Source organism: Cupressus sempervirens, chromosome 10 (assembly GCF_028749045.1).
Source record: "Cupressus sempervirens isolate cs-2001-9-10 chromosome 10, ASM2874904v1, whole genome shotgun sequence".
In the NCBI taxonomy this organism is placed as follows: domain Eukaryota; kingdom Viridiplantae; phylum Streptophyta; class Pinopsida; order Cupressales; family Cupressaceae; genus Cupressus; species Cupressus sempervirens.
Window position 1 is genome coordinate 420,727,244 of NC_143127.1, and position 72,089 is coordinate 420,799,332.

The 72,089-nt window shown below is 35.7% G+C and overlaps 1 pseudogene; it reads left to right on the forward strand.

Annotated features, from left to right (window-relative positions):
• The first annotated feature begins 11,058 nt into the window (after positions 1 to 11,058).
• On the forward strand, positions 11,059 to 51,681 carry LOC149534497 (RNA-dependent RNA polymerase 2-like; annotated as a pseudogene).
• The last annotated feature ends 20,408 nt before the right edge of the window (positions 51,682 to 72,089 follow it).

The following is a 72,089-nucleotide window of genomic DNA, read 5'->3' on the forward strand; positions in this document are numbered from 1 at the left end:
TCTTTGATACAAGAGTGCTTATATTTGTAACAAATCCTATGAGAAATTTTGTTTTTTTTATGACTTCTTTTAATGCATCACTTTGTTGCTCCATTAATAACCAAAGAAAGGTACTCATATTTATGTGGTCTCCATTGCTATTTGATTCAATGAAATCTTTCAGTGCATGACTGGATTCATGAATGTGAGTACAAATTTTGACAATTTTTTATTTATCACGCCTTCCACCTAATATTTTCATAGTGTCTCTGTTACATTCTTTCCAATATGCATAGCATCAAACAAATCTTATAGTACGGTAACCTAGTAAATTGAGTAGGATAACTTTTCATTCCTCTAGGAAGTTGGTCATTGATGCCTTGAAGACCTCCTCGAGCATCAATTACATCATTAATAAATATGAGACAATATAAAAATATAAATTTCAAACTTGTTGATCTATAAGTAAGATTGAAAAATGAGTGTCAACACACTTAATCATCTTCACTATATATGCCAAGTATACAATGGAAGCCAAGCTGGAATTTCTTTATGTGCCAAGTCATAGATAGTGTCAAGAAAAACTATAGTTGCTGCTAAGCACAACACATTACAGTAGATGCCGAGTGACTCAGGATCCAATAGGTGCCGAGCAAAGTAGGAATTCAATAAGTGTTGAGTGACACAGTAATTCTATAGGAGTCAAGTAACGCAGGAAACACAGTGGATGCCGAGCAATCTAGAATAGATGGTGTTGAGCATTAGTATTACTTCATGTGTTAAGAAATGCAGAATCAACATAAAATTTTGTGCAATTGCAAACAAAGATGAAAAATGGTTATGCATGACTCATAGCAGGATAAGGAGATAAGATCAAATCCTCACAATCACCTATGCGATCCTCATGCAACCAATCAAAAAATTGGAGACTGCATGCAGCCAATGGGTGAATTTCAAGGGTTTCAGTGAGAACATTTTAATCAAGGATGCATGACAGACCACTAGTCTTTATAAGGGAGTCTTGATGCCATTGAACAGTGTGAGAGCAAGAGAAAAGTGAGGAATTGTGTGAAGAAGGAAAATAAGAGCCTATTAAGGTCATTGCAAAATATCGGTATCAAAGATTTAGATGAAAGGACAACATTTATACATCTAGTTGATTAGAATAGAACAAGGAACATAATTAGTAGATCAGATCTAGTAGAGATCAGTTAACAGTAAGAGCAGAATATGTACTTGAGATCAACATTAGAGATTGCATTAGTTCAGGTTTATTATTCTAATACTCTCTCACAAATTGTATTAGGAATTTGGAAATCCTATTGAGTTAGGTAGGTTTAACAACCTTATGTAAATCCTTTAATAGGGTGGCATTCAAAGTTGAATATTGTTAAGTCCTTTAACAAGGCACACTCCTAATAGGGTGTAGAAATCCTTTAACAAGGTCACATTTAATAGTGTGTTGTAGCCTTTAACATGGTAGGCCTTTAACAGGACAGACCATCTGAAGTGGTTGAAATCAATTACTACAGTAATTTTGTGGGTATCATCCCCACCCCAGTTTTACCTTCCTATTCTTGGAGGGTTTCTGGGTTACCAAAATCTCAAGTGTTATGTGGTGATGCATGTTTGTTTCTCATAATTTTTTAATGTTTATATGCATGTATGTTAATTTCAGTTATATGTGATTAAACAAAAAAAAATAGAGAGAAAAGGCTAGTACTTCTGATTCACCCCCCCCTCTCAGAAGCATTCTTTCCATTAAGATACTCCAACAATTGTTATCATAGCTTAGTTCTCTCAAGAAGAAGCCTAAAAACTTGGAGGAAAAGATCTGAAGATGGAAGTTTATAAACTTGGAAAGATCATTGAGAACCAGGTGATAGATGTGCATCTCACTCTACACAAGGTAGAAGAAGCTAGAGAGGAATTAAGAAAATCCTTAAAAAGAAGAAAGGAAATAGCTATAGCCAAAAATGATATTCACTACAAGGAGATTGACACCACACAAGTATTTTCCAAAGGAGATTCCAAAGAATTTGATGCAACAATAGAAAAACTGATGGAGAAAAACAAAGTTCAAACAGAAGAGATAAGAACTCTTAAGATAGAGCATGAATCACAGGCCATGATGCTATGTGAGATCATTGAGCAAAAGAAAAGAGCAGTTGAGGATAGAATCATGATGGAAGATGAAAAAAGAAATATTTCAAATAGACTTGAAGAAAAATGTACTGAATTAACAAGGATCTCAAACATGCAAATGGATACACTTGCCCAAATGATGAACCTTCATCATGAACTCAATGTGAAAGATATTGAGATCTCTACTTTGAGGATGTAGACTAAACAACTATAGAATAAATTTAATAGAGAAAAAGAAATAGTAGAGAATCTCAACAAGTCAAGTGAAGCTATCAAGTACTTTGAATAGTTGCTAAAATCTCCAAGATCAGCCCATGGTACATCAGGACTTGGATACAACAGCACTAAAATCGAGGAATCATCAAAGAGTGCTGAGCAAAGAAGTGACAAAGGTAAGGATTCTAAACCCACTTGTCATTACTGTAATAAAAAGAGGAATACTGCTAATGTTTGCAAGGTAGAAGGATCAATAAGCCAAAAACACCCAAAAGCAAGGGTTACTATCACAAGTGCAACATGCAAGGACATATGACACAAGACTATAGGTCTAAAGTCACAAGGACACAAGGATTTGATGGACACTACCATAATTGCAAGAAGTATGGACACAAAGCCTTTGAATGCAGAACAACGCCTATGTGGACACCAAATCAACATGTAAGGAGGGACAACTATGTACATCATTACAATTGGGATTACAATACAAGGAAAATCTGTCACTATTGTCAAGAGTATGGACATATACCCCATAATTGGATAAGAACACATTTCAAGGGGAACTAAAAAAGATGGTTGAACCAAACCACTTGCTTCAGTTGCTTGAAAATTGGACATGTTAGTAGGAATTGTCCAACAATGGCCAAGGCACCCAAGACTGAAGCAAATAAGGGCAAAGAAAAAGTTGATGAGGAACACACCATAACAGACATGAAGAAGACATGACAAAAAAAGGATGGACCAAGTACATCCAATGGAAGGGTCACTTCACCCACAAGGTCAAGTGATCATTTCTCATCCAACTAATCACAAGATGAGCCTACAGGGCTGATACATATAAGGAAGTATCATACATCAGCCCTAAACCATGGTGAAGCACTGCAAAGTATAAATTTCCATGAGATAAGATGCTAAGACAAAACTTGAATAATGATGTCGAGCTATCTTTGGTTGCCAAGTTATTAACAAAGTCAATAGATGTCGAGTGTGAAATAAGCTACTGAGTGGATGCCGAGTTGAAAACCTTTTTGAAATTGAGTAACCTGTGAAGGTAAAAAATGCATTAAATGCAAGGTTTTTAAGTCACTTAAGGAAAAAATCAATTCATTTTGAGCCATTCAAACGAAGAGTGATTACCAGGAGCACAATTGATCGATTTCTCAAGCACTCAACCAGCGATTTACAACAATTTCAGCATCTACCCAAGCAATCTAAGCATCTAACCAGGTATTTCCTTCAGGTGCGAAGTTGTACAATTTGGGAAGTTTGTTTTAAACGTTAAATCCTAGTTCAGTCAAAATGGCGTTTGGTTCAAAGTCGACCCAAAGGAAGGAAAGCCATGAAATTTAGCTTGTCAGCAACGAGGTTAAACAACCTGAGTTTAGGCCCATACCAAAAGTTGGATATAAAAATGATCCCGCTGGTTCCTTATCTGCCATCCCTAAAAAAGTTGTTATGGTTCAAGATGTGCGAAAGTGTTACAACTGCAAAATAGGAGGCATAGGAGACTTGGAAAATTTTAATGCCTATGACAAACTCTGTGATAATGGTATATTGAAAGATGAGTTTTCTATCATAGAAAAGAAGGGTTTAACCAAAGTCATAGTTTTTCTGATTGTATTCAAAACTGAGTGGATACGCATAATACTTAGCAAAATCCATGATGGAGCATTTTGGTTAGAGCAAGGACCAGTCAAGATTACCAAGAAAATGGTTCATAGGGTCATAGGTTTTCCAACCCTAGATCGGCCAAAGACATTGAGAAGTGATAAAAAAGAAACAATTGAGAAGAACACAGGAGCAAAGTGGAACAATAGAGGCATGACCATAGACACCATAACTAATCCACTTCTAGAATTTGCTGTAAGGATCATATCACATAAGTTCTATCAATCCAACAGGTTAAATAGTATACCCTGCATAGCAGTGGATGTGGCATATAAGCTTGTAAAGAAAGACCACACCTATGACCTTGCAGAGCTCATGTTGTAGCAGATTAATGAAAATCTTAGAGCTATTAGAAAGTCCAAGGGAGCACAATGTAAATTTGGGTTAGTGCTAGTTTGTATGTTCATCTATGTGATGAAGAAATTCCCTTCATTTGGCAAAGTCAACTGGAGTCAGAACAAAACAATTGTTGATCAAATAAATGATTTCATTGCACAAATGGGAGATAACTTTGATGATCAAATTTCTATCTATTTTGATGATTTCAAGAATGCAATGAAGAAATAAATGAGAATACTAGTCTCACTAGTAGAAAAACATGTAAATGACACATGCTTTCTAGTTGACATTAATTTTACTTACATCCAAGCAGTCCTTGCAAGAGCAAGATGACTTAGACCATTGAGATATGAGCTTGATGTTGACCAAGCTTTTGCAGCCATCACAACATTACTTGTAGAGGAAATGGGAAAAACTGCAAAGGCATTTGGGACATATGACATTGTCAAATCAAGAGTGGTTACCAAACTCAAGATAGCCACAATAGTAAAGAAGAAGGAAAAGTTAGTAAAGAAAATAAAGAAGAAATTTGGTGTTGAAGAAACAAGTGCAGAAGGAGAAGCAGAGGAGATTAGTGATGATGAAGAGGAAGGTGATGAAGAGAAAGATGAAGACAAGCCAAAACAAGAAGACAAAGATAAGAGTGCCGAGGAAGAAGAAGCCAAGGAAGCACCCATCAAAGGAAAAGTCATCAAAAGGAAGACAAAGACACTCCTGCTCCTTAGCCTAAACCAAAGAAAGCTGCTACACCAACATCTAAGAAGCCAACAAGCAGAGCTACATCAAGGGCCTCCACACAAAAAGACAAAGAGGAAGCTACAAAGAAGAATAAAACAATCAAGAAGGCACATGAAGAGCCAAGGAAAAGGAAAATATATGTGGCTCAACTTGATATTGATGAAGAAGATCAGTCTAAAAGGTAAGTCATCCTCCTAAGTCTTCAGTTGATATATAATGTGAAAAGATTAGGAATAGAGACTTAAGTGATGTGAAAAAGATTGATTTCAATAAGTTCAGTAAAGAGGAACAAAATAGCATAGAAGAATCATTATATGCATTAATGACACAGTTCAAGTATACACCTCTTGAACTTGATGGAAAATTGCCAAAGGAATTGTCTAAAATTGTAGAAGATAGATGACATTTCTATCTAATGATGGAGAAGGAGATGAGGGAATAAACCCTAGCAAGTATACTGCTTGATTTGATAAAGGAAAAAATAAGTAAAGCAGTCAAAAGGCATAACACTAGGTTTACACCTAAGTATAGGGCATTCTCCATTCTCCAAAACAAAATTGAAGAAGTTTTACAGATAACCACTAGATTGTGGAAGAATTTGTATAAGAAAATTGAAGATGTATTTGAAGAGGAATACAAAGAAGAAGCCGCTACTAAACTAGAAGAAATAAGAAAGAGGAGAGAAGAGGAGTCAAAAGTCAAGAAAAAGGATGAAGAGGAGGAAGACAAGGATACTAATGAGCAGCAAAGTGTGCAAGATAGACAACTTCCACCTCCTAGCCCTCCTCACTCTACTACCACACCTATAGAAATCATAAAGATTAAGGATGTTTTTGACACATCAAGTCAAAACATAAATCCACTAACCGTAGAGGATCTCAGTAAGATCCTTGACCAAACAACTCTTCAAGCATAGTTGTGCACAAGTCCCATATTGGTTAGTGTAGATGAGCTTCAAAAGGTAGTAGATAAACTCAAAGAAGCCAAGGTGTCACCACAAGAACCACCTCAAACCACTCAAACTATTGGACTCCCATTTCTACTACCTCCATCACTACCAAGAATAGCCATGCAAGCTCATCAGGAGCCAAGTGCAACAATAGGGGAAGCCACAGGTACACCAATACAAACAACAAATACACCCTCAATAGCAGTGATGCAAGAAGAAGATAAGGAAGAGACACAAGATAAGGAGGAGTCTGCAATACAAACTTTGGTTGAATTACCAAGAATAGGAACTCCTACCAAATCTGTTCAGCAATTGAGTATTGACAAGTTAACCTTACAAGTTAGTATACCAAGCTCAAGTTCTACTAGGGTAGCCAGGACCATTCATTATGGTATTCCTGAGCTTGATGAAGAAATTAAAATACCCTATTATGATTCAAGCACTCTAACTGAAGAAAATATGAATGAAATATAGAGTGCATTGGATACGAGAAGGAGGCAAGAGGCATTGAGGAAAGACTACAAATACAAGCAGGCAATGAATGAGACCAAAGATATATTCATGGATGCCTTCAGCCTGCAACCTCCAGATTCAAGCAGGCCAATCCTTGAGCAACTATCTGATATAGTTGACCAAGTGAATAATGAAGACCATGATACAAATGTAAAACTCATGGAATGGTTAGAGAAGAAGTTTCTAGGCAAAGTCAACCAAAAGATAGCCAATAACATTATTTTAGGATAGGTTGATCTAGCCAAGAAATTGGATAAGGTAAAGATTGTACTAGGGAACATCTTTTCCCTTTATAGAAAATTGTGTGATTTTTCTAGGTTCACACAAGAAATAAATCAAAAAAATTTAGCCTTGAGAGAAACCTTAAGCTCTCCAGTCTGCAACTACCCTCAAATCTTGCATAGAGTGAGAAGCATTTTTCTCAAATGCTTCATATTCAAAGGGAATTAGCTACATTATCAGTAGAAGAAGCTATTGTTAAAAAAAAGCTGATGTAAATACGAGCCTCTATCACTCCCCATTTAGAAGTCTTACATAAGGAGAAAATGTATGCAGAAAAAGTCCTGAATAAAGATCCAAATATTTCTACTCATGAAGGACTTGTTGATCTAGCAGTAGAGCTTGTAATCCAACACAAATCATTGGATATTGCATTGAATAACTGGGATGCAACTCTCAAAATTATCCTTGAGGTAAATGAAACATTTTTAGCCAAGCATGGCATTACTATTTAGAACCCTTTGACATAAGTGTCAAAAAGGGGGAGATAATATAGAAAGGGGAGATAATGTAGGAGATATATTAAGGGGGAGTACAATTGCCAAATTTTGAAATTTTATTCAGCTTGAAGTTGTTTGACTGCAAATAGCAATAAAGAAGTCAAGTGACATGTAAATTTTGGTAATCACATGAAGATAGGGTCATCAAACAGAAAATGAACATGACCAGAAAGAAAGAACAGGATAGAAATAGAGAACATCAGGCACAATGGCACAAGATATCAGAATTTGCAACATAATAACGCATAATCAACTCAGGGGGAGTCATAAGGTATATTGTTGTTCACAATATCTTTTTGAAATTTTTGTAAGTGAAGAATGTACACATAAGATTTAGATTATGAATGATCAATTAAGTATTTTTGACACTCATGTCAAAGGGGGAGATTGTTGATCTATAAGTAAGATTGACAAATGAGTGTCAACACACTTAATCATCTTCACTATAGATGCTGAGTATACAATGGAAGATGAGCTAGAATTTCTTTTTGTGCTGAGTCACAGATAGTGCTGAGAAAAACTATAGTTTCTACCGAGCACAACACATTACAGTAGATGCCGAGTGACTCAAGATCCAACAAGTTTCAAGCAAAGAAGGAATTCAATAGGTGCTGAGTGACACAATAATTCTATAAGAGCCGAGTAATGTAGAAAACATAGTGGATGTCGAGCAATCCAAAATAGATGGTGCCGAGCATCAGTATTACTTCATGTGCCAAGCAATGTAGAATCAACATAAAAGTTTGTGCAATCACAAATAAAGATGAAAAATGGTTATGCATGACTCATAGTAGGATAAGGAGATAAGATCAAATCCTCACAATCACCTATGTGATCCTCATGCAACCAATCAAAAAATTGGAGACTGCATGTAGCCAATGGGTGAATTTCAAGGGTTTGAGCGGGAACATTTTAATCAAGGATGCATGACAGACCACTAGTCTTTATAAGGGAGTCTTGATGCCATTGAATAGTGTAAGAGCAAGAGAAAAGAGAGGAATCATGTGAAGAAGGAAAATAAGAGCCTATTAAGGTCATTGCAGAATATTGGTATCAAAGATTTAGAGGAAAGGACAACATTTATACATCTAGTTGATCAGAATAGAACAAGGAACACAATCAGTAGACCAGATCTAGTAGAGATTAGCTAATAGTAAGAGCAGAACATGTACCTAAGATTAACATCAGAGATTGCATTGGTTCAGGTTTATTTTTCTAATACTCTCTCACAAATTGTATTAGGAATTTGGAAATCCTATTGAGTTAGGTAGGTTTAACAACCTTATGTAAATCCTTTAACAGGGTGGCATTCTAAGTTGAATTTTCTTAAGTCCTCTAACAAGGCACACTCCTAGCAGGGTGTAGAAATCCTTTAATAGGGTCACATTTAATAGTGTGTTGTAGCCTTTAATAGGGTAGACCATCTGAACTGGTTGAAATCAATTGCTATAGTAATTTTGTGGATATCATCTCCACCCTAGTTTTACCTTCTTATTCTTGGAGGGTTTTTGGGTTACCAAAATCTCAAGTGTTATGTGGTGATGCATGTTTTTTTCTCATGATTGTTTAATGTTTATATGTATGCATGTTAATTTTAGTTATATGTGGTAAAAGAGAGAGAGAGAGAGAGAGAGAGAGAGAGAGAGAGAGAGAGAGAGAGAGAGAGAGAGAGAGAGAGAGGCCAGTACTTTTGATTCACCCCCCCTCTTAGAATCATTCTTTCCATTAAGATATTCCAACAAAACTTTGGACCATAAACTGGACATTACCTCGGCGATTTAGTCAATTGTATTCCAACTTCCATAGATGAGGTGTCATTCTTCATGGCCTTGATGTTTTCTATTCTTTCCCTTTAAAAAGATTTTTTTCAATAATTTGATACTTATAATTATTGTGGAGAAAGTACCTAAACTCATCAAACAACTACTTTCCTAAACTTCTTGAATGCCAAGATTTCATCTTCGAACCACAAACTAGACATGTGAATTTTCCCTTTGTTTGAAGACCTAAAAGATCATGTACAATTATCATCCACAACTTAAGCATACAAAAATAATGTGTAAGCACTATAATAAACCAAAAATATGTGACTTTAACAACATAACATACCACAAAAATGAGTTAGCCTAGAGGCATCATGTACTGTCCATACAAACATTGCATGGAATTGAAATTGTTTTTGTCCTATTGGTTTAGAGATGCCATGCATAGTGATGCCATTCCATAACTTCAACAAATCATCAATTAGGGGCTTAATATACATGTTCATATCTTTTACTTGGTACTTACCTAGGCTTGTCCCTTTGGTCAAATGGCAGGGCTTCTTGCTTGTAGGGCCTACGACCAAGGTTTAAGTCCCCACAGGGCCATTCTCTACTGTGGATCTTAATTGAGAATGTTTTTCCATTGAATAGTGGGGCTTCTTGCCTGTAGTTCTTACAACCAAGGGTTAATAAATTAAAAAAATTTCTTAATTCAAAAATTTAGGAGCTAACTAGGGCTCTACAATTTTTTGAATTTTTTTCCCGCATGGCTCCCTGCACCTAGCTTTGGTTTCGGCTTCAGCCCCTAGCTTTGATCTTCCCTTTGTGCCTAGCTTTGGCTTCGGCCCCTAGCTCTGATCTGGCCTTTGCACCTGGACCTTCATGGACTCATAGCTAAGGAGTTATTGATCAACATTGTAAATTTTTGAATTTTTTTCTCGCCTAGCTCCCTGCACCTAGCTTTGACTTCAGCTTCGGCCCTTGGCTTTGATCCGACCTCTGTGCCTAGATTCAACTTCGTCTCTGGCTTCTGCGCCTAGCTTCAGCTTTGACTCTTGTGTGGGTCTTGCTCTGAATCCTGTATCTAGCTTCTATTCAAGTTTTTTCCTATGTTCAACTTTATGGCGATCCCTTCAGCTTCTAGGGTTTGTTTTCCTAGTGTGGGTGGTTCAGCCTTCTCCTATGCTGATGTGACTGCCTTTGAGGCTAGTATTGGTGGTCTTTCTGAAAAGTTAGGGATTTGTGATTCCATGCATTCAAGTGTGTTGATTGTGATAAGTAACCCATTAAAGATTGATTTAGAATTTGATATTTTTGATGAGATGTCTATCTATATGGATAATTTCTCAGCCAATGCTGCTATCTCTTATTTTAAGGGTTTTTGGCCTTCTTTGTTGGAACTGCATGGATGGATTTCCCATTTTTGGGACCCCATCATTTCAGAGACAACCCATATTTACCCTATGCCAAGGGTGTTTTTCATTGTTAAATTTGAATCTATTGTTGATAGAGATGCCAGCCTTCACCATGTTTTCTATTGGGATGCAAAGTTTCCCTTGATGGCAAAATCTTGGCATAACAATTTCAACCCATTGACAGAATCTTTTAACAAGTTCTCTATCTGGGTTAGGTTGTTGAATCTTCCCCTTCACCTTTGGGTAGATTCTATTTTGGAGGAGGTTGGGAGATCCCTTAGTGGATTCTACTTGATAGATAAGGATTCTATCAATGTGTTTTGAATGACATATGCTTGCATTTTGGTTGAGTTTGATGGTTCAAAGGGTCTCCTAGAAAAGATTTTGGTGGCTTCTTCTTTAGGGTCTTGGAACATTCTTCTTGACTATGAGGGTATCCCCTTCCACTATAGGAAGTGTTGCAAGGTTGTCACCTGGCTGCAGGTTGCTCTATTGGTAAATCTAGACCAAAAATGCCCCCTTCTTGGTGGAAGGGGGTCTCAAAAGATCACTACATGGTCCACAAGGTCCTCTCTATAGGGGATGATGACTCTCTTCAAGATATTTGGGTGAAGGATTCAACTATTGTTCTTGGTTTTTTGACAAAGGATCATCCTTTGGCTCCTTTGGTTACAGCAAATCGGTCTTTGGTTTCTATTGTCCCATCTTCTGGTGATTTGATGGAGGTTCCTCCTTTGGCTTCTTTTCAAGTTGATGCTCCTTTGGCTCCTTTGGATGTAGCTAGTCTATCTTCTGGTGATTTGGGGGTAGCCACATCTTTGGCTCCTTCTCACGTTGATGTTCCTTCTCTTGTTTCTACTATAACTTCCTCTGCTACAATTTTTTCCCTGGCTTTAGGGGTTTCTAGGTTTGGTTGTGGCTTTGTTGTTTCTCAGAGCTAGAAGGTTGCTAGTTTGTTGGGGGCTGGAAGGACCTCAATAAAAGGAAATATGGTCATGCCCTCCACTTCTAATTTATCAAGGATGAACCTTTGTGTGGCTTTTTCTCAGGTTGCTGATGTTCCTATTGCGGTCTCTTCCCTGGTCTCAAGGATTTTTGGGACTAGCTCTGGTGTTGCTGATTTATAGTGGTAGAAGGCTGCTGATTTGATGGTGGATGGATGTACCACTATAAAAGGAAAAAAGATCAAGCCTTCCACTACCTCTTTTGATATGGCATTACATTCTCAAAAGAAGGGATCTAAAGGCAAAGCCTGACTGGCTTTTGTTGGCTTGTTGTTCTTTGTTTTGTCCCTTGGCTTTTGGCTATTGTTCTTTGTAGTGTATCATGGTTGGGGACTTTTTTCCCTTTTCTTCTTTGGGTTTCAGGAGCCCAATCAAAACCTATGTTGGTGGCTGTTGAGAAGCCACAATGGTCACCTTTTGTTTGGTGATCTGAAGTTCTGGCTTTTTGTTTGGCCATTGTCCTTTGGTTGGGCTTTAATTGCTTATTTTTAGCTTTTTGTATTGTTTTAACTTGGGTTTCAGGATCCTTGTAAAACTTGTTTATCTAATAAAAAACTTGGTACTTACCTAGTAATTGAATGAACATAAACATTACATAATTATTATTCCATTTTCATGCATTATTTATAAATTAATTTAGATAACTATTAAAGGAAAAAATACCTGGCACAATCATTGGCAACATTATGCGCTCCCTCTTTATGGACATCTAAGGAGGAATGTTATTGTTAATAAAAAAAACATGCTACACTAGGTAAATGAATCTCATATCTCCAAATGGATTGATACCATCCACTGCCAAAGAAAGCTTGAGATTAAGAGGTTCTTCTTTAAAGTGTGACCATGTTTCTTCTATCTCTTTAAATGTAGAACCATCCATGGGAATTCTCCTAATGTCATCTTGACTTCTATTGCATGCATGGTAATCCATAAATTGTGCCAAGATAGTGCATCCAAATAATTTTTGAAGACGTGGAATAATGAGAATGTACCAAAGGACCTTCTGAGGCACCCTTTTTATTATTCAATTTGATCGATATCTACTAATATGACAATCAGGGCTTTCTGTTACAAATTCATGTTGTTTATGATATATAATGTGATCATTAGGACATGCATGTATTGTCTGATACTTCATTCCAATTTGATTCATTATGATAGATAATTCTCAGTACGAATGAGGTAGAATGTTTGATGGTGGTAACAAAAGCTCATCTATCAACCTACAAAAACAAAATTGCATTATTAATACAATGAATAGTAATGCTATGCTAACATTGAAGATGAAAAAAATGGCATACCTTAACATACATGACATTGCTACATTGGATAAACCATTCATAACCTTCAAGTTCACAAAAATACTATAGTAGACAGAAGAGTTATTTGGGAGCCTTTGTATAGGGGCTTGTGTGCCTTCTCAAGTAAAGGTATATCAAGACCATCTTCATCATCATTATTAGATGCACTAGTACCATCATCTTGAGCATATTCATCACCTACACCAATATCATCTTCTTTAATTATGTCCTTTGGCACATTATCATCTTCTTCCATGGGAGTGTTATCCTTATCTTGGATATTCACACCTCCATGTTCCTCCAGTAGGAAATCCACATTCAATAATGGATGAAAATCATGGCCCCCTTGAATGTGACCATGTTGCCTACAATGACTCTGGGTTGTTATGATTAGAATTATTTGATTCTTTAAGCCCTTACACTTTTTGCAAGGATAATTACATTTATCAACTTTTCTTTAGAACTGAGACCACAATATAGCCATTGTCTCGTTATTTTGTTCTGGGTTCATATTGTTAGGTGTGGTCTTTCTTCACATGAAAATATATTTGCAAAAATATTAGACATGTTGTACTTAATGTTTATATCTTCACATATGGTTTTGAAGTAAAAATTTGATGTAACTAATATGTATATCTCCAAAAATATTGGACATGTCGTAGTTAATGTTTATATCTGCACATATGGTTTCGAAAGAAAAATTTGGTGTAACTAATTTGTATATATACAAAAAAATTGGATATGTTGTACTTAATGTTTATATCTGCACATTTGGTTTTGAAAGAAAAACTTGATGTAACTAATGTGCATATCTGCAAAAAAATTGGACTTGTTGTACTGAATGTTTATATCTGCACATATGGTTTTGAAAGAAAAAATTGGTGTAACTAATGTGTAATTCTGCAAAAATATTGGACATGTTGTACTTAGTGTTTATATTTGCACATATGGTTTTGAAAGAAAAATTTGGTGTCATCAAGAGTTGAATTGTTCTATGAAAGTCCTAGTTTATTCATACTTGTCCAAAAATTGTAAACTTTCTATTATATGTTTTGATGGATTGAAACTCACATTAAAATTCAAACCTTTCCCTCTACATGATTTAGTTTGTAACATAGATCTTTTGGACTAAAATTTATTCTTGGCAATTATTGAATCCATGTCTTTAGCCTTCTTAATGGCTGTCTCTAGAGAGTTAGGACTAAGAGCTTTTATCCATCCATAAATAGCACCATCAACCTCGTCTATGTTATATTAGTGGCCAATATTGATAACTCTGGAAATCAACAATCTAGGTGCCCATTGAGCAACATTGTTCAAACTAAGCCAACTTCTTAAAATGATTTTTAGGGTAAAATTTTTCAATAAGGCTCTTAGTGAACTCTTCATAATAGGTACTCTGATCATGTCCCATTATGATCATTTTGTGGTGGCACCAATCATGGGCAATAACAACCAAGTGAGTAGCATCATATTTAGATGACCTCATCATCTAGCATGGGGATAACCAAAAATAGGTATATATTTTTAGAACCCATGTTCTTGTCATTATCCTACAAGACACATCATAGTAGAAGATGATCAATTTGCCAACCTTTTTTTGCAAGTCATTTTCTAATGGTATTCAACTCTATAAATCAGTCAAAGGTCCTTATAATCTCTTAAAGATGTCTCAGGTTGGACCTACACTTGACTATTTTGTTTCAGTCTTGCATGAAGTGATCTTGAAAACCATTTAATGTAGGTTCATTTTCAGATTGTGGTTGGACTCTAGGAGAAATATAGGCATGAGAGGTCTACTATTAGTTATTTTGGTGTGTTGATTTGCAGTGCTTTTATTTATTGAATTGGTCCCCTTGGCCATTATTGCCAACACTATTATTGTTATTATTACTATTTCTATTGTCCCCACATGAGCCACCATATCCACGAAAAACACAATGCATTGATTTGTTTATGTTGTCCCCTAACCAACATATTTACAAATTTCATTGCAGGATCTTCTCCTGTGTCTATCACACCCATATTCACTTCTCTCTATTTTATGATTGCTAAAGGAACTTGTACTTTGGAAATTGTTTTCCCTTTTGGAACTTCTAGGGACTACTAATTTCTCCATTTCTACAAATATCTTTGCTCTCTTCCACTCAAAAGAAACATAAGAAAGCATGATAATCAACTCTTATACCACTGAAGTAACACTACTGGCCTATGCCCAAAATTCAACCCTTTCCCTCTACATGTCTATATATATTTGCACTATGTGTATGTATGAATAAACTCAAACCTATACCAAAGGGGAAAAAATTATTGAACCCATGTAACAAAATTGGAACCCAAATTGGTGACTTAGATGAAGATTCAAGCATAATTTAAATACTCCATTTGAGTTGCAAAAAGCAACAATGAGGCTTCAAAATCCAAAATTAATCACCATGATGTAACTATAGTAAAAGGATAATGACAAGTGCCAACTCAAAAACTTACTAAAAATTAACATGCTCTCTAAGAAGTTTGTCAAACACCCCAAAGGTCAAAAATACTTTTAAAATCATCATCGTAAGCTAAATGGCCAACTGAATTTAATGCTAACTATAGTGCCTGCCCCTAGTTTGCATTTTTTCTATCAGTGCCAAACTCTTTTAGTCCAGTTTTATGCTTGACGTTTAGTAGGATTACTTTCAGATTTTCAGATATTGTTTCAGATTTAGTTGATTATATTATGAGATTACTTCATACTCTACATTTCATGTATGTATGATAATTATTCAAGTGATTTTAGTTATTGATGATGTTTGAGTTAGATGGATTATAATATGTGTTTCTTATGGATACTTACCCCATACTACATGTGTATGGTGTGCATGTTTGTTTTCTTTATGTATGGCATTTTTGATGTGGTTAAGGAAGGGAGTCGTAGTCACCTGCTAATCGAGATATACACAATGCACCACTTCCTACCATTGCTTGTTTACCTTAGAATGTTGTGTATGTACATGCATGAATTTTATGCGGGTTGCAAGTACTAGGTATCGACTTCCTTGAATTTTCAGGATGAGCGTACCCTATCACATCATCTCAATGGTAAGAGAGGGGAGATAAATTCTTAAGTCGAAATCCTAAACCCTTAAGCCATTTGTCCTAATTGATAATTAGGACAAGTATCTGAGTCAAGTACCCTTTGAATGCGTCGAATGACATCAATTCATGATTATAACCCTTTTGTTTGATTTAGTATGTATTTTGCTATGATGGGTTTTCATATGTTGTTTTATGAATCTTTGGTGTATTTTCTATTAATTAAGTCTAATTAAAAGATTAAGTAATGATTTAATTTAATAGAAAATTATTATGATATTTTAATATTTAATTATATTTAATTAATTGAGAAATTAAGGTATGTGCAAGATCATGGTGTGCCAAAAAGTGGCGATGTGAAAAAAATAAAGTTTGAAGACATCCAAAAGTGCTTCAAAATCCGCTCTGACTTTTTTCCACCTATCCAGGTACCAAACCTGGAAGGTAAGGCCGAGACTTATCAGAGATTTGATTCGACATCGGATATCCGATAATCAACGTACTATAACAATACCATAATTATAATTATTATAATATAATATATAATAACAAAATATATTATATTATAAATTATAATAATATAATATAATACATTATAATAATATAATATAATATTTTATATTATAATAATATAATAAAATATTTTATATTATAATAATATAATATAATATTTTATATTATAATATATAGTAATGTAATATAATATATATAAAATATATATAATATAATATAATATAATATAAAATATAATAATAAAAAAGTATAATATATTATAAATTATAATAATATAATATAATATTTAATATTATAATCTATAGTAATGTAATATAATATATATAAAATATAATAAAAGATTATATAAAATAAAATAAAATATAATATAAAATAAAATATAATGTAATATATTATATATAAAATATCATATAATAATAAAAACATAAGATATTATATGTTATAATTAATATATAATATATCGGATATCTGATATTGAATTGGATATTCGATACCTCTGCACAACATAAAATAAAAAACACAGACCTGCGGGCCCATTATTACGTTATTTGGGACCAGTTTTTTGCCTGGGCGATCAGATATACGATTGAATATTGGATATTAGATATTAAGGCATGTTTTTTTTTCCCCCAACTCATTTTTAACCTAAATTCAATATATTTTAGCATGATTTTGTTTGTTTTAGTTGAATCTAGGGTTTTTTTGAAAAAAGAGAGGTTAAATTAAGGTTTTTTTAAAAAATATATATTATATTTTGCAATTCAATAGGAATGGCTGATCAGAATGATGACACTGAGGTAGGGAATAATATTCCTTGTAACCCCCAACCAAACGATCTAGTACCCCCACAAAACTGTCCACCAAATGATCCTCTACCCCCTCAAAAAGCTCCTCGAATTGAGGATTTGATAAATGAAAATCTCACCGAGTGGAGAGGTTTGCATAGAACATATAATAATGTACTTGCATTGGCTCCTATGTTATCCACGTTAAACACAATAGTGGATAACATTGAAACTTTTACGAATCAACAAAATGTCGCTCTTCATTGGCATGATGAAATGCATGATATGTTTGATGATGGTTTGGACTATGATGAGGTTGTGGCCCTCAACATAACCAAAGAAAATTTGGCTAGCCTTTTTGTGAACCCAAAAATGGGTTTACCAATTGACCCAAAAAAATCCAAACTATCCATTAAATGGTGCACAAATGATGCCATACGTGCAAACTTTTGGGATCATTGGTGGATGGTCTTTGATATCCCTCCACATGGAAATTTAGACATACCATTTTATTTCCTTAGAAAATTAAATGTAGAATTTGTGTTGAAACTTAAAGTGAACTATTAGAGCATGAAGCCCAACATGGGCTTAAGACTAGGAGCTTCTCAGGATAGACCCTCTTCCCAGCAGAAGAAAACTGGCACTTTTGTCCCCCCCCCCCCGCCCCCACTGATATCTCCCCTCCACCTCAAGTGTAGAATCCAAATATTATGATAGAGGCTAGCTCTCAGACTATCAGAGCCATTCATAGGTTGAGTAGCCTAATGATATCTCAGGCTAGGTCAGTCTTGCCTCCTTGTGTTGATGATGCTGGTGCCAGTTCATCATCAACTAGCTCATCACACGTTTGTGTGCCTCACAATTGCATTATGTGCAAGAATATTTGCTTGGGTCCCATAGGTGATCTTCATGAGTATCATTTTTTATTAGATGAGGATACACCAGACACATGCGCAGAGGCTACAGACCTTGATGCAAGAGAGAAGGGGAATGCAGAGGCATGGACTCCTTTGCTGTCGGTACATGCATACATTTTTTTGTTATGACATATGCAATTTAAATTTAATTTTTATAATAGACTAATTTCAATTTTTAATCCATATTGACTTTTATATGTATGTGATCTTCATTCATGTTTAGTTGACGACTGAGGAGGAGCTTAGATAGATTGATGATGCTGGCTCTCGGCCATTTCATTTGGCATTGAGACATCTATGGTACATTATGTTGTGTTCACATTTTTTTTCTATTTGATATTGTAGCATATATGATTGCTAAACTTTCTTTTATCTTGCAAGTACCACCTATCCCAGGGGGACAAAGTGCGAGGGGTGAGCCAACACGCATTGACAAAGGAAAGTTAATCAGGTGCTTTTTATTTGATTAAATATTGATGCATTCTTGTAACATGTTTGTGGTAATCCCATTTAATTAAATTCTTTATTGTATATAGGGCGTGGCTACTAGCGATGAGCATGTACAGATTCCACATCGTAGACCATCAAGGATTTCCATTCGCACTGAGAGCCCCATTGTATGTATAAGTATCATTTATTTTTTATTATACTTATCTTCATAAATAAATTCAAAACTAATTTCCATGATATTAACAACTACTATTTTGTATCTCATAGGAGACTCCTAGTTCAAATGAGGTCCGACGGGAGAGTTATGTAGATTTGATGATATAGCCACTCTCTCCTGAGGAGGAGTCTACAATAGTAAGTTGTAGTTTGAATTCATGATTAAATATGTTATAAATTTATCATGCTATGAATTATAATGTTATAGTTTAAATTGTAGATTCATTTGACAAACGTATTTGAACATATACAACCCACAATTAGAGAGGTAGAAGCATTGCCAAGGGTATATAAGAGGACTCCTGACCGGTGCAGGAGGTCGATGAGAGAGGTATTTATTATCAAATTTTGATAGTATAAATCTTCATTAAAAAAAAGATCATTATGCATTTGAGTAATTCAATGTTAGATACAAAGAATCATATAAATTTAGTTGTCTAACTTTGGGTTTTCCTTTTTTGCTTATGTAGGAGGCATCTAATCCACCTAGTGTAGTGAAGAGGCTGCATTTTGATCATCCACCATCACCCTAGGATAGTATAGTTGTTGTAGGATGCATCATGAGACATTTTGAGATGGCATATGCCACATTGTATACATAAACATTGATGTTATACACATTCTGATGGCATGATTAGCCACATTTTGTATATGGATCTATGTATTTTGATATATATTTGAGTACTTTGTCTATGGATACGCTGGTCTAATTGATGAACAAATGACAAATATAGAAAAGCAGACATCCATTCAAGAGGTGCAACATGTATTCATTGTCCATTCGATCCAACCCCACATTTAGCTCATGATTCAGAGAGACTTCACCACCAAAATATGCTTTCCAATGGTTGAATTTATGTATATGTGCTTCCATTTTGAGTTGAGACAAGTTTAGTAATTTTAAAATGAACTTTGTGTTCTCTCTACCTAGTAACTAAAATCTAGAAAAGAATAATCGGTGGCTGTAAAGGATTGGGTTTTCAGTTTGTATACGGAAATATGTTTCTTTTAATTACAGCTTTTCTATTATATCTTGATTATAAAATCTATTATATAATGAGGCCCCGTTGGTTTAATATCTTTTTCAGATAGTGAATTCCCCTCGTGGCATATGCACCGAGTTGTGGTGCCAAAAGGTGACAAGAATTTTTTTTTCCTATTTTAAATAGCGCGTACGCGCTTTTAAAAAAAAAAGTATATATGATGGGCTACAGACCCGTAGCCCATCATTTTCATTATTATTTTCTTCTACTCCTACAACGAGCAGCACGTACGTGAGTTAAAGACTTAACATTTTTACCACCATTTTCCAAAATGCCTCCTCGTCGATGAAATCCAAGACCACAAGCACACCTACGATGATGCCGTAAGTGATATAAACCTAACTTTGCATTGTTTGATATATTTTTCATATTGTTTTGTAAGTTTTTTATATTCTTTTGTAGGGTTTTTACAAATTTCATTTAGATTTGTTTATTTATTTGGATTTCAATTGATTTTTTATCAGGAAATGTTCATAATCAATTAGAAAATCCACAAGAACATCAAAACCCTCAAGAACCCCAAAACCAAAACACTCCTCAAGAAGAACAACAAATTCCACAACCCGAACCAATTGCAAGACCTCCACCAGGCACACAAGAAAATATAATAAATGAAATAGTGAGAGGCAAAATTGAATTAGAAAGACTCCTTGCTCGATTGAAAGAATCTAGACAAACCAATCCAATGAGGGCTCAATTGGCATTATCCCTTGAATCCATTAACACCCAGATAGCCTCAGTTAGTGGTCAGTTAGATATTTGGCGGGTTAAGAGGGATGAACAAAAAAGATTTTATGCAAATAAATTGTCATATGAAGATGTTAAAAAAAAAGAAATACCAAAAGGTAGTATATGTGCATTATTTAGAAAACCCGGTGAGCAAAATACTGTTAGAGAGGGTACTAAATGATTCCCCATCCATTGGTGCATACACGATGCTATTAGAAATAATTTCTGGGATAGATGGTGGATGGTTTTTGATGCCCCTCCTTGCAACAATCACGAGGTCCCCATGTATTTTTTGAAGAAATTATATTGTGAGTTTGTCCTTGGGGAGATCCCTAATTATTTTGATATATTAGACTCCCAGGGTAGAGGTGGGGGGTCATTATTTGAGAGGCCAGGAGCACGTCGTGACCCTAATGTAGTTAGGGCACTTGTGGTCAAGCCACAATATGAGCATGTGACTATTCCTTCAGTTGTGAAGGAAAATATAGAGGCCAGCACTCTAGGGACCATTAATGCTTTGACGCAGACCCTCATCCATTCCATGAGCTCATTAGTTGAGCGGGAGCCTTCTGTGCATCATGGTCACATGTGCACTTCATGTGAATGCCTATGCACATTTGGCACTCATGCTGGAGATGGTGCAGATGATGGGCTTGTCACCGATCAGTTCCTGAACAAGACATTTGGCATTGATACACAGGTAAATTACAATTATAATTTACTAATTTGATCACATTTCACATGTATAGTGAATGATTAATTAATTAGCATCTATTGACATTGTTCAAAATTCAGGGTCAGAGTGTTGTTGGGCCTAGCAGCGATCCTCCAGACCCATTTTTGTCCCTTCCACGAGTCTTGAGGTATGTATCGATTTAATCATTTTTATTAATACATATATTGATTATGTAATCATATTAAGGATTGCCAAAAAAAAATTATGCATGTGCATCAGTTCTCCACAAGACCCTCAACCTTTACCATAGACTCAGAGCATAGACATCATACGAGCTTCATGCAGGTATAGTTGTTTCATGTTAATTTAATTCATTTGATTATATTTATTTTATGTTTCATGTTAGATGTAACGTTTATTGTATGACATGTAGCTCATGATGTCAGACACACCTCCTCATCTACGACAGTCTGTTGATAGTGGAGTGGCCGCAGTTGTGGCTAGCTCACAACCACTGACGGAGGTATGAAAGAATTTTCTTCATTTTAGTTGTTGTTTATAATAGTTAATCTCAAAATTTCTAATGTTAACCTTTGTTTATATATTACTATAGCTTTTATGGTTTTTACACAAGCAGTATGTATGTTAGGCCTACTGATACTCTTTTAATTATGGACTGAAACCTTGTTTTTGTTTTACTAAGTGGTAAGGGGAAGTTTTGTTTAATGGTTATCTACTAATAGTAGGTTAGTTTGTTGTTAAAGGGTCAGCCCCCTAGTTTTGGCTACTTTTAATTCAAAATCTACGAGTGAAGTTAGAAGTGTTAGTGAAAGAATTAGATAAAGAAGAACTAGGAGCACATATTGAAGTTAGAAGTAGAGAAGAAGTAGGAAAATCAAATAAAGGTATGAGGACTAAGAGTAGGAGATAATGAAATTAAAAGTAAAGATAGGAATAGAAGATTAGTTGTATTCCAAGTTGATTGCAACTAGGAGTAGGACCTACAAGATTGAAGTTATATGTTTTCTATAAATAATAGTCAAGTTTAAAGATATAATTGGTGATTAGATATACTCACCTTGGTCTAGTAGAGTCATAAGTGCAAGAGAATTTGTGTTTTAAATTAATATTATTCATAGCCCAAAGTCAACTGTTGAACTTGATAATAGAACTAGGCATATCCTTATGATTCAAAGAAACTATAGTTTTTGGAATCAACATCATCAACTCTCCTTCACTATTTCTTTGGGATGAATGGAACTAGCATAAAAAAATTCTACATTCTTTCATTCTCGTCGTCCTCCTCCTCTCATACAAAATAAACTTGGATAAGATAACTTACTAGACTTTTGGATTCATGGCCCTTCTCTCTTCTTTTCATACTCTTATAGCTATGCTAGTGGGATAAATCATTGAGTATTTTCTTATCTTTTATTTTTTCTCTTTCTTTTCTCAAGTGACCACTTGAGCTTTTGCTATAGCTTTTACAACACGATGCTTGAGATTGAGACATTTTCTTGAGTGAGGTCTCTTCAACTAGTTGACTTGGAATCTTAGTAAGCTTTAGGATTTTGTTGTTCTTTTATGTATCCTTGAAAATGAATGTAATAGTTAATATTCTTGGTTTGGGAGCTTTTTTCCTTCAGCTTGGTGATATTTAATCTCCTTGTAGTTTTCCCAAAATCTTTACCTCTTTCTCTTTTTTTCTTCTACTTTATTGTGTGCATGAGGTGGACACATGCTTCCAATAAAGTGGGGACTACATGTATCATTTGCAAAAGTAAGAACACTTATTTGGTATTATTTTTAGCCCAATTTTAATATACATTATGGGTTCCTACATTGATTTCACACTCTCCTTTAAACACTCATTGGACCTTCAAATTATTATTTAAGTCCTATATTGATTCATTTTCTTTAAAAACTCAAGGTTACCCTTATCTATAAGTGTGCTTATCTATTTCAACTTCAATCAAATAATTCCTTTCATTTATTGGACCTTATCTTACCATTTATGACATGTATTTTCTCTATAAACCCAAAAATAAGTTTTTAGATCAAATTTCACACGCTCTAAATATCTTGGACCCACAATCAAAACTTGGGTTGGAATTGATGGGTATAAAATGACTTTGGTGATATTTACTTGGGTACAATATTTTTGTTGGTGATATGTGTATTTATAAGTGATTATATTTATTGAATTGTTGTAGGGTCTCATCACGCCTGACCGTCCATGAGCATTTGAGGTGAACTTACAGAGTGACTATTTGTTGGCGGTAAGAAAATAATTGATTTTGTGTGTACATATATTTGATTTCAACGTATAATAAATATTGATTCATACCTACTTTCTTTGTATCAGTTGGAGTTGGAGAAGAGCCTCAACAAGAGGTTGAGTGAGTGTGTCAGGAGGGCCCCGTCATCTCCACTATCTCCCTCCACACGATGGCAAAGGATGTCGAGAGACTTGTTTCCTTCCCCTCGTGGGAAGGAAAAGATGTAGTTGATCTAGACATGTATATATATAGGCATCAGTGGACATATTCGATAAACATTTGATGTATATGACATTCTATATTTGATGTATGACATTATTCAACTTATGACATTATTGGTTAATATTGTTGGAAATTGTTTAAATGATCATGAGGAAAGTTTTTGGAATGATATATGGAACTGGTAAAGAATGTTCTCAATCATTGTTTTGTCATTGATGTCAAACTTTCTATTTACAAGAATGACAACTACTTTACTGATCCAAATACTATCAATTAGTTGATTGTCAAGAGGAGGCAATCAATAAGAAGTAACTAGAACACCTAGAGAAAGGTTGAAGTTATGATATTGTAATGAAGTACAAGGGTCAGCTAAGCCATTGATGAAAAAGTGTATTTGACGACATACTATAAGATACAAAGAATGGGCACATTAAAACATATCAAAGATATAAGGTTTTAGCTAAGTCTTTTGTAAAGCTCAAGTAAGTTCATTGGAGAGAAGGAGCCGAGCAAGCTAGTAAGAGCCAAGCAAATTCCTAGTTAAAGCTGAGTAAACTTCAGATGCCGAGTAAACTTTAGATGTCGAGTAAACTTTAGATGCCGAGTAAACTTCAGATGCTGAGTAAACTTTAGATGCCGAGTGACACAGAGTTTATCAAGTGCTGAGCAGAACCAAGTGTCGAGCATGTATAGGTGCCGAGCACTAGTAAAACTAATAGTGCCGAGTAACATAGAGGTGTCAAGCACCAGTAAATCAATAATGCCGAGTTGCTGGATTATTTTGAAGATCAGAGATTCGCCAGATCTAAGCTGACAAGGGTGTTATCTAAAAGTTTGTGAATTATAAGGAAGATAAGAATGAAGAGCTGGTGACACAGAACACCATGTAGAACATTTTTAAGATACAACTGGAAAAGTTTCTAGAAGAGAACAAGATATGGGGTAGATACATTGCATCCTACCTAATCCATTTTGAAACCCTAAAATTGGAGAGGGAGAATTGAGTGGCAAAGGGAAGTCAAATTTCTATTTAAGAAGACATAAGTTAATGAAAAATGAAGAGAAGTGTGGTCGAGCATAAAAACATGAAGTGCTGAAGAAGGTGTTAAGGAGAAGAAAGCACATGAACTCTATTTGGATAGATGATCACAAGGATGATTGCATTGGTAGAATGAGTAAGAAGACTCAAGGAGATGAAGCTTGAGAGGAAGACAAGCAGTCAGAGCTGGAGTGATTGAAGCCAAGCATAAGGATTGAACCGAAAGTGTGATCTGAAAACTGCAAAGTATGTTGTAAGTTATATCAGATCAAAAGACCATTATCATTACTTTCTAGCAATTGTAACAGTAAGATTAAATCCTATGGACTTAGGTTGGTTTAATAGCCATAAGATAAATCCTTTAATAGGGTGACATTCCAAGTGAATGTTCTAAAGACCTTTAACCAGGCCCATTCCTAATAGTTTGGTGAAATCCTCTAACAAGGTCACATTTAACAGTGTGTTGTAAGCCTTTAACAGGGTAGGCTTTTAACAGGGCATCACTTCAGAAGAGTGAGAATGAAGTAGCACGTTACTAGTGGTTTTTCTCAAATTAGATTTTCACATAAATCATTGTGTCATGTATTGATCTCACATGTTGATTTACTGTAACTTGCTAATATGGTTGATTTAAGTTTGGATGGATGAAGAGTGCATGGATTCATTAAAAGTAATGAAAAAGTATTAATAGTTAATTTGGACCTTAGATAACTGATTCAACCCCCCCCCATCAGTTATTCTAAAGAATTCTAACAATTGGTATCCGACCTTGACTGTTGATTTAGTTTAAAGGGACTACAAGCAGAAAAGATCAAAATGCCAAAGAGAGAAGTTCCCAAGCTCAACAAAGACAACTTTGTTGCATGGAAAAGTTTGATGAAGCTACATCTTGGATCCATAGGAGATTATGCCCAAAATTCAATTTTCACTAAACATGTAGATCCAATAGGTGCTCCTATTGTAGAAGACATGAAAAACAAGCAAGAACACAATCAGACAATGCTGGAAATTGCCTTTGCACTCAACTATGTTAAATTTGATGATATCAAAGGATGTGACACTGCATTCAAAATGTGGAAATCCCTATTAGACATCTATGGAGGAGATCAGAAGGTACAAAGAGAAAAAAGAGAAAGTCTCAGAGGAAAGTTTGATGACATGAAAATGGAAGAAAATGAGAATGTTGCTCAGTATGGTGCAAGAATAAAGGAAGTGGTAAGTGCAATAAGATGCTTGAGTGGTCAACTGGATGAAGATACTATTAATAGTAAGTTCTTAAGAACCTTGCTCCCTATCTATGCTATTAGAGTATCAATAATACAAGAGCTAAGATGTATACCAGGAAACAATCTAAGTTTTGAAGGTATAATAGGTAGACTCACTGCATTTGAGTTATCTAATTTTGACAACTACAGACTAGAGAATGTTGAAACTACTTTTAAGGCCAAGCTATCACTGAAAGATGCTAAACAAATGAAATCAAAGAACGGAAGAAAAATGAAGTATGTATCTAGTGACAGTAGCACTGATGAGGAAGATGTGGAACAATTGGAAGCTTTACTAGCTAGAAGATTTCACAGAGGCAAAGGAAAATTCAAAGGTAAGATGCCTATCATTTGTTTCAATTGCAATGAAGTAGGTCATATTGCTGCAAGGTGTCCATAGAAAAAGGATTCCAAGGAAGGCAAAAAATACAAGTACAGAAGAGATGATGACAAGAGAGATTTCAAAGAAAAAGGTAAGAAGTGTTATATTGTTGAAGAAAATTCTGATGACAATGATGATGAAGTTGTTTATGTAGCCATAAAGGACCAATCTGATGAAGAATCCAACAACACTGGTAACATGTATAAACAAGAATGACAGATGGATCATAAACAGTGGATGCCCACATCACATGACAGGAGACAAAAGTAAGTTTGTTAACTTTACTCAGTATGATGGAAATAGTGTTAGATTTGGTAATGATGCTCCATGTCAAATCAAAGGAAAAGGTTCCATTAAGCTCACAGAACAAATTTCATGTGACAATGCATACTATGTTGAAGGATTAAACTACAATTTACTGAGTGTCTCACAGTTAGGCAATATAGGTTGCAAAGTGAAATTTGGAAACAAAATGGCAAAAATCTATGATACTGATGGTAAACTGATAGGAAAAGGAGATCAAACAAAGAGTAATTTGTTTTACCTTGATATGGATAATGTTCCTTGTTTATTTGCAAAATTTGATGATGAATGGTTATGGCATAGAAGATTATGTCATGTCAACTTTGACAATCTAGTCAACATCAGTAAAATGAAGAAAGTTAGAGGTTTACCAAAATTAAAGAAGCCTGATAATATCATGTGCAAACAATGTCAGCTAGGAAAGATGACAAAGTCAAGTTTCAAAAGCAAAAACTATAGATCTAAAGAGATACTTGAGTTAGTCCACACTGACTTATGTGGTCCAATGGAAATAGAAAGCTATAGAGGAGATAAATACATAATGCTATTTGTTGATGACTATTCCAGGATGATGACTGTTATGTTCTTAAAACAAAAATCTAATGCTTTTCAAATGTTTAAGTGGTATGTGGCTAGAGTTGAGAAGGAAACAGGAAAAAGCTTGAAATGCCTAAGATCAGATAGAGGTGGTGAATTTACATCAAATGAATTCAAGATATTCTGTAATGATAAAGGAATCAAAAGACAAACATCAGCTCCTAGAACTCCCCCACAGAGTGGAATTACTGAAAGAAGAAATAGATATGTGATTGAATATGCCAGAACATTAATGATGGAAAAGTGTGTTTCCCTAAAATATTGGAGAGAAGTTGTAAGTGTAGCTGTTCATACACTAAACCGAGTACAAGTCAAGAAAGGTACAAATACAACACCTTTTGAATTATGGTATGGTCACTCACCCAATGTAAAACATTTTAAAGTGTTTGGTTGTAAATGCTTTATCCTTAAAGATGCTAGAAAAGGAAATTTTGATGCAAAAAGTGATGAAGGCATATTCCTTGGTTACTCTACTAGAAGTAAAGCATATAAGTGTTTGAATACTAACACTAACAAAATTGTGGGAAGTGCAAATGTAAATTTTGATGAGCACATAGAAATCCAAGCTGAAGTACCAAAGAAAATGGAAGAGTATAGAACCTTTGTGTATTCTTATGAAGGAATGACTATTGATGAGGATGATGTCAATCAAATTGAAACTCAACAAAAAATTTCAGTCTCAGCCGAGTCTCAACCAGTGAATGCTGAGTTGCATTCAGAAGCCGAGTTGCAGAATGAAGGAAATGGGCAATCTGATTCTGAAGACAGTACACATGATGAAGAACAACCTAACAAAAAAGTGCATAGTGATCCTGAATCTAGAAGATCAAACATGGAAACAAGGACAAAGCCAAGGTTATCGAAATATGTAAAAAGACATCACCCTGCTGAACAGATAATTGGTGACAAAGATGCAAGACCAATGACAAGGAACAGACTAAGACATGAATCATGTTTGATTAGCAAATCTGAACCCAAGACAGTATATGGTGCATTACAAGATGATGACTAGTATAAAGCTATGGAAGAAGAAATTGATCAAATAAGGAAAAACAAAACCTAGAGTTTGGTTCCCAGACCAACTGACAAGAATGTGATTGGCACCAAATGGGTATTAAAAAACAAGTTAGATGAGAATGGTGAGATTAACAGAAACAAAGCTAGACTAGTATGCAAGGGTTATGCTCAAGAAGGAATAGACTATGGGGAAACATTTGCCCCTGTTGCTAGAATGGAAGGAGTAAGAACTTTACTTGCATATGCTGCCTACAAAGATTTTAAAGTCTATCAGATGGATGTAAATTCTAATTTCTTAAATGGTATACTAGAAGAAGAAGTCTACATTGAACAACCAGAAGGATTTGTTGATGAAAACAATAGGGATATGGTGTGTAACTTACATAAAGTACTCTATGGTTTGAAACAAGCACCTAGAGCATGGTATGAGAGACTTCACAAGTATCTAGTGCAAATTGGATTTGAGAAAACTGATGATAACAACAACATGTACATCAAAGTAGAAGAAGGTAAAGACATTATTTTATTTGGAATCTTTGTGGATGACATAGTGTTTGGTGGTAAGGAAGTACTTTGCAAAGGCTTCACTGACAGAATGAAACATGAATTTGAGATGTCTATGTTTGGAGAAATCAATTTTTTTGTTGGATTGCAAATAAATCAACTCAAACATGGTATATTTGTTACACAATCAAAGTACATCAAAGAGATTCTTAAAATGTTTGGATTGGAGGAATTCAAAATAGTCAACACACCAATGGAAACAGGAAATAAGCTGTCCAAAAATGATGAGTCAGCTGAAGTCAATCAAACAATGTACAGATCCATGATTGGAAAACTACAATATGTAGTACATAGTAGACCAGACATAGCATTAGCAGTTGGAATATGGCTAGGTTCTCTACTAATCCTAAAGAAAATCATCTCATAGCAGTAAAAATAATAATGAGATATCTTAAATGAACTGATAACTTTGGTCTATACTACAAAAAGAATGGAAAATTTGAGCTCAATGCATATACAGATGTAGACTGGGGAGGCAAAATTGATGATAGAAAAAGCACAAGTGGAGGTGCATTATTTCTAGGCAAAAGGCTGGTTACCTGGACTAGCAAGAAACAAACATGTACATCCCAATCCACTGCAGAGTCAAAATATGTAGTAGCTACAGTCAATTGCATAAACATTGTATGGCTCACACATCTATTGAATGGAATGAAAGAAGAAGTAACAAAACCTATGATATTGTATTGTGATAATACAAGTTCTATAAACATATCCAAGAATCCAGTAATGCATGCAAAAACCAAGCATATCACAATCAAGTCTCATTATCTAAGAGAATTGGTAGAAGACAAACAAGTGAAGTTGGAATATATTCACACAAAGGAACAAACTGTAGATATCTTCACCAAACCATTGCCCAAGGATGCTTATGAATATCTTAGAGGCAAGTTGGGGGTAATACCCCTAACTCAAGCAGTTTAAGGCAACAAGGAAGCTGCCCTACATCAATAGGAATAAATTATTGAAGTATTAAAAAGTTGATGCAAAGGATGATAGTAGGAGCAGAAACTCCAAATCAGTCACAATCATGGTGACAGAGGGAGAAAATAACAAGAAGCCAAAAGTTCATATTTTACATGATAAAGATGCTACACCTTTGGCATTTATGTCAAAGAGGGAGAAATATGCAGAAACCTGATCAATAAAAAAAAAGGGAGATATATATGAAAGAGGGAGATATATGAGATCAGTAGTAACAAATGCAGTAGCAAAGAAATGTAGCAGACAACATATACAATTTTGGTGGTAACTAAGTTGATTAATTGATCAGTTTGGTTTGCCATCAATGCCAAAGAGGGAGATTGTTGGAAATGATTGAAATGATCATGAGGAAAGTTGTTGGAATGATATATGGAACTGGTAAAGAATGTTCTCAATCATTGTTTTTTCATTGATGTCAAACTTGCTATTTGCAGGAATGACAATTGCTTTAGTGATCCAAATACTATCAATTAGTTGATTGTCAAGGAGGAGGCAATCAATAAGAAGTAACTAGAACACCTAGAGAAAGGTTGAAGTTATGATATTGTAATGAAGTACAAGGGTCAGCTAAGCCATTGATGAAAAAGTGTATTTGATGACATACTATAAGATACAAAGAATGGGCACATTGAAACATATCAAAGATATAAGGTTTTAGCTAAGTCTTTTGTAAAGCTGAACTAAGTTCATTGGAGAGAAGGAGCCGAGCAAGCTAGTAAGAGCCGAGCAAATTCCTAGTTAAAGCTAAGTAAACTTCAGATGTCGAGTAAACTTTAGATGTTGAGTAAACTTCAGATGCCGAGTGACATAGAGTTTATCAAGTGGTGAGCAGAACTAAGTGCCGAGCAGGTATAGGTGCCGAGTAACACAGAGATGCCGAGAACCAGTAAAACCAATAGTGCCGAGTAACACAGAGGTGCCAAGCACTAGTAAATCAATAATGCCAAGTTGCTGCATTATTTCGAAGATTGAAGATTGCCAGATCTAATCCAACAAGGTTGTTATCTAGAAGTTTGTGAATTATAAGGAAGATAAGAATGATGAGCTGGTGACACAGAACACCATGTATAATGTTTTTAAGATACAATTGGAAAAGTTTCTAGAAGAGAACAAGATATGGGGTAGATACATTGTATCCTACCTAATCCATTTTGAAACCCTAAAATTGGAGAGGGAGAATTGAGCGGCAAAGGGAAGTCAGATTTCTATTTAAGAAGACATACGTTAATGAAAAATGAAGAGAAGTGTGGTCGAGCATAAAAACATGAAGTGTTGAAGAAGGTGCTAAGGAGAAGAAAGCATAGGAACTCTATTTGGATAGATGATCAAAAGGATGATTGCATTGGCAGAATGAGTAAGAAGACTCAAGGAGACGAAGCTTGAGAGGAAGACAAGTAGTCAGAGCTAGAGTGATTGAAGCCAAGAATAAGGATTGAATTGAAAGTGTGGTCTGAAATCTGCAAAGTATGTTGTAAGTTATATCAGATCAAAAGACCATTATCGTTACTTTCTAGCAATTGTAACAGTAAGATTAAATCCTATGGACTTAGGTTGGTTTAATAGCCATAAGATAAATCCTTTGACAAGGTGACATTCCAAGTGAATGTTCTAAAGACCTTTAACCAAGCCCATTCCTAACAGTTTGATGAAATCCTCTAACAAGGTCACATTTAACAGTGTGTTGTAAGCCTTTAACACGGTAGGCTTTTAACAGGGCATCACTTCAGAAGAGTGAGAATCAAGTAGCATGTTATTGGTGGTTTTTCCCAAATTGGGTTTCCACGTAAATCATTGTGTCATGTGTTGATCTCGCATGTTTTATCTTTGCATGTTGATTTACTGTAACTTGCTAATATGGTTGATTTAAGTTTGGATGGATGAAGAGTGCATGGATTCATTAAAAGTAGTGAAAAAGTATTAATAGGGCATTTGGACCTTGGATAACTGATTCACCCCCCCCCCCCTCTTAGTTATTCTAAAGAATTCTAACAAATATATGATATGTTTGTTCATATACGACATATGATATGATATGTTTGTTCATGTATGACATTAAATTAGATATGTTCATGTATGACATTAAATTAGATATGTGCATACATAGGAAATTAAATTCAATACCTAATCTATTCAAAAATTTGATAGAATATTGATTAACAATAAACTTTATCATTGTTTAAGCATAAGTTAAGCATTTGCAATATGTCATCATCATATGATTTATGATCTTGTTCATGTTTAAAGTTTTCCTTCTCTATCATTTGTTTATCAAGTTTAATTCAATATCTAATTAGTTTGAATTTTTGATACAATATTTATTGGCAATAGAATTTATTAGGCAATATTCGTGGACCTCTTGGAAATTGGTCACCTAAATGAGAACCTTGAGATTTATTAGGAACTCCATTAAAGAAATCAGTAGTTTGAAATTACTCTATCCAACAAAACAGTGGTCTACAAATATTAGAGAGATAGACTTAATATTTATCAAGTGGCCATCCAATGCCAAGTGTTGTGGATGTATCTCCATTCAAAATTCAATCACACATTAAATAATAGACATTTTAGGAGTAAGAATAAGTTATCTAACCTTATTAACATTCTTTTGTATGAGTTCCAAGTAAGGTATCAAGAGTGCTTGAAATTCAAGACTTTGTCTTCTCATCTTGTCCATGTCTTTACTTAAATCAACCTAGATTAACTAAGGTACCTCAATTAACTTAAAAACACTATTCTTTAAATCCTCATCAATATTTTTCAACTTTCTTTAAAATATATTGTGTCAAATGTAGTACATCACATTACTATTGGAGTAGGTGGATTATCTCCTTAAGAATATTTTCTAGCTTGGTTGTAATACCACCAAGTTCAACTTGTTGAGCAGTAATGGACTCATTTATTTTCTCCATAATCTTCTTCTCTAACATCAACATTAGGTGCATTTACCTATTTTACAAGTAAACTTAATTGATCAATCATTGGAGGTTTTTCATTGGCTGGTGCATCTAGAACAACTTGTTATAAGATGTCCTTCACATCTTATAATACTTTTTTGTACTTCACTTCCTATCTTTCTCTTTTGCATCTTTCCCCTTCACAATTCTCCATAATTTATCATAGCATTAGAATCCAATTTTGTATGATCATAGATTGAAAGTATGATAGCTTCATCTAATATTACCTTATCTCTTCTACTCTTTTTCATCTTTTTCTTGTCTTGTAATGTGATTGATCTTGTACTTGGTGATATAATTGGTTGCACTAAAGCCATCTCCTCCTTAGATTTCTTATTTTTCTCATCAATTAATGGTTTGTCTTACTAGAGACCCACTTTTTGTTGTGCAAATATTAGGCTATTTAGCTAGTGTCCCCATAACAACATTTGAAACAACAATTTTGTTTAGTTTTGGCTATGTATATACAACAGTGTTCAGTATTATTTAAGGGAATAGTGATAGTTACTAATCCATGTAACCCCAATAATGTTTCCTTTTATTCATTACAATCCTATAATAGTTGATAATTTCTATAAGGATTTAACTAATTTTGACTTGGTTGTGCATAAGGTACCTATTAGTAAGTCATATTTTGTGAATAAGGACTCTAAGAAGAATTTTGATCCTTTGCAAAGCTATTCTCCACATCAAACTCCCATGCCTGATTCAATTCAAGTGTCTACTTGTAAGAGACAACAAAGCAAACCTAAAGCTTAAAAGATTAAGGAGAAAATTGACCTTGGTATTCAAGCTAATCTGGAAAAAATTTTGATAGATAGAAAAAGGAAAAGGAGTGCAAAAGGCACTCCTTAGAAGAATGAGGGACCTTTCGTGAAGTGTCAGACAAAAGATGTGCTCTCTAATCTAACTTGATGTGGGTGGTGTTGATGTAATTTTGATTCAAAAAAAAAATTTGTCTCAATAATCATATTCTTCTATAATTGCAAAGTTGACTAAGTGGAACTCATTTCATGTTCATGTTGCAGGTGCTTTGGGTGATTCATGTATTCTTTGGAACCATAAATCTTGCACTGCTATATATTCAGTCTTTCCCGAACTAGTTGCAAGTAGTTGTTACTAATTTTGGTATGTCATTCACAGTGCTCAATATATATGGCCTTACTTCTACATGTGATGATAAGATAGAACTTTTGGATTCCTATTCTTAGGCTATTTCCAACATTCAAGATGATAAATTTATTATGCCTAGAGATTTCAATGGCATTCTCTCTCGGGATGAGAAAATTGAAGGTATATTCCCCCTCTTCATAAAATGATAAATTTTTTGATTTTGTGAATAATAACACCCTCATTGACATCCCTCCTTCTAAAGGGGCATTTACATGGACCAATAAGGGACAAGAATTTCACCAAATTACTAGAGACTTGATAGGTTTCTTATTTCTCATGATTGATTCCTTTCAAATATTAATATTAATTTAGAAATCGTCACTTTGGTTGCTTTAGATCATTTTTCCATTTCTCTATGTATTGAATCTAAGGGGAGTCCCAGTGGTAGTAAACCATTTTTTAAGTTTAAGCATATATGGTTTAGGCACTTGGATTTCTTGTCACTACTCAAACAATGTAGTCTACTCCTTTTGTCAAGGAATCTAGAATGTATCAACTTCACATGAAGCCTATATAGGGTTTACCCAACTACTTGGAGCTAACAGAGCAGATAGTTTGATCCCACAACAAAAGGTGAGAGAGATTTGGCAGTTGGCAACTTTGTACTAGCCAAAACTGCAAGTTTTAGCATCACCTAAGATGGCATTGTAAAATGAAAATAGAATGTGATCTCCAAAAAGTGAGAGCGGTTATCGTAGGTCTCTACAACATGGTCTTGTAGGAACTATAACTACATCCATACCTCGCATGAGCTCCGAGATATGCCCCGTCAAAGATCGCAACCCTATGGGATTTAGTGACCCTTGGGGACATTTTGGTTCAGCATGCCCAAGAATGTTTGAGCATTGAAGGGGACAAGAAGAGGTTGAGGATAGGGTTTACTTGGCCACCCAGAGCTAACAGAGTAGACAGTTCGATACCACAACAAAAGGTGAGAGAGATTTGGCAGTTGGCAACTTTGTACTAGCCAACACTACAAGTTTCAGCATCACCCGAGATGGAATTGTAAAATGAAAATGGAATGTGATCTCCAAAAAGTGAGAGAGATTATTGTAGGTCTCTACAACATGGTCTTGTAGGAACTAGAATCACATCCATACCTCACACGAGCTCCGAGATATGCCCCATCAAAGATCGCAGCCCTATGGGATTTAGTGACCCTTGGGGACATTTTGGTTCGGTGTGCCCAAGAATGTTCGAGCACTGAAGGGGATAGGATGAGGTTGAGGATAGGGTTTAATCAACCACCCAGAGCTAAAGGAGTAGATAGTTTGATCCCATGATGAAAGGTGATAGAGATTTGGCAGTTGGCAACTTTGTACTAGCCAACACTGCAAGTTTCAGCATCACCTAAGATGGCATTGTAAAATGAAAACAAAATGTGATCTCCAAAAAATGAGAGAGGTTATTGTAGGTCTCTACAACACGGTCCTATAGGAACTAGAATTGCATCCATACCTCACATGAGCTTCAAGATATGCTCCGTCAAAGATCGCAGCCCTATGGGATTTAGTGACCCTTGGGGACATTTTGGTTCGGCGTGCCCGAGAATGATCAAGCACTAAAGGGGGTAGGATGAGGTTTAGGATAGGGTTTAACTGACCACTTAGAGCTAACAGAGTAGACAGTTCGATCCCACGATGAAAGGTGAGAGAGATTTGGCAGTTGGCAACTTTGTACTAGCCAACACTACAAGTTTCAGCATCACCCGAGATGGCGTTGTAAAATGAAAATGAAATGTGATCTCCAAAAAGTGAGAGAGGTTATTGTAGGTCTCTGCAACATGGTCTTGTAGGAACTAGAATTACATCCATACCTTGCACGAGCTTTGAGATATGCCCCATCAAAGATCATAGCCCTATGGGATTTAGTGACCCTTGGGGATATTTTGGTTCGGCGTGCTCGAGAATGTTCGAGCGCTGAAGGGGTAGGACAAGGTTGAGGATAGGGTTTACCTAGCCACCTAGAGCTAATGGAGTAGATATTTTGATCCCATGATGAAAGGTGAGAGAGATTTGGCAGTTGGCAACTTTATACTAGCCAATAATGCAAGTTTCAGCATCACCCGAGATGGCATTGTAAAATGAAAATGGAATGTGATCTCCAAAAAGAGAGAGTGGTTATTGTAGGTCTCTACAACATGGTCCTGTAGGAACTAGAATCACATCGATACCTCACACGAGCTTCGAGATATGCCTCGTCAAAGATCGCAGCCCTATGGGATTTAGTGACCCTTGGGGACATTTTGGTTCAGCGTGCCCAAGAATGTTTGAGCGCTGAAGGGGGTAGGACAAGGTTGAGAATAGGGTTTACCTAGCCACTCAGAGCTAACAGAGTAGATAGTTTGACCCCACGACGAAAGATGAGAGAGATTTGGTAGTTGGCAACTTTGTACTAGCCAACACTGGAAGTTTCAACATCACCCGAGATGGCATTGTAAATAAAAATAAAATGTGATCTCCAAAAAGGGAGAGAGGTTATTGTAGCTCTCTGCAACATGGTCATGTAGGAACTAGAATTGATTCCATACCTCACACGAGCTCCGAGATATGCCCCATCAAAGATCACAGCCCTATGAGATTTAGTGACCCTTGGGGACATTTTGGTTCGGCGTGCCCGAGAATGTTCGAGCGCTGAAGGGCATAGGATGAGGTTGAGGATAGGGTTTACCTAGCCACCCAAAGCTAACAAAGTAGACAGTTTGATCCCACGATGAAAGGCGAGAGAGATTTGGCAGTTGGCAACTTTGTACTAGCCAATAATGCAAGTTCCAGCATCACCCGAGATGGCATTGTAAAATGAAAACAGAATGTGATCTCCAAAAAGAGAGAGAGGTTATTGTAGGTCTCTACAAAATGGTCCTGTAGGAACTAGAATTGCATCCATACCTTGTACGAGCTTCAAGATATGCCTCGTCAAAGAAATCAGCCCTATGGGATTTAGTGACCCTTGGGGACATTTTGGTTCGACGTGCTTGAGAATGTTTGAGCACTGAAGGGGGTAGGACAAGGTTGAGGATAGGGTTTACCCATCCACCCAGAGCTAATGAAGTAGATGGTTCAATCCCACGATGAAAGGTGATAGAGATTTGGCAGTTGGCAACTTTGTACTGGCCAACACTGCAAGTTTTAGCATCACCCATGATGGCATTGTAAAATGAAAACATAATGTGATCTCCAAAAAGTGAGAGAGGTTATTGTAGGTCTCTATAACATGGTATTTTAGGAACTATAATTGCATCCATACCTCACATGAGCTCCAAGATATGCCCCATCAAAGATCGCAACCCTCTAGCATTTAGTGACCCTTGGGGACATTTCGGTTCGGCATGTCGGATAATGTTTGAGCATTGAAGGGGATATGAAAAGGTTGGGGATAGGGTTTACCTGGCCACTCAGAGCTAATGGAGCAGACAGTTTGATCCCACAAAGAAAGATGAGAGAGATTTGGCAGTCGGCAACTTTGTACTAGCCAACAATGCAAGTTTCAGCATCACTCGAGATGGTGTCATAAAATGAAAACAGTGTGTGATCTCCAAAAAGTGAGAGAGGTTATTGTAGGTCTCTACAACATAGTTTTGTAGGAGCTAGAATCGCATCCATACTTTGCACAAGCTCCAAGATACGCCCCATCAAAGATTGCAGCCCTATGGCATTTAGTGACCCTTAGGGACATTCCGGTTCGACGTGTCAGATAACGTTCAAACATTGAAGGGGATAGGATGAGGTTGGGGATAGAGTTTACCTGGTCACCCGAAGCTAATGGAGCAGACATTTTGATCCCACAATGAAAGATGAGAGAGATTTGGCAGTTGGCAACTTTGTACTGGCCAACACTGCAAGTTTCAACATCACCCGAGATGGCATTGTAGAATGAAAACAGAATGTGATCTCCAAAAAGAAAGAGAGGTTATTGTAGGTCTCTACAACATGGTCCTGTAGGAATTGGAATCTCATCCATATCTCGCACAAGCTCCGAGATATGCCCTGTCAAAGATTGCAGCCCTGTGGCATTTAGTGACCCTTAGGGATATTCTAGTTTAGTGTGCCTAAGAATGTTTGAGCACTGAAGGGGAAAAGATGATGTTTGGGATAGGGTTTACCCAATCAACCAAAGCTAATGGAGCAGATAGTTTGATCCCACGATGAAAGATGAGAGAGATTTGGCAGTTGGAAACTTTGTACTGGCCAAAATTGCAAGTTTTAGCATCACCTGAGATGGTGTCGTAAAATGCAAATAGTGTGTGATCTCCAAAAAGTGAGAGAGGTTATTGTAGGTCTCTGCAACATGGTTCTATAGGAGCTAGAATTGCATCCATACTTTGCACGAGCTCCAAGATGCCCCCCATCAAAGATTGCAGCCTTATGGCATTTAGTGACCCTCAGGGACATTTCGGTTCAACGTGCCTAAGAACGTTCGAGCACTGAAGGGAACAAGATGAGGTTGGAGATAGGGTTTACCCGGCCACCTGGAGCTAATGGAGTAGACAGTTTGATCCCATGACAAAAGATGAGAGAGATTTGGCAGTTGGCAACTTTGTACTAGCCAACACTGCAAGTTTCAACATCACCTGAGATGGCGTTGTAGAATGAAAATGGAATGCGATCTCCAAAAAGTGAGCAAGGTTATTGTAGGTCTTTGCAACACTGTCCTGTAGGAACTAGAACCTCATCCATATCTTGCATGAGCTCCGAGATATGCCCTGTCAAAGATATTTGAATTCATAGTGTTTAATGAGAATATAGTTGAGGCTTGCTTTACTTTTCTATGTTAAGTTTGGCTTTCAATTTTGGAGGAATGAATCAACATTGATGATAGAGGTAAATGCTGAATAATATTTATTTAATCACATTCTTTGAAAAAACTTTAAGGACCTTTAAATAGAATTGAAAGAAATGGAATTGATCTCCCTTACTCATGTAGATGAATAAAATTGGAATTTAAAAAAGAGAGGGACATCCACCATAAAACCATGCAATCATGCACTTCTTGATGGGAGTATCATAAGTTCATTGTTAGATGGATATGCCAAATGTGGAAGAAATAAAAGGAAAATATGTTGATTGATTGAATATAAAACCAAACATGTGGAATATTTAAAAATATATCATGGGGCTATTAATAAAATCAAACTAATAGAATCAAACTCTACAAACATGGGTATTCAAACTGTGAACAAGAAAAACATCATTATTGAGGTTTTAGCATGTTGGGCAAGATAGGGTCTTATTGAAGCTAACAAGAAGCATCATTGTATATAGTGTTTTATAGGCATAAAATTAAAGTGGCATAAAACCATTCACATGCAAAAACATCTAGAACATGTGATAAAATCATACGTTCAAACCATTCATGTAGCCATAGTCACAAATTTCAACAAAGAATTCAACCAACATAAAGGTGCTAAACTTTGTAAGCTATGGATAAAATATTTTCTTTTGTCTCCATATCAAATAAACTATTTTGGTACCTCTGTGAGTGTAGTATGACATCCTTCATTTTATAGTGTTGATCCCAAAGCTACAACACTTATTATTTATTACACATGTATGTAAATCTATTAAGCATCAAATTCAACACCTTTGTGTGCAAAATAATGTACTATATGTTAGAGTAATAAATTCATTCTCTTATTAATTAAATTATATTGATATAATTACTAAGTTACTTACTATATTGATATAGTTTACTTATAATTCCTTTCGATTTACAACTAATTGAAATGATTTCCCCAATTTTCCATCTAGTCACTAGGAAATTGGATTTGTTGTCTCTTTCTCTTAAAGAATCGGATCTACTAGTTCCCTTGGTCTAGAAGCCTTCCATTGAGATTGGGGTTTTGAAAGGTTCAAGGGTTGAGGAAATTTTTATAGAATATCTTGAAGAAGGAGAGGTCATGTATAATGGTTTTGAGGAAGGCTAGAGTTCCATCCAGATGGTGTTGCAAAATGGCCAAGCGGAGGAGGAGGTAGAAGAATAAATAGAATAAATGCATGAGAATGAGGGTCATGAGGGAAATGGAAAATTTGGGGAGGGAAGAAATTAGGAGAATTGGTCAAATATGCTTCTCAACTAGAAGGAGAGTATTGCATTGGACACTGATACTAGTCTGCCTCGTAGCAAGATCACCAATGTTGGTGATGACCTTGTTAAGGAGATCACTACCAATCAGAATTTTACCTATGAGCCTACAAGACTTCATCCCTTGGTAGTGGTAATGGTGGTAATTATGGTTGAATGCATTTGAAATAGGAGAAGAAATGAAGGGTGTTTTTTATGACACTATTCACTCATCATAGGTTGTATGGATTCAAACCCACAACCAAGCTTTTATACCATTATACAAATTACAAATTATAAGACTATGCCTTTCATGATAGTCACATTTTAATATTGGCAAATGAAGAATGAATTTTGAAACAAACATAATAAATACTTCCAAATACAAATGAAGCCAATGTATTATACTATAAGCTCGAATGGTAAAGACTAAGCTCAAACATTTATTAAGGTGTAGCATTTATTATTGTAAGGTTCATGTGAAGGAGTCATCGTTCATATTCTCATTGTTGTGTAATTTGATGATAAGAAGAATACAATGATATAGAGGTTGATAGTGACTTAAAACTTTACAAAATGCAATGAATGAGAATTTTACATTGAGGGGGGAGTAATAATCAATGTTTCATTCTCATTGTTTGACAAACTCTTATATAAAGAGGGAGTAGATAGATGATATGGTTTAGTCTTCTTCCAAGAATCTTAGTCTACAATTCCAAGCATAAGATGATTAGCATACAATGGTACTTGAACAAAGAACACTAATAACTATTGAGGATGTGAATTGATAATACCATTTTGTAGATGATTTTGGCATCTCACCCTTGATCACTTGTGCGTCAACTTTATTAGCCCTCTTCTTTGGTGACCTACAAATGAAGAATTAGCACAGTAAAAAATCTAAGATAAGATTTAAAAAATGGGCCCTATTAAAGAATCTAATATAAATTCAAATAATGTATCTAGATTCTAAACAAATCAAAACTAAATCTCATCACTTACACATCATAACAATACAGCCCACCTTAGTCATGTGATAGTCTTGGGGAAGAGGTTGTAACATTGTATTTGGATCCAATTGATCTCTCTCTCTCTCTCTCTCTCTCTCTCTCTCTCTCTCTCTCTCTCTCTCTCTCTCTCCCAATTCAATCTAATGAGCCAACTAGATCTGCTCAACATTTTAATGTCTCAAGTATTGCCTCATGGTCTGACTCGCGAACTTTCCAAAGAATCTTATTATGTGGTTTTCCACCATATTTTATCAAGTGGACATTTGATGTGACAACAAGGTTTGAATAATGAAGAATCTTCCTCTCTATTTTCCAATCCTTGAATAACCACAAGTTAGGATTCTTCATAGGATATCGTCTAAGCCATGTGCCTATTACAACCACCGCACCGACATGGTACTCTAAACCTTCACCATCTATAACTGAGTGATCCAATTTTTTTTTGGCTTCAACACAATGACACAAATAATAATCTGTCCCTTCTTCATTGTCTTCAGGTGCAATAACAACAAAAACATGGCCTGTAGTGACAAATGTACAAAATGCGGTCATTAATTCAGAAAATACTTGGGTAAAAGTTATAAAGTTACATATTGAAATTATAAAGATAAATAAATAAATAAATATATATATATATTACCAGGTTGTACTAGATCTGACAAGCGGTCAAAGTCAATAGATGAATCCATCTCTACCATTTCCAGTGCTTGTGGGGGATGATAGGTGTCAATTGGGTCCAAAACCCATATATCCCATTTATCCACCCATTTAGTTGACTCACAGTCATCCCAATTTTTCTCTGCACATGATGGAGAATAGCATGCCATTTTTTGTGTGTGGATACTCCATGAACCTGCATCAGAGCTTCTAAAAGAGTGTAACTCACTAGATCCTGTTAGTGTGCAACAATCTTGATATGGTGCAATGTTAGTATTATCTATCAACCAAAAAAATCTACGAACTGTAGACTCACCTTCCTTACCTGGACCTATTGTAGTGTTACACCATTGGATGATGGATTTTGCATCTATCAATATTGCTCCATCTTTGTACTTTAGTTCTTCATAAGCCAAGGCTCTTTTAATGCATACGCCTGCACCATTGTGCTCTCCCTTACCATGACCAGCCTCTGTGAAATTTCACATATATTAAATTCTACACAACCTGTGCATCCTGCTCAACCAATAGAACATCCATGCATTCTTGAATTGAGATGCACAATTGTCTGACCAAATAATGTGTTGACGATATGATATGCCCCTGTTAGCCAAATCTCCATAAAATAGTTGAAAACAACCATGTATAAAATCCATAGAATGTGATCGATCATCACTGATGTAAAAATGGTACTCCCTCAAAATCTTCCTGTCATTCTTTGTACTTGTAGGTGAATGCATGAATGTTATGTGAACAAATATGGAGATCTGTTAAGATGTATAATACTTTGCTTGCACCTCATTTTCTGGTTGTAGTGTGTAGTTCTTTGCAAAATCTACAACCGAAACAATGGTATCCAATGGAAACGTATCCTTGCACAAATTGAATTGCAAATCCAACCATCAAGCTCTATGGGTATGCCTTGCATACTCATAAATAATCTTTTCATGAAAAATATTCATGAACTCATACACTAAAATCTTTTCAATAACTAGATAACATCTTTTACCATGTTTCCCATCTTTTAGAGCATATGTCATTGTCTTGAATTTTCCATAATCTACTATTTCATTTCCAATTGCATGTGTACTATCCATATGTTGACAAGTTGATAAAAGTTGCAAAGAACCACAAAATAAGCACATACCATCCAAGCATGATGTCTTGTAAAATTTTTGGCCATCCCCTATTTCACATAAAATGTTGGATATGAATTCCCTTGGAGATTGGTGGCTCTTTTATGTCACAATCTTGCAAAACAAACTGAGAATGCAAAACTATGCATATGTGCCTAAAAACATCAAAATGGTTAGAAAATTCAATATGTATCCTACAACAACAAGTTGTGCGTGTGTGATTTATTTTCACATAAATAAGTTTACCCATCTAAAAAAAAATTTGACTTATTCAAATTTGAGGATACATACCAATAAATTTTGCAAAAAATAGTGTCTGAGTTGAGTCCAAATTTTTTTTTGCATATGGCTTGCAATTTCGGCTACCAATCCTCCTCCTTACAACATCTCTTTGATTAGGAGAAACACGTGTGTTATTTTTCCAAAAATATTCTATCAATGATTTCAAGGTTTCACTAATTTCTTTATCCTTTCGCGGTAGTCTACCGCTAAATGTCCATAACTCATTTTTTGTTGGATCTTCTAATCTCTCACGCCTTAGCATGGCTCTCCTTAAGGTACCTCTAGCAATTTTTAATGTTTTTCTTGTCTTTCTCATGAGTCGAGATTTCTTCATTTGGCTACTTACTATTGTTGATGTGAGTACTCATCTTGTGATATTACTGTCTTTGGTGCATAATTTAGAACCCACTTTTTCATAAGCACTCATTAGATTCTTTACAATATTTCTTTCATTTGAATCATCCATCGTTCTTAGCCCTAGAATCTTCATGATAGGCCTAAATTTCAAATTCCTCATCATTTCAACAAATAATTGGCATTGACCTGTAATATTTAATTTTCCAAAAAACAATCTCCACATATGATTAACTTTTCTTTGACAAGTACACTTGCTAATCTTGTCAGGCATTGATTTCAAAATGTCAGTATCAATATCAATCAAATATTTTGGTTTTCTAAAATGAATTCTAAAAGTTGTTCTAATCTCTTCAATTCTCTCAACATTTTGAAACTCAATATAAGGTTGAGTGTATTGCCTACCTTGAACCAAAGATGATGTGCCTTGGCAATATGATGTAAAAGATGGAATATCACCTACTTGATGTGTTGATGTTGTGCTTTCAACATGACATGATGGAGTGTGTATATCGTCGGATCTATAAATCAATGTCTCTTCAACATGAGAGGATGATATGACTTCAACATTGGAAGATGGTGTAGTGGATGATATGACTCCAACATTCGAAGATGGTGTAGCAGACGATATGACTCCAACATTGGAGGATGGTGTAGCTTCACAATTGAATTGTCTTCTTGAGCATAACAATCTCATTCGTTCTCTTTGTCTTTCTAATTCTTCCTCCTTGTTTCTTTGTACTGGTGGTTCTTGATCCTCTTCGAAAGTTGATTCTTCATCATTGCTTTGCAATTTTCTTTGTTCACGTAGTAATTTCATTTTATCTCTTTTAAATGTCAAATCTCTCTCCCTATCTGCATTTGTTTGAATCTTTGGTTTCTTCCTTGGCATGATGATGATTTCTACATGTCAAATTATTCAAACATCTGAATTACTTAAAATGTGTAAATTACAAATTATTCAATTACATATAAAAATTATAATTATTTGAATGAATACACAATATATATCAAATGACTTGTCAAATTTCTAACCATTTTGAAATAACATTTCATTCAAACATACAATTTTTAATGAATTCACTATATATTACATAACATATCAAATTATAATCAAATTTGTATCTATATATCGACAAAAAATATTTCAAATGGATTGCACTAACCTTTTCTATTAAAGGAATATTCAAAAAAAATTCAAATAACATATCCAATGATTGAATTTGGTGTTTGCTAGCTTCCAAAAGTGCTAAAATAGTGTTTGCTATGTTGAAACGCATGTTTTCTATCGGAATAACAGAGAGCATAACAGACCAAAAGTTAAAAATGGATGAAATGGGCCCCAAGGTTGGGTTTTGACCATTTTTTGGTGATTTGAGATAGTGCGTATGCACTATCTCAAAACACATCACTCCCCATCCTCCCTACTCTCTCTCCCATCCCCTCCCTCTCTCTCTTCCTACTCTCTCCCATCCTTTACTCTCTCTCACTCTCCCTCTCCCACCACCTACTCTCTCCACCTCTCTCACCCCCTCTCCTCTCCCATCCTCGGCTCTTTAGATCTCTCACACACACTCTTATCCCCCCTATCTCTCTCCCTCTCCCTCTCCTACCACCTAATTTCTCTCCCCCATCCCCTACTCTCTCTCTTCTCTCCTATCCCCTACTTTGTCTCTCTTACACACATTCCCATTCCCCCTCTCTCTCCCTCTCCCACCACCTACCTTCTCTCCCCCATCATCGTACTCTCTCTATCACCCCCTACTCTCTCTCTCACTCACACTACTACTACCTACTATCTCTCTCTCTCTCTCTCAAGTTCTCTCTCTCCCTCTCTACTCTCTCTCTCTCTCTCCCATCTTGTACAAGCTCTCTCTGCCTCTCCCACTCTCTCTCCCACCACCTACTTTCTCTCCCCCATCCCCTGCTCTCTCTCTCATCTCCCATCCCCTACTCTCTCACACTCTCACACTCTCCCCCATCCCCTACTCTCTCTCTCCTCCCCCATCCCCTACTCTCTCACACTCTCACTCTCTCCCATCCCCTACTCTATCTCTCTTACACATACAGCCCCATCCTCCCTCTCTCTTTCCCTCTCCCACCACCTACTTTCTCTCCCCTATTGTCGTACTCTCTCTCTCTCTGCCACCCCCTACTCTCACACTCTCACACTCTTTCCCATCCCTTGCTCTGTCTCTCTTACACACACACTCCCATCCCCCCTATCTCTTTTCCTCTCCCACCGCCTACTTTCTCTCCCCCATCGTTGTACTCTCTCTCTCTGCCACCCCCTACTTTCACACTTTCACACTCTCTCCCATCCCCTACTCTCTCACTTTCATAGATACACACACTCTTATCCCCCCACTCTTCTTCTTCTCTCCCATCCCCTACTCTCTACATCTATCACACACTCTCCCATCCCCCCTATTTCTCTCCCTCCCCCTCTCCCTCTCCCACTCCCTCTCCTACTGCCTACTATCTATCTCTCTCAAGTTCTCTTTCTTCATCTCTACTCTCTCTCTCTCTCTCTCTCTCTCTCTCTCTCTCTCTCTCTCTCTCCCCCCATCCCTTACTCTCACTCTCTCTCCCATCCCCTACTACTTTCTCTCAAACTCTCACACTCTCTCCCATCCTTTAATCTATCTCTCTTATAAATAAATACACATTCCCATTCCCCCCCCCCTCTCTCTCGCAGTCCTTGTCCTACTGCCTACTCTCTCCCATCCCCTACTCTATCTCTCTTAAATTCTTCCATTCCACCTCTCTCTCCCTCCCACTCCCTCTCCCACTGCTTACTATCTCTCTCTCTCTCACTCTCTCTCTCTCTCTCTCTCTCTCTCTCTCTCTCTCTATCTATCTCTCTCCCCTCTCTCATTCTTGACTCTCTCTCTTTCACACTCACACACCCATCCCCCCTCTCTCCTCTTCCATCCCCTACTTTTTCTCTCACTTGCTCTCCCTCTCCCACTGCCTAATCTCTCTCTCACTCTCACTCTCTCCCTCTCCACTCTCTCTCTCTCTCTGCTACCCTCTAGTCTCTCTTAAATTTTCACACTCTCTCCTATCCCCTACTCTCTCTCTCTCTCTCTCTCTCTCTCTCTCTCTCTCTCTCTCTCTCTCTCTTACACACATTTCTATTCCCCCCTCTCTCCCCCTCTCCCACTCCCTCTCCCATCGCCTACTCTCTCTTCCATCCCCTACTCTCTCTTGAGCTACTTTGTCTTCCCCCTCTCCCATTCCATACTCTCTCTCTTTCACACACACGCACTCCCATCCTCCTCTCTCTCAAGTTCTTCCTCTCCCACTCCATCTCCCATCGCCTACTCTCTCTCTCTCCCCCATCCCCTACTCTTAATCTCTCTCTCCAAACTTGTACTCTCTCTCACACTTCCTCTCTCTCCCATCCCATACTTTAAATCTCTTTCCCCCATCCCGCACTCTCTCTTTTCCACCCCTACTCTCTCTCACACTTCCTCTCTTTGCCACCCCTACTCTCTCTCTCTCTCATCCTATACTCTCTTTTCCACCCCTACTTTTTCTCACTTTCTCTCTCCCATCCTGCACTCTCTCCCCTCTTCTATCCCCTACTTTCTCTCTATCTCTTTCATGCACACACATAGCCATTCCCCTATCCCCCCCATGTAGTTCTCTTTTGCAACTTAGATCTTAATAGTGGATGCGCACTATAGTGCGTGTGCACTATAGCGCACATGCGCTATTTAGAACTAAGGTTTAAATAGGGCGCACGTGCTATAGGGTACATGCGCTATTTAAACCTTAATTAAACCCAAGCCTAAGGCTTGATTTTTCCTTGGAGATCCAACCCAAAGGTTTGGATTTGATGAACAGGCCTGAGACGTGTTTTCCAACAAACATACAAAAAATGATTATTTTTCTTCTATGCTCCCCTTCAAGATTTCTCATGGTTGGGTATCGATAAGATCAGGTTACATAGCATTATAGGTCTTTGTGTTAGCTATCTAACCATATAATTTATTTATAATTTGAACTATTTCAAGCCTTTCATCTATAATTTCTTTTGAATGTATGTTCATTTTTTGTCAAAAACCACCATGTACTAATTGGGCTATAGATTTTAGCTCATTCATTGAATTTTGTAATAACTTAATTTTTTAGAAACTAGACTCCATTCTACACACTTTGAAAAAAAAAAGTTTTGATTTTAGATTAGTTTACAATTATTTCTAGGGGGAGCACACATATATTTTACGTTTTTGGGATGTGTCTAGTTAAAAAATTCATAAAAAAAAGTACACATTATAAAATTACCTAAAAAATCTAGAATAAACTACATAGTGTTAAGTAACTTTTGACCAGAGTGATTAAAGAATTTCAAAAAAAAAGTTAAAATTTTAGGGGGGCCACACTTTGTACTGTGTTATGTTTTTTTGGAATAAACAATACCACTTTTTGTGGCCCCCTTTTCTGAGGACCTAAAACTAAACCATTTTGAAAAAAAATTAGTAGTTTAGAAACTAGATTCAAAGGACTACGACTTTTTTTTTTTGTCATATCTGAAAATTTTGAGCATAACTATCTTCAAATTCTTGTTGAAGTTCAAAATTTACAGATTTCAGGAAAAAGGTGTCCACTTATACCCCCCTTTTGGCACCACGACTTTGTGCACTTACCCCTCGTTTTAATAGCTCTTTTAGATAGTTCAATTGCAAGATATTTCCAAGTTGAGTACGAATATCTTTATGTACTGTACAATCTGGTATGAAATGTTGTTCAATTTCAACCATTCCTTTGCTATAGGAAATGTGAAATTTTCTCTTTCCTCTTGGTGACTGGACATCTGTTTGTGTCACATCTAAGATGGTGAGACCCAGTCCTCAACTGAACAACTAAAATTCTAGCCTTTGACTCAATTGCATTCTTTAAATAAGCCTTTTCATTATGTTCCCATATGGGGTTGAACTTTTTGATATAGTGTGATTTTTTGACCTATTTGTTTTTCTAACATGGAAGTCCTGAATTTTTCTTGCACAATTTTTTTTATGTCTCTTCATTGATATTAAGACATTCCTGCCCATTAATGTCCCATTTTCTCATCCACTTCTTTTGCTTCATCCAATTCTTCTTTCAATAGTCCTAATTCCTCTGAATAATAATTTTGGGTTAGTGATTTTTTTCTTCATGTTTTAGATTTTTTTAAATAGCTTAGCAAATAGAGTATAACTGATGCTTCCATTGGAAACATCTTTGCTTCATTCAACAGGATCTCATAGAGAATTGTGGATTTGACTTTAAGAATATTGATGATTAAATCTTCTTTGACTTTTTCTAGTTGTCTCTAGTTAAGGTTTGACATACTACTCCCCCCAATCTCACAATCGTAGAGGACAACTGGCGCAACCAACAAAGCAAAGAGGGTTTTCCAATCCCACAGCTTTGGTTTCTTGCACCTGTTTTGAAGTAGCTAAGAATTTGTCCATCCTCTTTGAATCCTTTTTATTCCAACACTCTCTTCAACAAGCTTTCCCTAAGGATAAAGCTAAAATGCTGCTTCTTCGTGTTAAAGAAAAACATTGTTAATTTGATCTTGCTGGTTTTCAGTTACTTCCCAACTTTGTGGCAAAAGAGCTCTAAAGCCTTCAAATGTTCTTTCAAACCATGAAAAGGTTTCATAATAAGAATCAGGCTGGCTATATACAAAAGTTGCTTTACCATGACTAGTTGAATACCTTCAACTATAATTTTATTTAGCCATTCTTCTAGTCTGTCAATATATAACTCAAATAATGTAGAATATAGAACACACCACTATTTGACTCTAATGTCATTACTAAAAAATTTAGACAAATCCTCTTTAATTTTGATTTTACCACAAACTTTCTTATAAAATTTGAGTACGATAAAAGTGTGAAGGAAGGCTCTAGTACATAACTAAGATTTCCAAGCTGTTGTAGCATACCACCTTAAACCTTCACTATTGAATGCATTATCATTTTTTCATTTCTTAAGCTATGGCATGGTCAAGCCTTGTGTTTCCATGACTCAAAGCTATGTTGACCTAGGATGTTGTTGAATCTGATAGCAGGCAAATGTCTTCTAACAATTGGAGATTTCTCCGTGAACTAGTGCCTTAATTAATGCTTTAGTGCCATTTAGTTTGTCAATCATCAATTTTAAATTCTAATTTTAACATGTTTATTATTAATAAATGGTATATTATAGTTCAAATTTTTATTATTGATTCATATTATATGAGTAGTGGTTTGTACAGATTTATGACTTATAAGAATGTATGGTCTATTTAGCACTTATTGCATTCTAGCAATGTTGATATAGATGACAAAACTTCTTAAAAATCTCCATCCTTGCACTACTCTAACTCAAAACCTATTTAACCATAAAATTTTCAAGATCAAAATCAGTCAGTTCACTAGCCCATTTAAAAATTAATATCATATGAATTCAATATTTATTCTCAATGTCCCTGGCACTAGAAAAGTCTTATTCTGAGTGGTTGAGCTAACCAAATTCTTTTAACATATATTTTGTCTTTTAAATGTAAATTGTAATGACATAAAAAAAATGTGTGACTTATAGAGATAATAATAGGAATATAGGACATATAAGTAATTTTTGTAGCATTAAATACTAACACATGATGCTAGATTCTCAAAGAAGTGCCTCAACCTTCTTACTTATTGTTTGCTGCTTAACCCTTTTCTAAGCATACTTACATGCTGACTTTCTATCACACCCACCTTTGATAACTAAGCATTTGTTAAATGAGGAAAAGGAAGTTGTTATCACAAACTGTAAAAAAGGTATTCAATTTCTGAGGGACATCAAATTTTGTTGCTCAGGCAAGGTTTTAAATTCAGCTCCTATTTCACATGCAATTGTCTTTTTATTAAAAATATCATGGTGCTTGCAAACTTGGAGTAGAATGCTAATAAAGTTAACATGTGATGTTATTTGTTTTTGTCACAGTGGCAATTTGGTCCAAGAATTTTTAAGAAGGTTGTAGTGCAGAGATCATGTTTGATAGTTGACCAGGATCCTTACAAATTTTGCAAAGAGGACATTGAGATTATCTGGTGTAGGACAACAAATTTCTTAGCAATCTATAGCATTGGATAGTCAAATGCATTTTGTTTGAAACTTCCTGATGGTATCAAGCTTACTAAAATCATTGAAAGCTTGAATTTGCATAGAGCAATGATAGAGCAACTTATTCTAGAAAATGGCAATACATTTTCTCCCTTTCCATGTATGGTTCCAACTATTAATGTTCCAGAGGGTGTTAATCTGCCTTATGAGATACTATTTCAAATCAACTCTCTTATTCATCATGGGATACTCAGTGGCCCAACACTAAATTGTCACTTTTTTGATTTGCTAAATAATGAGAAGAAATCAGCTTTGCACATATGTATGGCCTTAATAGAACTGCATAAATTGAAGTCAACATGTTTCAACCCTGAAAAATGGCTTCAAAATCAAGTAAAGAAGTTGCAAATTAGTCAAAATCAGTTGAAGTCTCTGAAATTTTTTGGACATAATGACACATTAAAATTCCATCGGGCCCTAGTTACTCCAACTAGGGTCTACTTTTTGGGCCTCGACTTGAATATTTCAAGTCGAGGGACAAGGCATTTGTCAAATTATGTTGATGATTTCCTCAAAGTCTCTTTTGTGGAGGAGGACTTTAATAAGCTTCATTCAATTTCTTTGACTACAAAAACTAAATATGGTTTTCATGCAAGACCACAAAGATCACAAGTATATGATAGAATATTGTCAATTTTGAAGGAAGGCATTACAATAGGAAAAAAAAGATTTTAATTCCTTGGCTTCTCGGCTAGTTAGTTGAGGGAAAATTCAATCTAGATGTTTGCTTCAAATGACAAAGTTATTGCCGAGTCCATTAGAAAATGGATGGAAGATTTCCACTATACAAATGATTGAGCCATACATGCCACGAAAATGGAGCAACCATCTAACTCTTCGAGGTAAACATTAAATGTTCAAGATCATGAAGTTTCCCTTATTCTTGATAGTTACATTTGTACAAATGGTATCAACTACTATTATTTAGATGGAATCAGGAAGATTTCTTTACATTTGGCAAAGCAGATAGCTCATATTTGTCGATTGAATATGCCTCCTCCTTCAATGTTCCAGATTGCTATGTTGAATCCAAACTAAATGTGATCTCTCGAAAATGAGATAGGTTATTTTAGGCCTTATCATCACTATCGTGTAGCATTTGATAGTTCATCAATAGCCCTCACTAGTTCTAAGTTATGACCCTCGAAAGATCGACCTCGAAACACACTTAGAGAACCTTGGGACTCCTTGGTACGGGGTGGCTGTAGATGATGGATGGTCTCTGTGGCCAAAATAAGGGTGTCACTAGGGTTCACCCACCCATCCAGAGCTAATGGTACTAATGATTCGATGACAAGATCGGCAATTTCAAAGTTACATTGTGGTGCACCTATGAACTGAGGCATACTGCGAGTTTTGGCATTGAGTGAGATCATTGTGCCAAATACAAATGGAATGTGATCTCTTGAAAATGAGATAGGTTATTTTAGGTCTTAGCATCACCATCCTGTAGCATTTGATAGTTCATCAATAGTCCTCACAAGCTCTAAGTTATGACCCTCAGAAGATCGACCTTGAAATGCACTTAGAGCACCTTGGAGACTCCTTGGTATGGGGTGGCCGCAGATGATGGATGGTCTTTGTGGCTGGAACAATGGTGTGGCTAGGGTTCATCCACCCACCTAGAGCTAATGGTGTTGACGATTTGATGCCAAGATGAGTAGTTTCAAAGTTACATTGTGGTGCACCTATGAACTAAGGTACACTACGAGTTTTGGCATCGATTGAGTTCGTTGTGCTGAATCCCAATGGAATGTGATCTCTCAAAAATAAGATAATTTATTTTAGGCCTCAACATCACCATCCTAGAGCATTCAATAGTTCATTGATAGCCCTCACGAGCTTCGAGTTATGACCCTAGAAAGATCGACCTCAAAATGCACTTAGAGAACCTTGGGGACTCCTTGGTATGGGGTGGCTGCGGACAATGGATGGTCTCCATGGTTGGAACAAGGGTGTCACTAAGGTTCACCCACCCACTTAGAGCTAATGGAACTGACGATTCGATGCCAAGATCAGCGGTTTCAAAGTTGCGCTATGGTGCACCTATGAACTGAGGCACACTGCAAGTTTTGGCATCGAGAGAAATCATTGTACTGAATCCAAACGAAATGTGATCTCTTGAAAATGAGATAGGTTATTTTAGGTCTCAACATCACCATCCTGTAGAATTCAAAAATTTATCAATAGTCCTCACGAGCTCCAAGTTATGACCATTGGAAGATCGACCTCAAAATGCATTTAGAGCACCTTGGAGACTCCTCAGTATGGGGTGGCCGCAGATGATGGATGGTCTCCATGGCTAGAAAAAGGGTGTGACTAGGGTTCACCCACCCACCCAGTGCTAATGGAAGTGACATTTTGATGCCAAGATTAGCAGTTTCAAAGTTACGCTGTGGTGCACCTATGAACTGAGGCACATTGCGAGTTTTGGCATTGAGCGAGATTGCTGTGCTGAATCCAAACGAAATGTAATCTCTCAAAAATGAGATAGGTTATTTTAGGCCTCAACATCATCATTTTGTAGCATTTGAAAATTCATCAACAACCCTCATGAGCTTCGAGTTATGACCCTCGGAAGATCAACCTCAAAATGCACTTAGGGAACCTTGGGGACTCCTCGATACGTGGTGGCCACAGACGATTGATGGTCTCTGTGGCTAGAACAAGGGTGTCACTAGGGTGCACCTGCCAACCTAGAGCTAATGGCACTAACAATTTGAATAGTTCTAGCTGTTAGGAGTTAGATTTTGAAAAGTTGTCAAGAAAATTGCAAACGTTGCTAAGCAACTTTTTGCAATTTTTGCAATTTTTGTGCTAAGACAAGTTTTATTGCAAATGGACTCTACAAACTCATAGGGACCCTAATAATGTTCTAAACATCTAGACTTACCTAAAAAATATGGAATTTACCAAAAATCCACTTTATTGGACCAATTGATGGCCAAGGCTTATAGTTGCACAATGGGGTCTTGTGTCCATTACAAATGTGGATGGTCATAGGGAGTTCATTAGATCTATCCCTAGACCTTATTACATCAAGAAAAGAAAAATTATTAGGTTCTTTGAACTAGTGTTTCCTGTATTTCATTAATGTTATTGGACTAAGAACCAATTTTTCTCTCAATTGGAAGGGTGGGCCTAAGGCTTCAACACTAATGGGTGATCTTGAACCACCTTGGTAATGACTAGTTCATTTAGAGAGGCTTGAGACTACATGAAAATAAATTCTTATCACTTTTACTCTTGTTTCAAGGGGTGGTCCTAAGAGCTCAACATATTAGAATGATGTTAAATCACCATATTAATGAATAGCTCATTTGGAGATGGTAGCTAACCAAAGCATAGAAGATTATTTTTATAGTATTGTAAAAGTTTTTTGTGAGAACCTTGCTATAAAATTCAGAGTATATGCAATTTTTCCAATGATTCTAAGCATGGTAACCAATGGAGGAAGAGTTGGCATGGTTGTAATAATGCATGGTAACCATGATGAACCAACAAAAAGGAGAAACACTATGAACCATGATGCACTTGAACATAAAGATGATTATGGAGAGGATCAAATGCAACATGTTGCTTCAATCCCAAATGTTGAAAATATACAAGTGATGTAGAGGATATGGTGATGGACCCAAGTAACAACCTAAAATAGGCAAATTTGTAACAATGTGCCAAGTGACCCTTCTAGGTGCTGATGGTCAAATCCCACAAATGGTCAAGTCCAGGAGGTTTTAAGGCTTTGATGAGTTTTTTTTGACATATTCACCATGTTCCAACACTTACCCTTGAGTTTTAATACTTTTCAAGCCAAAATGCACAACATGCCAAAATGTTGTCTATGCAACTTTACAATTCTGTGACAACAGCAAGACAAATAGGTGGATAAATTTAATTTTTTCTGAAATACTCCTTGAATAAATGGATGTTATGGATAACCTTTATCCTTTCACAAAACATATATAAGACTTAGATACCCTTCCTTTGGAAAATATCAATGAACTTTCACACTTCTCTTGTTTTTTAACAATGTAGAAAAGATGCATTTACAAAGCAACCACTAGAAGGACTTAAGATATGGACTCCAAACTTTGCATAGGCTCCTAAAATGAATTCAATTAGACAAATTCACTCTCAATTTCAGTCTATGGGTTCCCTAACTCCAAAAGCTCCAATTCACCTTCTTAAAACCCTTATTCCTAGGGCATCACCAATCTCACACGTGCCAATCCTTCTTGGACTAATTCAAAATTTAGACATCTATGTTTTATCACCATAAACATGAATCAACTCACAAACACTACCCTCTTTAAGGAAAATATCTTCCTATAGGACTGTCCCCTTAACTTCAACCCTTATTTTCACCCTTTTATGTTTGGTGGCCATGAATTATTCTAGTTAGTTGATCATTTCAGGGTTAGAAAATATTATACATGTTAGGAAAATGGCATTCCATGAAGAATCAGGTAAGAATTTCATGGAATGACCATGATTAGATGAAAAAGCTATCAAAATGCTTATGAAAAGGACTGCTACAACCAACAATAAGCAAGTTAGATGAATAACCCTTCAAAAATGAAATCAAAACTTGGTCCTAAACTTCCTTACAGATCTTAGAAGATGTTTCAATGCATTAGAATATTATAAAGAACTCAAAAACTCCAAAGAACCTTCAAATTGCTATTAGAAATCAAAGCTTTTTTATTCAAAATTCAGAATAACTCCGTACAAACTTCCCTTACAGTTTGTACAAACACTATTTATAAGTTTTAGGGGATGGTTAATAACCCCCTCAACCACCTCCAATTGGTTTCACTTCCTATTCCTTCATAGAATTTAAACTATGGAGTTTCCCTCCAAAATGCTTATGTAGCCGTTACATTCAAGATTTGAATTTTCTAAAGCAATAAGCTAAATTTTAAGTGACTTATTGAATGTTTCAACTTATGAAATGACTTGAGATTATTATGAGACCTTATTAGGACCTATCTAATGACTCACTTGCCCTATGCAAACCTAGACATTACTAAAATTCAAATCTCATGGTCCTTTACAACTTTTCAATATGAAAGTCTTTCAAAACATTATACAATATTATGACTCTTTATGCTTTCAAATTCCATGATTGGTTGCAAAATGGAAGAAATCAAGTATTCTAATTGTTCATCCATACTTTCTAGATTTTTCTTATTTGATTAGTTTGATAAAAATAGTTTTAATAATCATAATGTCAACTTTATGTCAAATAAGGAAAAAGCCAAACTTGTAATAAGATATCCGCAAGCAATTATCTTTCATATAGTTAAAAATGCTCTTAAAATTGTCATTATAGCCTTGTATCACATGCAAATATGATTTGCAAGAACTTGTTCAATATCTTCCTCTTATAATTCCTTACAAAGAACCTTCTAAAATACAAATTAGAATGTGCAACTAATTTAACCTTTCTTTTTCATTATTACAAAAACCATATACAAAAAAAGTTCACATTTTACATCATAATACATCATAAATCTTAGGAATTCTTCCCAATACCAACCCCCCTGCCCTCCAACTCTTCATGATGTACCTACATTCCAATATCATAAAAAAATTAGTAACTTATTCTATTAAACAAGACAATCATCAGTTCATTGAATCATTATGAAGAAAATAACATAAGAAGTAAATATACCTAGTCGAGTGCTCCAATAGGGTCCTCTCTCTATTTTAGAATCTCCAATAGGGCTTCATGATCAACATTACCAATAGTAAAAAGTTCTTTTACTTTTGGTCTTCCTTGATGCTTCAACAACTTTACATTTGTTGCTATAATAAAATGCGAATATATGAGAATTATTTTGTGCTTCTGATAGTCTTCGAATGTAGGAATTTAGTTCCTTCTAAGAATGTATGTCCGCAACCATGTTCCAATAACAACCACTGAACCACTAGTATATGTGAATCCATCATCATCAGTGATTGGTTGTGCAAGTTTTTGTTTACCTCTTACACAATGTGCTAACCAATAAGTGGATTTCTCATCATTCCCCTGTGGTGCAACCAATGCAAAGACATGTCCTTGCTGAAGTAGATCTAATAGATGGTTATGCTCAAGTGAACTTTCCATGTTAGCATTTCTGATAGAGACAATGGAGTAAGATAATGTGGAGCCCATGTGTCCACCCACTCACTTGACTTACAATTATCCAAATCACATTGAAAACAACTAGTACAAAAGCAAGCTAGCTATTGTGTCCAAATGGTCCATGACTAGAATCAAAGCTCCAGAATGAATGCATTTTTCATGAGTCTCTCACTGTAGCACAATATGATCTATCAGCTATGGACCCTTCCTCAACCAACCAAAAGAACCACTGAATCAAGAGCCCCCTCCTGTGATAATGCTAAACTACACCAATCAACAATGCTATGAGCATCAAGAAGCTCTACTGCTGAAACCTTCAGTTGATCCTTAACTAGAGCTCTCTTTGCACATGCCCCTGCTCCATCATGTTCCCTTTTTCCATGGCTGAACTCAAAAAAACTCCAAATATGAGGCACCCCTCTCTCTACGTGCATCCTACACAACCAATAAAACATGCGAGCATTCTTGAATAGACTTGTATAGTTATCTGACCAAATGATATGTCAATCCATAGCAATTGCATGCTCATGTAAGAAATCAAAATAATTTTTGAAAAAATTTTGCACAAACTTGTGAGCGTGAGATCTATCATCACTCATATAAAAATGATACTTTTTAATAATATTTCGATTATCTTCCACACTATCAAGGGCATGTCTATATGTTATGTGAACAAAAATAGCAATCTGAATAGAGTTGTAATACTAAGATTGTGTCTCATTTTGAGGTTGCAATGTGTAGTTCTTAGAAAAATCAACAACTGATATAATAGTGCCAATGGGAAAAGTCTCCTTGCACATTCTAAATTGTTGATCCAACCACTAAGACCTATGACTATGTCTTTCATACTTGTAAAAAAGATTTACCTTGAAATCTGAAATAAAACTAGCCACACTGATATCTTTTCCAACCAATTCACATCTAGAGCTCTCACCTCCACTCTTCAATGTGTATTTCACCGTTTCATATACCTTTTTTTTCACTATTGTCTTTCCAAGATCTTGTTTTCACCCCTCATGGAAACATGTGTCAAACTTGGATAAGCCACCACATTCTAAATATTTCTCATTTAAGCAAGAATTTCAATAAAAGAAACAACCATCAACTCTACGACATAAAAGTTGATCTAGCAAGTCTCTTGATGATTTTGGAAGCCCACTAGCACCACAATCCTCCAACATTTATTTACTATGCAAAGTAGAATAGATGGAGCGTAATAGTTCATGGTGCATAGAAAACTCAACATAATAGTTGCAACAACATGTATTTCAAATTTTGAGTGGCACACAATAAAATGGCTTCAAAGATTCAAAAGACCTTTGTGATATGTGAAGACTTGGATGACTCTCTTTAAATTGTTTGAACAACATAGTTTGACTTGCCTCCAAATAGTGTTTAGAAGGTGGCGTGCGGTCTCTGATGGCAATTCTCAACTTTAACACGTCTTTAGCATTGGGTGATAATCGTTAGTTAGAGTGCCAAAATTGTGTAATTTCTTCCTTCACATCATCGGATAGCTTCTTATCAAAATGTGAAAGTCTCCCACCAAATGCCCATGTTTCATTTTGAAGAGGATCATCAATTTACCCTCGTCGACTAAGTGCTCTTCTCAAAGTAGTAAGATTTAAATTCAAATCAATACAAGTTTGTCTCATATATCTACCCTTTCTCAAATGATGATTTACCAAAGAAGTTGTAATAACCCTTCGAGCAACTTTGTTATCCTTCTCCCTGCTATTTTTCTCAATGCTATTGAGAGCACTGAAAAGATTCTTCACAATAATGGTATTTCTTTCCAACTTTTTATTGACCTGAATCTTCAATTTGGAAAGCATAGGTCTAATCTTTTGCATCTTTAATAAGTGCATGAAAAGCTGGAATTGCTCTACCACTGTCTTGTTGTCAAAAAATATCTTATATAGTCTTGAAGCCCATAACCAAATGGTTCTTTCTTACTTTTTCCCTTCCAAACTAGTAATAATCATTTCATCAATTTCAATTATCCATTTTGGTGTTTTAGAACCTTCATGTCGATTATAATTAGAAGATATGTAAGGTTCTTATGCATTGTCATGTTCGATGTGGTCAATTATGCAAATTGGATTATGAATTGGTAGCATTTCGTCTTCAAAATTTTTATTCTCTAAATTTTCAATTTTGGCATTATCATTTTATATAGGTAAATTTTCATTCCCCAACTGTACACATTCATTATCTGACTCTATGATTTCAACTTCAACTAATTCATCATCAACTTGATTGATATTTAGCATACCTTATCTTTTTCTTCGGTGTTCCATTTTGTCCCTTTCCCTATATGCCACAATGTCTTCATTAGATATCTTTATTTTGCATTTGGCCCTTCAATGACTATTGCTCCCCATTTAGATGACAATAGCAGGCACCTAGGGTTATATTTTCAAACTTTTTTCGATTGGTTGGGCCCCAAAATGTAACTTTTTGTAAAACCCATGAAAAAAAAATTAAAAAGGTGATATTGTCGGGTCTGTAGGCACATGGAATATGTTAGAAATTGATGCCAGTAATATAGGATATCTGATTTGAAACCAGATATTCGATATTAAATTAGATATTGGATTTCAAATCGCATATCTGATATGCCTCGTAATGACATTTTGGAGGATAAATCGAGTTTGTGAGTTAATAGTTTATAACTTATCAATTATTTGAATTATATTACTAAGTAAAAATATATTATAATATATATTATATATATAATAACGTAACATAAAGATATAACACATAATCTATTAATATATAATAATATATTATGTTATTCTTACTATAATCTGAAAATATAATATATATTATTATTATTTTTCCTATATATTTATTAAATATAATAACGTAATATATTATATATATGTTATTAATATATATTATCATTATAATCTATAATATATTATTATTATTATGGGCTATATTATTAATATATATTAATATATTATCTTATTAGTATTATAATCTATAAATATAATATATATATATTATATATATGTCCCTAGGGGTCCTAGGACCCCTACGGACATATTAGAATCATTCTTATGGGTCAAAGGGGGTCATAGGGTGACCTATGACCCCCTTAGATCCATTACATGACAACATATGTCCCTAGGGGTCCTAGGGCCCCTAGAGACATATTAGAATCATTCTTATGGGTCAAAAGGGGTCATAGGTTGACCTATGACCTCCTTCGACCGATTACATGATGACATATGCCCCTAAGCATCCTAGGACCCCTAAGGACATATTAGAATCGTTCTTATGGGTCAAAGGCGGTCATAGGTTGACCTATGAACCCATTCGACCCATTATAGAATGACATATGTCCCTAGGGATCCTAGGACCCCTAAGGACATATTAAAATTATTCTTATGGGTTGAAGGGGGTTATAGGTTGACCTATGACCCCCTTCGACCCATTACATGATGACATATGTCCCTATCTATCCTGGGACCCCTAGGGACATATTAGAATCATTCGTATGGGTCGAAGGGGGTCATAGGTCACCTTCGACCCATTACATGATAACATTTGTCCCTAGGGGTCCTAAGGCCCCTAGGGACATATTAGAATCATTCTTATGGGTCGAAGGGGGTCATAGGTCAACCTATGACCCCCTTCAACCCATTACATGATGATATATGTCTCTAGGGGTCTTAGGGCCCGTAGAGACATATTAGAATCATTCTTATGGGTCAAAGGCTTCGACCCATTACATGACAACATATGTCCCTAAGGGTCATAGGTTGACCTATGAATCCCTTTGACCCATTACATGATCACATATGTCCCTAGGGGTCCTAGGACCACTACGAACATATTAGAATCTTTCTTATGGGTTGAAGGGGGTCATAGGGTGACCTATGACCCCCTTCAACCCATGACGTGATGACATATGTCCCTAGGGGTCCTAGGATCCCTAGGGACATATTAGAATCATTCTTATGGGTCGAAGGGGGTCATAGGTTGACCTATGACCCCCTTTGACCTATTACATGATGACATATGTCACTAGGGGTCCTAGAACCCCTAAGGACATATTAGAATCATTCTTATGGGTGAAAGGGGGTCATAGGTTTTCCTATGACCCCCTTCAACCCATTACATGATGACATATGTCTGTAGGGGTCCTAGGACCCCTAGGGACATATTAGAATCGTTCTTAGGTTGACTTATGACCCCTTTTGAACCATTCCATGATGACATATGCCCCTAGGGGTCCTAAGACCCCTAGGGACATATTAGAATCATTCTTATGGATCGAAGGGAGTCATAGGTTGACCTATGACCTCGTTCAACCCATTACAAGATGACATATGTCCTTAGGGGTCCTAGGATCCCTAGAGAAATATTAGAATTGTTCTTATGGGTCGAAGGGGGTCATAAGTTGACCTATGACATCGTTTGACCCATTACATGATGACATATGTCCCTAGGAGTCTTAGCTTATGGGCTCGTTTGACCCATTACATGACGACATATGTCCCTAGGGACATATTAGAATCATTCTTATGGGTCAAAGGGGGTCATAGGTTGACCTATGACACCGTTCAACCCATTACATGATGACATATGTCCTTAGGGGTCCTAAGAGCCCTAGGGACATTACTATCATTCTTATGGGTCGAAGGGGGTCATAGGTTGACCTATGACCCCCTTCGACCCATTACATGATGACATATATCCTTAGGGGTCTTAAGACCCCTAAGGACATATTAGAATCATTCTTATGGGTCGAAAAGGGTCATAGGTTGACCTATGACCTCGTTTGACTCATTACATGATGACATATGTTCCTAGGGGTCCTAGGAACCCTAAGAACATATTAGAATCATTCTTATGGGTTGACGGGGGTCATAGGGTGACCTATGACCTCGTTCAACCCATTACATGATGACATTTGTCCCTAGTGGTCCTAGGACCCTTAGGGACATATTAGAATTGTTCTTATAGGTCGAAGAGGGTCATAGGTCAACCTATGACCCCTTTTGACCCATTACATGATGACATATGTCCCTAGGGGTCTTAGGACCCCTAGGGGCATATTAGAATCATTCTTATGAGTTGAAGGGGGTCATAGGTTTTCCTATGACCCCCTTGACCCATTACATGACGACATATGTCCCTAGGGGTCCAAGGACCCCTAGGGACATATTAGAATCATTCTTATTGGTCGAAGGGGGTCATAGGGTGACCTATGACCCCTTTCGACGCATTACATGATGACATATGTCCCTAGGGGTCCTAAGGCCCTTAGGGATATATTAGAATCATTCTTATGGGTCGAACTTATGACCTCATTCGACCCATTACATGAAGACATATGTCCCTAGGGGTCCTAGGGCTCTTAGAGAAATATTAGAATCATTCTTATGGGTCAAAGGGGGTCAAAGGTTGACTTATGACCTCCTTTGACTCATTACATGACAACATATGTCTCTAGGGGTCCTAGGACCCCTAGGGACATATTAGAATCATTTTTATGGGTTAAAGGGGTGTCATAGGTTGATCTATGACCCTCTTCAACCCATTACATGACAACATATGTCCCTAGGGGTCCGAGGACCCCTAAGGACATATTAGAATCATTATTATGGGTCGAAGGGCATCATAGGTTGACTTATGACCCCCTTTGACCTAGTACATGATGACATATGTCCCTAGGGGTCCTAGGGCCCCCTAAGGACATATTAGAATCATTCTTATGGTTCGAAGGGACACTCTATGACCCCCTTTGACCCATTACATGATGACATTTGTCCCTAGAGGTCCTAGGGGTCTTAGGACCCCTAGGGACATATTAGAATCGTTCTTATGGGTCGAATGGGGTCATAGGTTGACCTATGGACCCCTTTGACCCATTACATAATGACATATGTCCCTAGGGGTCCTAGGACCCCTAGTGACATATTAGAATTGTTCTTATGCATCGAAGGGGGTCATAGGGTCACCTATGACCCCCTTCGACCCATTACATGACGACATATGTCTCTAGGGGTCCTAGGGCCCCTAGAGACATATTAAAATCATTCTTATGGGTCAACAACCCATTACATAACAACATATGTCCCCAGGGGTCCTAGTACCCCTAGGGACATATTAGAATCGTTCTTATGGGTCAAAGGGGGTCATAGGTTGACCTATGACCCCCTTCAACCCATTACTTGACAACATATGTCCATTCTTATGGGTCGAAGGGGGTCATAGGTTGACCTATGACCCCCTTGATCCATTACATGATGACATATGTCCCTAGGGGTCCTAAGACCCCTAAGGACATATTAAAATCATTCTTATGCTTTGAAGGGGGTCATAGGGTGGCCAATGATCCCTTTCAGCCTATTACATGATGACATTTGTCCCTAGGGGTCCTAGGACTCTTATAGACATTTTAGAATTGTTCTTATGGGTCAAAGGGGGTCATAGGTTGACCTATGACCCCCTTCAACCCATTACATGATGACATATGTCCCTAGGGGTCCTAGGACCCCTAGGGACATATCAGAATCATTCTTATGGGTCATGACCTATGACCCCCTTCAACCCATTACATGACAACATATGTCCCTAGGGGTCCTAGGACCCTTAGGGACATATTAGAATCATTTTTATGGGTTGAAAGGGGTCATAGGTCCTATGACCCCGTTCGACCCATTACATGATGACATATGTCCCTAGGGGTCCTAGGGCTCCTAGGGACATATTAGAATCATTCTTATGGGTCGAAAGGGGTCATAGTGTAACCTATGACCCACTTCAACCCATTACATGATGACATATGTCCCTAGGGGTCTTAGGACGCCTAGGGACATATTAGAATCATTCTTATGGTTCGAAAGGGGTCATAGGGTGACCTATGACCCCTTTTGACCCATTACATGATGACATATATCCCTAGGGGTCCTAAGACCCCTAAGGACATATTAGAATCATTCTTATGGGTTGACCCTATGACCCCCTTCGACCCATTACATGTCAATATTATATTTAATAATTATATTATATTGTATATTTTAATATAATAATAATAAATTATTAGATTAAATAACAACAATAATCATATATGTTACTAGATTATAGATTTAATAATAAGAATATATATCATATATATCACTATATTATATTTAAAACTATATTATATTTAATAATAATAATCATATATATTAGTATAATGTAATAATAATTATAATATTAATGTTCACACATTCATGAAATATATAATTTCTTCTAAAATAGTCTAAAGTTATTGGTTTATGTTTATCTCCCTTTAAATTCTTCTCCCTCCTAATTTAAAATTTAAAAAAGCTTGCCTTTTGAAATTTCTCTCCAAAAATGGATGGGAGCTCACCGAGCCATATTGGATATCCGATTTGAGATCAGATATCTGATTAGGCTTGGTATTTACCAAGCTTGCTCGGTCAACCCAAAAAACATGTTTGAGGAGGGTTTTAGTGACACTCAGACTTCGAGTAGCCATCTGACAATGTTATTTTGATCAAAATTGAATGAAACAAAAAGAGTTTTTTAATATCACTCTTGAGATCCCATCAATATAATTGCTGTCAAATTATGAGTTCGATAAGTATTTATTAGTTAATTATCAATGAAGATTATTGTAGGTTACTTATTGACATATTGATTGAAAAATAGCTATAACTTTCAAACACTATAACATTTTTTAAATCTAAAAGTTGTGTCACATTCTATGCTTCGCCTAGTATAAGAAAAATAAAATAAAATTTAAATTTGGTAAAAAATTTTATTAGTTAAGGTGGTCAGACATGGTAGTTTTTTTTTTTCCAAAAAATTTTTGGTAGAAAATTCATATTTAATTATTTATTTGGAATAAAAATATCAAAAAATATGTGTCACATCCGAGCATGAGTATACTTTTATATCTATAATTATATTAAAAAAATATTATCATTTGATTTTGATTAAGGTGGTCAGACATACACCTACTTTTTATTTTTGCCTTAAAATTTTCGTAGTACTGCATTAAAATCCAAAGTTTTGACCAATCAATTATTTTTTTCTCCTGATAAGGCCTAGTAGTTTAGAAGCTACATTCAATTTCCTATAGCTTACTTTCTTAAAACTTTTTGATATAAAGTCCATAACCACTTTAAAATTATGTGTCAAGTTGACATAACCCCGATTTGTTGATTTTTCACTGCCACTTAAGGCCATAGTTTTTGGTACACCATGATCCTGCACATACCCATTAATTAAATAAAAAGAATTAAATTTTGGAGATAAAAGTTTTAAGTATAAATTTAGAATGTGATAATATTTAGTTAATTTAATAATAATATATTTAGATTTCATTTTTAAATAAATGTTAAATATCATTATTATTTGAGTTAATAAATATTTTATCAATTAAGTTTCTAAAATAATTTAAAAAGTGAAAATATAATTATTTAATAAAAGATTTTATATTGCATGATGTGTGCATGAGTTTAAAATAGAAGAAATTAATTAAAAAGATTAAACATGTGAATTTAATAATGTTTTTTTTAATTGGCATAAAGTGCACATGAGATTAAAGTTAATAAATTAATTAAAGCGAAGTCAAGTGAGAATTATATAAAGTTATTTAATAATTCATAAATGTGCATGAAAAAAGATTAATGCAAAATAAAGAAAGATTAAGAAAAGTTAATTTCGAGTTCAAGTTTGGTGAGCACAGAGTTTTCTCGAGGTGAACACACAATTAGTGCCCCGATTTAAGGAGAGAACTCTTTATCTCAATTTGAGGGTTCATTTTGGAAGGAGGAGGAATTTGGGATGCGAATTTTGGGAGCAAATTGTGAAGCGAATTTCGAAGAAGGAAGAAGGTCTTCGAAAGGGAGAAGTTTTTGAGAGAAGAAACTTCTCTCACAAATCTTTCAGGCGTTGCATTGTTAGCATCACAATCCGGGTAGATTTTTGTGTTTTAATTCACATAGTAAATTATGTTTTCTACTTTTCCTGTCTTCTTCATGATTGTGAATTGTTTGAGCATACTTCTCTATGACAAATCTTTTAGTATTATATTTTGGATTTACTAGAATGCTTGTGGTGTTCTTTTGTATATGTGGGGATTAATATATCATTTTAACCCTCTTTCAGTAGACATAAAATGGTAAATTAATCAGGAGGGTTTTGTTGAAATTTAAAAATGGAAATTTAAAGAGAAAATTTGATTCGTTGGTCAATTTTTCTCTATCAGATTAATGTTGAAAACATTTTTAAAAATAAAAAAATAAAAAATAAATTTATATATTAAAAGGGGTTGTTTAATAAAGTTCATATATTTATAAATTTTATAAAATAAATAAATTTATGTTAAAATATTTTTAAAATAATAAATAAAAATTACTAAATTTAAAAAAGGTTTGTATAAATAAAAAAATTTATATTAAAAAATAAATAAATAAATAAATAAATAAATAAATAAATAAATATATATATATATATATAGATTAATATGGGGGGGTAGGCGGGGCCATCACCCCCCACCTCCCAACACCCCTGGTCATGGCTTCAAAGATTGCACGCGAAGGGAAGTATTGTTGCACAACGATAGTACTTGTACTACTGCCTGCGGTAGTAATAATGCCTATCGCTGCAAGCCAAGGCCGATGGGCCTTGTTAAACTAAACACTTGTTTAATAAATTTTTAAAAAAATTTCAATTTGGTTTGTGTTATTAAAATTTGTTTATTTTGTAATTAAATTTTAATTAATAATTACTAATAAAATTATTAATATTTTATAATATATTTAAGGGTATTAAATATTAATTATTAAAGAGTTGTAATTAATAGTTATTAAGCATTGGTAATTTTAATTATTAATTAATAATTAATAGATTTTTTAAAAATAAATTTTATTTGTTAGTAATTAATAATTTTAGTAAATTATTAATGATTGGTGATATAGTTAGTTGTATAATTATTATTTAATTTAATTAAGTGTAAGCTAATTAAGTTATCTAATAAAGATCTAAATTTATTTAATTGGTATTATAATATCAATTTTAAATAAAATTTGTATTTTATTTTAGAATCAATGAGTATTATTTTATTATTTTAAATAAATAATTACCTAAAGTCTTTTGGAAAAATTGACTTAGAACCAATTAGGGGTAATTGTGCGTTTCATTTGGATATAGGAATGGGATATTTGTAAGGGTAAACTATGGGTTTTATCTGTTTAAAACATACATTCAACTGGAAATGGAAACCTCACATTAACTCAACAGAATATTATCAATCAAATTGAACTATGAGACTATTTACTTGAACATAAACACTGAAAACTGAAATCTTATTGTTTAACTCAAACTATGTGTTTCATAATTCAACCAAACTATGAGACTTTCTATTTTCTATGTGTTGACTATGTTTGGTGTTTTGGGAGTTGCTTTATCATTGACCAGTCCTAGGTTGTTACCAGAGGCTTGGGTGTTCTTTGGATTGTGATGGTATGATGTTTTGATTTCAATCTTTCTTATACCCAACCATGGTAATGCGATGGCATGCTTTATGATGTGTATGGATAACTAATTGTTATTGCTTCCGCTACTATGTGATTGATGTGAATGATTTATCTTTCTTGTTTAAAAAAAAAATTGTTTAGCAAACTTAGTAAAACTTTAGGTTAATTCTTTTGGATCCCTTGGCGGGGCATTACACTAACAACAGAAACGTAGAAAGGTTGAAGGTGTGCCCTATAAGATCTAAGTCCCCTTACCAATACCAATTAGCCTACAGGAACTCAAAATATATACTAATAGTCTCTGCACAAATTAGCCCTAAGAAAGGGGGTTTACAATCCTCTCCTAAGAATTGCTTGTCCTTGAGCAATTACAGGTTTGGATATAATCAAATCTACCTGCTCTACCATGAAACATCCTCCACAAGTAGGTTTCTCCATTGCACCAAATTCTCTCTAATGATCCTCTTCCTCGAAGTACATTCCATGTAATCTAGGGACATGTCCAAGGCCTATTTGACCCATCCTAGAAAAAGGGCCATAAGAATGCCATAGGGATGCTCTGTAGTATTAATGCTTTAGTTTTGATAATTTCTTTGAATTTGACTCTCATGTAAAATCTCAATTTAATGAAATGCCTTTTGGTCTTGCTTTTTTGTTGAAATTTTATGGTTCATTTGGAAGTTTAGAAATGACTATGTTTTCAGTGACAGGGATAGAGCTCTTACTAAGTTTAGAAACAAGATGCTGCTGCAACAATATTGGTGGCAGCAGTTTCCATTGTAGCAGTGCCAGGTGCTGAGATTCTAGTAGTTGAAGTGCTGATGCATCTAGTAGAGACTAAATATGGCAAGATAGAGAACTACGCTAGAAGGAGGGTCCTCTTAGTTGGATAGTGTCATTGAAAAGGGTGTGACACATATGAGTTGCAGTCCTGGTCTATTTTTTGTGGCATATTGGAGACATTTTACTAATATAGATGTACTACTATTGAAAAAAGTTAGATATAAATGTTATGCTGATGTTTTATATGATCATATAGCTGATGTATATGATGATATAGTTGACAGATACTCGATAATTCTTGTAGAATTTTCTAGAAAATTTATAAAGAGTTACTCTTCCATAAAGGTTGACTTTCATGTTGTTGTCTCTGTTTTAATAATTTTTGTTTTTCTTCATGTAGGTATTCAGGGGAAAGTTTTCATGACCTATGATGAAATATAGAACTTGACAGTGAAATTAATATTTTTAACTTTTAGGAAATCAATTACATACATTTTATTTTAATTAAGCCATTTTCAAGGTTGGCAACCAAAACGTTGTGCACAATCCTTAAAATACTTTCTCCAATTTTTCCAACCCATTAAAAAGGTTGTCTTCTTGCTTTTAAAGGTCCCCCCGTCAGTTTCATAACTATTCCAAATATTTAGAGCATTGCAAACACGAATTCGCAATATCTTGCAAAAAAGTTGCTCTCAGCAAGAAAATGTTGTCATGACAACATGACAACATTTTGGCAACTTTTTTCCAAATCGGAGTAAGACCTCGAACTTGTTCCAAAGACCAAGTGGGAATATAATTGTTAGATTGTGGTGACTGATCAGGAAAGTACTGTACATACTTCATAAATAGTGGGGTTCGCCTGAAAATTTTTTTTTGGGCAGTAGTCGACATGGTAGCCGACATATTATGGCCGACATATGGCCGACATGTTATAACCCTAAAGCGGTTTAATACTTGTATAAAAGGGCTTAGGGTTGGGTATTTTTCATAATGTGGTGATACAAAATTGGTTCTTGCGGCGGTATTGAGCTGTAAGGGATTACGGATTGTAATCAGGTTTTAATCACTGGATTGTAATAAGATCGAACTTGCTGTTTGGTGGACGTAGCACAGGGATTGGGTGAACCACGTTAAATGTTGGTGCCTTGTGTTTATTTCTATGTGTTCTATTATTTTCTATTATTAGTTATATTTGCATGTAGTTTTTATTTCTGTCTGTGGTTTATCCTAACAAGTGGTATCAGAGCAAGGTTGTCTTCCAGTTATCCTCTGCAGGAAAGTCTCACGGTTAAGTGGGAGTCTCACAGTTGAGTGGGAGCGATGGCAGATGAGGGTAAGTTGAGGGTTGACAGGTTTAATGGGTAGAACTTCTAGTTATGGAAGATGCAAATGGAAGACTATTTATATCAGAAGGATTTATGAAAGCCGTTGGAAGGAAAAGCCAAGAATCAAGGAACTATGTCAGAGGCTGAATGGGATCTTTTGAACAGAAAGGCACTCGAAAGCATTCGGTTATGCTTGGCACCATCGGTGGCATTTAATATTACAAAAGAAAAGACGATAGAAGATTTGATGAAAACCCTAGCAACACTATATGAAAAGCCCTCCGCTTCAAACAAGGTATTTCTCATGAAGCATTTATTTAATATGAAAATGGCAAAAGGTGGATCTGTTGCAGATCATTTAAATGAGTTTAATACTATTACTAGTCAATTATCTTCTGTGGGTATCAATTTTGATGAAGAAATTAGGGCTCTCTTGATTTTGTGTTCTTTTCTTGAAAGCTGGAATGGCTTGGTAATGGCGGTGAGTAATTCTATTCTTGGATCTAGTACCCTAAAATATGATGATGTGATCAGTGTTATTTTAAGTGAGGAAACTCGTAGAAAATCCTCAGGTGGATCTACATCAGGAAATGGTTTAAATGCACAAAGCAGGGGCAGAACGACTGAAAGAGGAAGTAACTCTAGAAATCGTGGGAAATCAAGAGGAAAGTCAAAAGGGAGGAGGTCTCAATCGAGAGGACCAAATGATTGCTGGTACTGTGGGAAACCAGGGCACAAAAAGAAAGATTGCTGGAATCGAAAGAAAAATGAAGGAGATAAATCAGATGGAGACAAGGAGGCAAATGTGGTAAGTAACAAATCTGAAGAGGATGCTTTGCTTCTGTCTTTAGAGAGTGTTGATGATTCATGGATTTTAGATTCTGGTGCTTCATTTCATGCTACACCTCATAGAGGTTATTTCATTGATTATGTCTAAGGGGATTTTGGGCTTGTTTATTTGGGGGATAATGAACCCTGTCAGATTGTTGGAAAGGGAAAAATTAAGATTAAGTTGCAGAATGGGAATCATTGGCTACTACATGAGGTAAGACATTTTCCAAAACTAAGTAGAAATTTAATTTCAGTAGGGCAACTCGGTGATGAGGGTTGTGTAGTTACTTTTAATGATAAAAATTGGAAGGTTTCAAAAGGTTCCCTTGTAGTAGCAAAAGGTGTGAAAGTAGGAACCTTATATCTTTGTATAGGTCATATTGTTCCTTCTACTTTGATTGTTTCAGAGAAAAATGAATATTCAGGAATAATTACTGCAGTTGAGCAGGGGGAACAAATAGCTGCTATACATTCTGATACAGCGTTGTGGCACAATAGACTTGGGCACATGAGTGAGAAAGGTATGAAAGTACTTCATTCAAGGAAAGTTTTACCAGGTCTAAAATGTGTGAATATGGATTTCTGTGAAAGTTGTGTGTATGGAAAAAAAAAGAGAGTGAGTTTTGTAAAGACAGGGAAGGAAAACAAAAAGGAGAAATTAGAGCTTGTGCATACAGATGTATGGGGACCGGCTCAGGTATCTTCCCTTGGTGGCTCTCATTATTATGTTACATTTATTGATGATGCAACTAGAAAAGTATGGGTTTATTTCCTTAGACAGAAATCTAATGTATTTCAAACTTTTAAGAAATAGAAATGCTTGGTTGAAAATGAGACTGGTAAGAAATTAAAATGTCTCAGATCTGATAATGGTGGTGAGTATTGCAGTCATGAATTTGAAGATTATTTCTCCACTAATGGTATTCGTAGACAAAAAACTATTCCAAGGACTCCACAAGAAAATGGAGTGGCTGAACACATGAACAGGACTATAATGGAGCGTGCAAGGAGCATGAGGTTGCATGCTGGGTTGCCCTTACACATGTGGGTGGAGGCTGTCAATACTGTAGTATATTTGATTAATAGAGGTCCCTCTACTCCTTTGGGCTGTGGTATTCCAGAGGAAGCATGGACTAGTAAGAAGGTGAGTTATTCTTTTCTCAAGACCTTCAATTGTGAAGCTTTTGCTCATATAGACTCTGAGAATAGAACCAAGCTAGAAGCTAAATCAAAGAAATGTGTCTTTATTGGATATGGCATTAATGAATTTGGTTATAGGCTTTCGGATTTTGAAAATCTTAAAATTGTTAGAAGTCGGGATGTCATATTCAATGAGAAAGTGTTGTACAAAGATCTGTTGCAGCAACATGAGAAGAAAGAAGATGATTATGTAGTGCTGGATGATACTCCAAAATTTGATGTTCCAGCCATTCCTCATGATGTGCAACAACTGCAACAAAAAATACCACACACACCAGTGAATGTTAGACGATCAACAAGGAAAATTAGACCTCCACAAAGGTTTTCTCCCTCTTTGTATTCTATTTTACTTACTGATGCTGGTGAACCTGAAAGTTATGATGAAGCTGTGCAGGTGGATACTAAGATTCAGTAGGAGTCTGCAATGAAAGATGAAATGGACTCTTTGCTGAAAAATAAGACATGGGATTTGTGCAAGTTGCCTGCAGGTAAAAAGGCTTTACAGAATAAGTGGGTTTACAGGTTGAAAGAAGAGGAAGGAGGTAAGAAAAGATTTAAGGCCAGGTTAGTTGTAAAAGGATTTGCACAGAAAAAGGGAATTGATTTTGATGAGATATTTTTTCCTGTTATTAAAATGACTTCTATTCGTACTGTTTTAAGTCTTGTGGCTAC